At 43.7% G+C, this 67,075-nt stretch overlaps 10 protein-coding genes and 1 pseudogene across 12 annotated transcripts; all 11 read left to right on the top strand.

Moving 5' to 3' along the window:
• The first annotated feature begins 12,699 nt into the window (after positions 1-12,699).
• LOC117533610 (ribosyldihydronicotinamide dehydrogenase [quinone]-like) lies at positions 12,700-14,171 on the top strand. Its single transcript, XM_034197460.1, has 6 exons — positions 12,700-12,830; positions 12,960-13,127; positions 13,205-13,335; positions 13,413-13,526; positions 13,607-13,708; positions 13,816-14,171. Exons 1-6 carry the CDS (start codon positions 12,827-12,829, stop codon positions 14,113-14,115), a joined length of 819 nt encoding a protein of 272 aa, XP_034053351.1. The 5' UTR covers positions 12,700-12,826; the 3' UTR covers positions 14,116-14,171.
• Positions 14,172-17,697: 3,526 nt separating this feature from the next.
• LOC117533603 (NAD(P)H dehydrogenase [quinone] 1-like) lies at positions 17,698-20,279 on the top strand. Its single transcript, XM_034197451.1, has 6 exons — positions 17,698-17,817; positions 17,947-18,114; positions 18,192-18,322; positions 18,400-18,513; positions 19,714-19,815; positions 19,923-20,279. The coding sequence occupies exons 1-6, from the start codon at positions 17,814-17,816 to the stop codon at positions 20,220-20,222; spliced, it is 819 nt and encodes a 272-aa protein (XP_034053342.1). The 5' UTR covers positions 17,698-17,813; the 3' UTR covers positions 20,223-20,279.
• A 4,560-nt stretch (positions 20,280-24,839) lies between these two features.
• On the top strand, positions 24,840-26,264 carry LOC117533609 (ribosyldihydronicotinamide dehydrogenase [quinone]-like). Its single transcript, XM_034197459.1, has 6 exons — positions 24,840-24,926; positions 25,056-25,223; positions 25,301-25,431; positions 25,509-25,622; positions 25,703-25,804; positions 25,902-26,264. The coding sequence occupies exons 1-6, from the start codon at positions 24,923-24,925 to the stop codon at positions 26,199-26,201; spliced, it is 819 nt and encodes a 272-aa protein (XP_034053350.1). The 5' UTR covers positions 24,840-24,922; the 3' UTR covers positions 26,202-26,264.
• Positions 26,265-29,757: 3,493 nt separating this feature from the next.
• Positions 29,758-32,322, top strand: LOC117533612 (ribosyldihydronicotinamide dehydrogenase [quinone]-like). The gene is made up of 6 exons (XM_034197462.1): positions 29,758-29,867; positions 29,997-30,164; positions 30,242-30,372; positions 30,450-30,563; positions 31,760-31,861; positions 31,959-32,322. Exons 1-6 carry the CDS (start codon positions 29,864-29,866, stop codon positions 32,256-32,258), a joined length of 819 nt encoding a protein of 272 aa, XP_034053353.1. The 5' UTR covers positions 29,758-29,863; the 3' UTR covers positions 32,259-32,322.
• Positions 32,323-35,377: 3,055 nt separating this feature from the next.
• On the top strand, positions 35,378-36,892 carry LOC117533607 (NAD(P)H dehydrogenase [quinone] 1-like). 2 transcript variants are annotated; one of them, XM_034197458.1, is made up of 6 exons: positions 35,378-35,445; positions 35,575-35,742; positions 35,820-35,950; positions 36,029-36,142; positions 36,223-36,324; positions 36,422-36,892. In XM_034197458.1, the coding sequence occupies exons 1-6, from the start codon at positions 35,442-35,444 to the stop codon at positions 36,719-36,721; spliced, it is 819 nt and encodes a 272-aa protein (XP_034053349.1). In that variant the 5' UTR covers positions 35,378-35,441; the 3' UTR covers positions 36,722-36,892. The 2 variants fall into 2 exon arrangements, with proteins under 2 accessions (XP_034053349.1, XP_034053347.1); XM_034197456.1 differs by having other exon boundaries at positions 35,820-36,142.
• A 771-nt stretch (positions 36,893-37,663) lies between these two features.
• On the top strand, positions 37,664-39,134 carry LOC117533604 (NAD(P)H dehydrogenase [quinone] 1-like). The gene is made up of 6 exons (XM_034197452.1): positions 37,664-37,783; positions 37,913-38,080; positions 38,158-38,288; positions 38,368-38,481; positions 38,562-38,663; positions 38,772-39,134. The coding sequence occupies exons 1-6, from the start codon at positions 37,780-37,782 to the stop codon at positions 39,069-39,071; spliced, it is 819 nt and encodes a 272-aa protein (XP_034053343.1). The 5' UTR covers positions 37,664-37,779; the 3' UTR covers positions 39,072-39,134.
• A 2,421-nt stretch (positions 39,135-41,555) lies between these two features.
• LOC117533606 (ribosyldihydronicotinamide dehydrogenase [quinone]-like) lies at positions 41,556-44,085 on the top strand. The gene is made up of 6 exons (XM_034197455.1): positions 41,556-41,659; positions 41,755-41,922; positions 42,000-42,130; positions 42,208-42,321; positions 43,524-43,625; positions 43,723-44,085. The coding sequence occupies exons 1-6, from the start codon at positions 41,656-41,658 to the stop codon at positions 44,020-44,022; spliced, it is 819 nt and encodes a 272-aa protein (XP_034053346.1). The 5' UTR covers positions 41,556-41,655; the 3' UTR covers positions 44,023-44,085.
• Positions 44,086-46,206: 2,121 nt separating this feature from the next.
• On the top strand, positions 46,207-47,661 carry LOC117533602 (NAD(P)H dehydrogenase [quinone] 1-like). Its single transcript, XM_034197450.1, has 6 exons — positions 46,207-46,316; positions 46,446-46,613; positions 46,691-46,821; positions 46,899-47,012; positions 47,093-47,194; positions 47,299-47,661. Exons 1-6 carry the CDS (start codon positions 46,313-46,315, stop codon positions 47,596-47,598), a joined length of 819 nt encoding a protein of 272 aa, XP_034053341.1. The 5' UTR covers positions 46,207-46,312; the 3' UTR covers positions 47,599-47,661.
• Positions 47,662-53,330: 5,669 nt separating this feature from the next.
• LOC117533605 (ribosyldihydronicotinamide dehydrogenase [quinone]-like) lies at positions 53,331-55,895 on the top strand. 2 transcript variants are annotated; one of them, XM_034197454.1, is made up of 6 exons: positions 53,331-53,438; positions 53,568-53,735; positions 53,813-53,943; positions 54,022-54,135; positions 55,336-55,437; positions 55,545-55,895. In XM_034197454.1, exons 1-6 carry the CDS (start codon positions 53,435-53,437, stop codon positions 55,842-55,844), a joined length of 819 nt encoding a protein of 272 aa, XP_034053345.1. In that variant the 5' UTR covers positions 53,331-53,434; the 3' UTR covers positions 55,845-55,895. The 2 variants fall into 2 exon arrangements, with proteins under 2 accessions (XP_034053345.1, XP_034053344.1); XM_034197453.1 differs by having other exon boundaries at positions 53,813-54,135.
• Positions 55,896-56,807: 912 nt separating this feature from the next.
• LOC117533611 (ribosyldihydronicotinamide dehydrogenase [quinone]-like) lies at positions 56,808-59,471 on the top strand. Its single transcript, XM_034197461.1, has 6 exons — positions 56,808-56,917; positions 57,047-57,214; positions 57,292-57,422; positions 57,499-57,612; positions 58,798-58,899; positions 58,997-59,471. Exons 1-6 carry the CDS (start codon positions 56,914-56,916, stop codon positions 59,294-59,296), a joined length of 819 nt encoding a protein of 272 aa, XP_034053352.1. The 5' UTR covers positions 56,808-56,913; the 3' UTR covers positions 59,297-59,471.
• A 2,041-nt stretch (positions 59,472-61,512) lies between these two features.
• Positions 61,513-64,048, top strand: LOC117533608 (annotated as a pseudogene).
• Positions 64,049-67,075: the final 3,027 nt, after the last annotated feature.

Raw genomic sequence — 67,075 nt, 5'->3', positions numbered from 1 at the left:
ACTTTATTCACACGTGAATAAAAATGTCTTAAAGAATGAATTGTTAACATGATGAAAATATTGAAGAATATGGTTATACTCTGTCAGTGTGTTTTAGGATGATTATCATTTTACTTTAATAGTTTCCTCTTTACTGCTATTTTTAATTTACCAAATGATTAATAAATCTTTCTGTCTTTACGTATTTATGAAGTTAATTCAAGTTATTTAAATGTGCGTTTCGTGAATAAGTGTGTTTATGTGTAACTCACTCATTCCCGTTCTCCTTTTCTCCTCCCCTGGTTTTCTCAAGCCGTGACCCCGGCCTCCTCACTTCTAATCGACCATGCCAACTCCTCTGATTCTGTCTTCTCTTCAGTCCATCAGCTGTTGAATCCATCCACTGTAACTTTTGTAGGCAGCCATTGGCCCAGTCACATCTGCAGCCCCATCATGCCACTGTTGTTGCACTCCTCCTTTACAGTCTCTCTGCTGTTTTTATGGAGGGCGGATTCTGCTCTCATGTCTATTGTGCCAAATCTCGCAGCGCAGTTTGGAACTTCATGTCCTGTTTGAGGGACCGATGAGAGTATCTCTCTGTATGTCAGCATGCTGGTTTGGTTCTGGATGCCACAGGTGGAGATAGTTCTGGCTGCAGTCTTGATGTAGTCTTGTTGTTGTTGTTGGTTCAGCTCTGGTTCTCTGTCTGTACGATGGAGAAGGAGGAGTCTCCTGTTGGGTTAGGTCTCGTTGTCTGCTTGGAGGGTCGGGATCAAAGCCTTTCTAACTCAGAGGGGGAGTCCAGGTCCCGGTACACATTACCTATAAGAAGTCTAGTACACTGATGTTAAATAAATCTAACCCTTTCCACTCTGTCTCTTTCTAATCATACTATCTGTCTTAGTTGTTAAATGCCATCTAAACAACATAATTAATGTCTACTTATGATATTACAAAAACTCACTCCAAAAATTGTTTCATCCATTGTTACATATTTACCCAACACAACTCTGAAATACTTACATGTTTCCAGCATCACATATTCCACACACTATGAAAGAACATCTCCATATCTTCTCTCATTTTAAATCCCACTGTTACTTCGAACAATAGTAAACCTGCAGAGCACACCAATCGGATCACAGTAATGAAATTTGAATCAAGTGTAGGCCTATGTCTTCTTTCTGAACATTTATTTATATTGTCTACATTTGCAAACAGTTCGAGTGTAAAATGTGTTTTGCACAATGTATTTACACTCTACAGATTCTTGAGTTTACTCATCTCCTGGTGCTGTCGTTGTAAAAAATGTTCAATCCCTTATTGTTTTGTACCAGTTTACCAAACAATACCGGCCAGCAATGTAATGATTAAACTCTAAGCTCGCATAAGTTTCAAGGGTGTGATACCCCCCTTTCAGCCACTAGATGGCAGCAGCAGAAGTTTCAAGGGTGTGATACCCCCTTTCATCCACTAGATGGCAGCAGCAGAAGTTCCAAGGGTGTGATACCCCCTTTCAGCCACTAGATGGCAGCAGCAGAAGTTTCCAGACAAAGGGAAACGCTCTACCTTGGTTTAATATATAACAGACCTCTGGCTTTAAGCTTTTAGCATTGGTCTGTTATTTAAACCCCAGTTTTAAACGGCGACTCGATCTGATATATCGAGTTTTCAGGTTTTGCCGTGCAGGATTCAAACCTCGCATTCACACAAACTGCACCATTTCTACGCCACTCAGGAATAAACACCTGCAGATCCGCGCCAAACTGCTCTATTTCACGTCACGCAGGACTTCCGTCTACCTGTCGATCCACGTTTACGTTTTGTATATAACTTTCCTAACATAGTAAAATATGCATTGTATATTCCATTTAAACTATAAAAACACTGTGAAACGCCTACAGACAATCCTAAAGTTTTAGCGTATCCAATTACAGACAGGCGACTTTCATCGTCTGCTTACCTTATTTGCAAAGTTGCAGAGTCCTGCTGATTGTCTGAGATGTTTGAAAGCGTCTGAATTCTTCCTCCGCTTCGTTATCTCTAGACGTCGGGGTCACCATTTTGTTGGGGATTTAAAGGGATAACTGGTCCGCTTTTCAAATCTCCGCGCGTTCCTATGAAGCTGGTTATAATACAGGAAGGAATCCATATCTACAAAGTAACCGTTAACAATAATCTACTTTAATGGCAATATGACAATGCAATACAATCATTACAATACAACATGATATATTACAGTTATATTGCAATGCTTAAGGAGTAATGCCGGCTTACTCCTGCTCTAGTCCGCATACTACAGAGCTACTTTCACCCGAGGGCAGCATGTGAAGAAGAGGCCGAACGCCAGGGATCCTCCGGAGATATACCAGAGTAAGAAGGAGGGGTTTGGTGTTAGGTCAGCTGGTCATCTTTTCAGGTCATCTCATTGGGAGACGCAACGCTGGCCAGCAGGAAACCAAACAGGCTCACTTTACAACAAAAGGTCTCAAGGCCTGCATACCTACACCTCCCCCACAGAGCCATAAAACCCTGTTTACTCCAACCAGCCCAGAATGTTTATAGCCATTTGTAGTCCTTACATTTATGAAAGGATAAAACAGAGAAATCAATATAAAACACAAACACAGGTATTGTTTGAACAGTATTCACTTAACTGCTACTATTGATAAGCACCAGAGAAACCCAAGGGACCTCTCTTAACATCACAACCACTGTAGCTCGTTCTAAGTTGAATGCAAATCAGGACATGCTTTCACCTTCCCCCATCTTCCTTTGTCCTCAAAAACACATGTCAACAGGCCCCAAATGCAGCTCACAGTTTTACCCAAATTATTCCCATTTTGAGCTTATCCATAGTTTGCTAACATGAATAAATACAAATATAACTCTACAACACACACACACACACACACACACACACACACACACACACACACACACACACACACACACACACTGTTACGGCTGCTGCCTTCCGGGTCGTCTTTATTGTGGTAATCTGTGTGATATGTAAATGAGCAGTGCGATTGCCCTGACGTCATTGGCTGCCATCTCCTGGTCCGCCCCCGGAGGATTGTGATTGGAGCACGCCGGGCCCGACGCACTCCAATCGCAGCGCACAGCCGGCGCGCACCTGCTGGAGATGACTTCAAAGCCTGGGGACATTCATCACTCTGGAGGCTCTGTGATGTGGGACAGACGCCTCTCGCTACTTGCTCCTTAGAACTGTGGTTAAACCTGTGTGCCCATCTCCGTGTGATATTGTGTGCTAGTAGCGTCTAGAGTAGTGTAGTTAGTGTTTAGAGTAGTTTAGGATTTTGTGACTGTTGCCTTTAGTTTAGCTGTGTTTTTGTATAGATTATTTTTGTTAGTTGTACCCAGTGGCGGCGCTAGGGGGTGGCTACGTGGGCTCAAGCCCCGGATGTTTTCTGAAAAGCCCCGGATGTTTCACTTAAAAAAATTAAAACAAAATGTAATTACATTTTTTTTTTTAAAAACGTCTCGGGAGTAATGTGCAGTACCGGAGTCCACCAGAGAGGCAGCCACTGTGGGACATTAGCCTGCGTACTGCGTAGCCTGCCCTGAAGAAGAAGTGATCCTTCCTAGTGCCTGACGAGTTTTAAGCTAATAGCATATACAGTTATGGATATTAGAAAGTTATTGTCATCGAAGCAGCCGCCACAAGCTGCAGCAGCAGCAGCATTATCAGCAGCTGACAACAATGTCATCACCAGCAGTCAAGAAATGGATGATGTTTCAGGTTTGTGAATCTAATGGTGATATCTGCACTCTGGCTGACTGAGTAAGAAGTGAAAAAGAGTGATGTAACGTTAATGTTATAGCTAGTAAACATGGAGTAACCACACTAAGTATACCATTATATGTTAGTATGTATACAGAACATGACTAAAAATGATCCTAAGATGTAACGTTAACCCTTCATACCTCAGTCTACTTTTAAGACACTCAAATAACGTATTCCAATTTTTATTTTGTTTTCACGCGTGGAATTATACCGGCTCTCGTTTCAGTACACATAAAAACAGAACTGACAGGCAACCCTCTGAATCAGACTCCGATTGGCTGTGACTGCATCCACTCAGAGTGTCCGATTCAGAAACGTGACTCTTACGGCTCGTCCACACGGCGGCGTGCGTTGAAGCTTCCAACGCTTCTGCCCATTCACTTTGAATGGGGTGACGTCACTTTTAGCCGAACTGCATCGTGGGAAGCGACGTGGATCGTTGCTGGCGTGGCTCGCTGCAAAAGTTGAGCAATGCTCAACTTTTGACGCCTCGGCAGAAGCGTCAGCCAATCGAATCATATGCCAGTACAAGCTCTAGCCAATCAAACCGCTGCTTGTGTGTCAGGGGCGGGAGATTCATGTGATTGGTTGTTGGTCGAGTGTCAGACACGCCCGCCGGCAAGCGTCAACGCACGCCGCTGTGTGGATGTGCCGTTACACTCTTTACGTCACAAACAAAGATGGTGGATGAGAATATATCTATAGAACGATAAGCAATGCGCCAGAATCAAGGTGAGACTATCCGCATCCTTTAAAACTCTACGCACATTCGTTTCACCGAAATAAGTAAACGACTATTTGAGTGAGTGAAGGCATTAGTTTGCTTCATTAAAGGGTGTTAATGAGTGTTCTCCAGTGCCTTGTCCGCTTTAAGGTGTTATTAAGGTAGGGTTCATGTTGCTCCCAAAGTGCACCAGATTGATGCTTTCAACTTCAATATTTAAAAAAAAATCTTCCCGGGGGAGCATGCCCCCGGACCCCCCGAGAGGAGGCGCCGACCCCCCTAAAGGATGTTCGATCCACCCCCCACTTATAAAAAATAGCACTGTACCCCTGCACCCCCCAACCCAACGACTCCTGGGCTAAGCCCCGGATCTCCTACAATCCTAAATCCGCCTCTGGTTGTACCACTTTTAAAGTGAGGTTTTGTTTAGTTTCTTATTTAGTGTGATAGTGTTATTTCCTTGTATGTAAATAGACTCCTTTTGTTAGAGTCCTCCTTTTGTTTGGTTCCTGTGCTCTTTTGGGGGGTATACTACGAAGCAGGATTTTCGCTTAGCGGCTAAATTCAGGGAAAACTCCGGCTTTCCGGTCCTACGAAGCTGGTTCTCTTTTTAGCAGGCTAGATCTCCATGGTAACTTATGCTTAGCGGCTAACCTGGTCGGGACCAGGTTAGGTTGCAGGCTAAGAGCTCAACTCAGTGAAAGCACTGCCTGCTGACCAATCAGAGCTTAGTGGGCGGAGTTTAAAGCGATCAAGTCATATTACAGGAGAAAGGAAATACAGAAAAGCTGCCGTTGCAGGAAAGACGGCCGGCAAAAATCACCGACTGTGTGAACGTGAACATTAATAGAATATCACCTCCATCTTCAGAGCAATCTGACTATTATAACATTAGCGTTAAGAAAGCTGACTGAAATATCTGCCACAACATAAGTAACCGGATCAGAGTAACATTAAGTACAGTCCGCGGCATATCACTTCATAATGTATCATATATCTCCTTATCTCAGTCAGCTGAGCCGTATCTGGCCGTGCAACACTCACAGTGTCACAGACTGGATGCAGAAGTATTATTTTAAGCAACACATTAAGTTGACGAAACACTCGAGACAAATGTAATGAAAGTCAGATCGTGTTTTAGACGGGCAGTGATATCATAAACCTGTTAACGCATTCAAACACTTGTTCTGTTACCAGCTGTATTCACCTTGCAGGTGCAGCTATGTGGCTTTGATCCTGGATCAAGTGTTTGAGTCATGGATGTTTAAAGTTTAACTTCTTCATTTTTGACTAGTATTAAAGTTGACTTTTCATTCAGGAAGTATGACGCTGCGGTGTCAGTACGCTTCTCCATGTTTGTGATTGGTCGAATGCTCCAGATACCACCCCTTTCATGTGAACGCGCACCTAGCTAGATAGGACACGGCTGGCTTGAGCGATCCACTTGATAACCAGCGTCGTAGTACAGTTTAGCGAGAGCGCGTATGTTTTGGATTAGGCCAACCGGCTAACTCAAACATATCCAGGTTAGGTTGAACCAGCTTCGTAGTATAGGCCCCTGGTCTTTTTGTTGTTCCAGGCTGCATGCCTGCCATTTTGTTTACCTCTGCTATTTAAAATAAACCATTTATAATTATACCAATTCCAACTGGTGTGTGTTGCATGTCCTCATCCCTAGTGGGAACACACACACACACACACACACACACACACACACACACACACACACACACACACACACACACACACACACACACACACACACACACACACACACATATAAAAACAGCACATATGCTATTTAAGTCCAGTGGTTTAAATGAATTCAAATGCATTAACGTATCATGAGGTTAAAAAGCCACCATATGTACAATTAGAGAGTTTACTTCTCTAAATCATAGGAAGAGGGACGAGTGAAACATGCCTGCGTTGCCGCAGCATGAATAACATTAAATTAGATTTAGTTTACAGGGTAATACATATTTGCTTATGCCTGAGAGCATGTCACCTGGGGCCTGAATTCTGTGTGTTCCGTTACATAAACTGCAAGAAACTCTAAATGTGAGACTCCCCTTATTAACCTTCCTCACAATGTTAAAACAAAACCCCATGACTGGCCAGGCCTCAATAAGAAATATCAATTAGCTCACAAAGACCCTCATCACGCACAAACACACACACAATCACACACTCAGGTCTATAAAACACCCTGTTAGACCTCATCCCATCATATCTGAGGCCAGCTCATCACGGACCTCACGCTGTAAAACTTTAACACACCGTGGTGAGCGTGAACTCACTCCAGTGTCATCACACACGTCTGATAGGGTGGAGAGGGTTATTCCTCTCTGTTTCCTCTGCAGATGGAAGCTTTACAAGCCCAGGAGCCGTTACTGGCCTCCTGTCAGCGAGTTAAATCTATAACCAGCTGACAGCTGGGCAGATATTATACATATATAGAGGACTCTCCAGGAACAATGGCACGGAGAGAGGAACACTCGAGAACGAGGCTTTACAAGCTACTCAGCGCACAATGCTGATTATGATTATTATCGCTGGACTGCTGCTGTGCTGCACTGATAAATACCAGGTGTGTGTGTGTGTGTGTGTGTGTGTGTGTGTGTGTGTGTGTGTGAGTTTGGGAGTGTGTGTGTGTATTTCTGTGCAAGTGTGTGTGAGTTTCTGTGCAAGTGTGTATGTGTGTGTGAGTTTGAGAGTGTGTGTTTCTGTGCAAGTGTGTGTGAGTGTATGTGTGCGTGAGTTTCTGTGCAAGTGTGTGTGTGAGGTAGTTTGTGAGTGTGTGTGAGTGTGTGTTTTTGTGCAAGTGTGTGTGTGTGTGTGTGTGAGTGTATGTGTGAGTTTCTGTGCAAGTGTGTGTGTGAGGTAGTTGGTGTGTGTGTGTGAGTGTGTGTGTGTGTTTGTGTGCATGTGTTTGTGTGCAAGTGTGTGTGTGTGTGTTTGTGTTCAAGTGTGTGTGTGAGGTAGTTGGTGTGTGTGTGTGTGTGTTTGTGTTCAAGTGTGTGTGTGAGGTAGTTGGTGTGTGTGTGTTTGTGTTCAAGTGTGTGTGTGAGGTAGTTGGTGTGTGTGTGTGTGTGTGTGTGTGTGTGTGTGTGTGTGTGTGTGTGTGTTACTCTGCATATGCAGCCAGTTCTTCTGTTTGCTTGTAAAGAAAGTGACTGTAACAATAAGGGAACGAGCCAAATATCCGACAACCGGTTATGTTACAATAAATTACTTTTCATCTAACTGGTGTTTTTATGCAAAGCCACTGACAATAAAGTCAATCAACCATTAACACACAAACTCTATGCATATGTTTACTTAGGCGGGACTCCTTGGCGTCACTTTTTAATGCAATGAGAAACAAATACGCATCAAAATATGACATAAAATAACGTATAAAATCACTGTAAACACGGTTGGTTAAATTAGACAAGAGGTACTTTATTGACCCAAACTGGTACATTTCTGTTATTAGGGTTAGGGTTAGGGATTTAGGAATTCACACTAAACTATTGGTTGCATTAAGCCAACAAAACAACTCAGATGCTTTAGTAAAAGACGGTGATTTAGGTTCAAATCAGAACGTTTGTTACCTGTCGTAACTTGTATAACTCTTCAAAATAACGTTGATTTCAGGACAGCAGAAAGCCTTGATATCTTCCTTTTGCAGAGTGAAAACAAACAGGGTTTTACTGCACATTGTAGAGTACTTTTGACTTATTTGAGGCAGATGCAGAAGCACTTAAAATTGTTTGATGTATTGAAAGCTAATGTACTTCTTGCTTTTGTAGTTTGTGTCTTCATGGTTGAAGTCGCTTTCCAGCTAAATGGAGTCTAATGTACACGAACAATGATCTATCCGACACGAATATATACTTTACTGTCGGATAAAGTCTGACATTGTTTATGCATCAAAGCATCTCCATTTGCAGCATCAACAAGGACACATACTTAACACAAACTGTAAGGAAACAGACATTTAACATAATCACTGAAGAGGAACATGCTCAAGACCCTCGTACGTACATCTGACCTGGGATTAAACTCTGTTTGAATTGAGGATTGACGGGTGCATAGACGAGTGCTTCAGTCTAACTTTATTAAATATTGGGACCCTATATTTTGGTGATGTTCAGGATGTACTTTGGGTCAGAGATGATGTTTTTGGACAGCCTCAATTCGATGTTATGGTAGATTGATTCATAGAAAGGTTGAACAATAATCTTTGAGCATATTTTCAACAGGTGGAGCTTCTTGTTGAAAGTCCTAGGATCTATCTGCCAATCCCACTTGATTTGAGTGGACTCTTCACTCTTTTATCTACTGTTCATGTCATCTAGACTAGAGCCCTTTTTAAGGGTCTCATATTTTATTGGCTAGTTTTAGTTTAAGGGTAACTATTTTTAAGCATTTTGAATTTTTACTTTACATACAGTCAACATTTTGAGAATCCTGAAAAAGTCAGAAATCTGAGAGAAAAAAGTCAATTCTGAGAAAAAAGTTAAAATGCTGAAAATAAATTCTAAATTCCGAGAAAAATTTAAATTCTGAGAAACAAGTCAGAAATCTGATAAACTAGTCAAAATTCTGGGGAAAAAAAATCTAAATTCTGAGAAATGTCAGTTATGTATTTTATCGGCTAGTTTTAGTTCAAGGGTAACTATTTTTCAGCATTTTGACTTTTTGCTCAGTGTTTACTTTACATACAGTAACAATTCAGAGAATCCTGAAAAAGGTCAAAATTATGAGAAAAATGTAAATTTGGAGAAAAATGTCAATTCGGAGAAAATGTCAAAATGTTGAGAACAATTTCATTTCTGAGAAAATGTTATTTAATGGGAAGTTTTGAACTGAAGTTGTGAGAAAACCGTGTTTCATAGTGAGCATTGTGTTGCCAAGGCAACGGCATTTGAAGAAATCTTAAAACTGTCAAATATATGTCTTCACGGCTGGACTGTTAGCACACATGTGAAGTTTGAGCACTTTTTGACAATTTTCATAGGAGTTATAGCAATATCGTGTTTAACGGCGAGGGATACGTTGCCATAGCAACAGCTTTTGAGGAAAACTCACTAATGGCACATAGACATGTTGAGGGCTGGACCATTAACCAATATCTGAAGTCTGCTGCTCTGAGCATGTCAGTTGGAGTTATGACATCATCGTGTTCCATGACACAGGTCTTTATATTTGAGCTAACGACGTGTCCAGAGATCAAAGGTTTCCATGGTGACGAGGAGAGCATTTTTATTGTTCAGAATGAGAGATAAACCTCTTACATGTGAACGTTTTGTTGAAGAACCGTAACAGATATCGGTGAAATTTCAACGCATGAAGCATCTGAAGGAAATTGAGCATCTGAAGTGTACTTTTTGTGTACTTTCGAGTTAATAATCTGCCCTTTTTGGCAGATTAACTAAAGGTGTGCGGCTTGCTGCTGTGAGTAAAGATCAGTTTGAATTGGCTTTAATGGAGACATGTTAAAAGTTGTTGTCACTTCATGCCCTCAAGACGCATTTTGTTTAATTATTTTGCTTAATTATTTTTCATTTTTCAAGCTACGAGATGTTTTTCTACGTTTGTCATGGCAAATTATGTCTCAGGAGTGTAGGGCTTGGGAATTATGGCAGGTTAAAACAAATATATGAAGGTGAATTTCAAGCTGTCCTCCACTCTAGCTTTGAGATCACACACTCTAGCCTAATCTGTTAAGCCCCAAGCCTGTTTTTCAGGTTTCAGGCTCGAAAATGACATTCCCAGAACAAATGACCATATCTTCCCTTCTAAAAGGGTTAAATTAATAATCGTTTTTCTCAAAGTAATGATAAACCTGTGAGTTGGATGTAGAACAGTCAGAATCAATATATAGATGTTTTTTATTTTAAAGAAAATTCAGATTGAACATCGTAAAAAACTGTAAATGATAGTGTCCTCCAAAACATATGTTGTACTTATAGTGAAAACTAACCTTGGATGATGGGTTAGTAGACTAAAAGCTTTAGGAATCCAACAGATAATAAGTACCCTGTATCAAGATTGATGCAAAACAAGTGATATTTGACCTTTTTAGACAGATTTAGCTAAAAAACCCTCTTCTGGGGCCATTTGGGTGGATTTTCCATATCTCTGGCCCCCTTCTTCGAATGTGACATCTCTTCCTGACCGTTAGAGCCAATACAATCGAAGGGAAATCGTCCCATAGACTCTCATGTTAAAAAAAGCTGGCGTTTCTGCACATACAATCTTCTGCAGAGTTTAGGAATATCCCTGCTCTGATATCTGGAAACGGAAAAGCAGTTTTATTGCTTATGAATGATCAGAACATTTTCAAAGGGGACACAGACACATTGTATCAACCTATGGATTAACTACACCATCGTATTTATGCCATTGAAGACCAGTTTTGACCAGACAAAGACCAAGGTAAGCCATGTTAGCGTTTTTGGCTACCTAGCGCCACATGTTTTGATGTAGGTTTTTGTTATTTTCTCTGCATATTCTTTCTAATTCGTAATCTTTGAGTGTTGAGGTGGGTACCAATAGATTCTGTGTCTCCTTACGATCATAAACGATGTGTTTGATGTGCAGCTAGGATAAGTAATAAGGGTGCTAGGAGTGATTTTCGGTGCAGTAATAGGTTAGCATTTTTCGCTACGGGCTAATTCAGAGGGTCAGTGTTAGCATTTTTTAGTTTAAAAAAAATAAAAATGAAAAAGATCAGTTAAATTAGTTTTTTCCCGTTATATGGATATAAAACATTCATAGTTTATTAAATATGAAGGTTCCTTAGACGTTGTTTCCTGCAAATGACGCGATTTCGTGCAAATGACGCGATTTCGGCCCCGTAACCGGGTGCGTGGGGCTTACGAGCTGCTCAATACACACAAATGTTAAAATCTGAAGAAGGCCTCTTTACCGAGGTCTGAACAATGTTTAATATCTCTAAAAGTATGAATCTGATTTAAAAGTTGTGTTACACGAATAATATCAGAAAGATGTGTAACATTTTATAGTTGGAATGAGGTTTCTGAGTGAAAGTATGAAGGAGCAGTTAGCAGTTGAACTTGCATGAAGATTTGTCAAGTCTGTAGAGTTTCTCCATTGACTTCAATGTTAAAAATTATGAATTATGGGGTGTAATAAATAATATTATAAATAATGCAATAAATCAAGTAAAGCACTTGTACTTCTCAGCGATTGTATATTTAATTATACACTGTCGTTTGACTTATTCAACTTTAATGGCAATACACACAATATGTCGTTATGGCAACTGGTTGTATACAATTTTCAGCCAAGTTGACTATTCACTGAAGTTTCTCAAGTTTAATTCTGTGGTCAGGAGACTAAAGATCATTTGTGTGCAGATTGGTGGGACAGGCTTAAATATATACCATTAAAGTATCTAAGAAGTACACGATGATCATTCAAGATTCAAGGCTTTAGAGATTTACACACGGCATCTATTGCACGTCTGTCCGTCCTGGGAGAGGGATCCCTCCTCTGTTGCTCTCCCTGAGGTTTCTCCCATGTTCCCTTAAACTGTGGGTTTTCTCTGGAAGTGTTTCCTTGTACGATGTGAGGGTCTAAGGTCAGAGGGTCTAAGGACAGAGGGTCTAAGGACAGAGGGTCTAAGGACAGAGGGTCTAAGAGGGTGTCGTATTGTCATACTGATATTCTGTACAAACTGTGAAGTCCACTGAGACAAATGTAACATTTGTAATATTGGGCTATATAAATAAACATTGATTGATTGATTGATTCCACCCAACAACCAGATGAAAGCTGGAGTCTGAAGAATGACTGTTGTTGGTTTTTTATGATGATAAATAAAGGATGGTTAATATGTTCTGAATTTCTGTTGAATACTTGGAAACTGTGTTGTAGTTCAAATGGCTGGGGTTTGCATATACAATAATTAGAGCCAGTAAATCAAGTAAAGCATTTGTACTTCTCAGCATTTTACTTGTATTTACTGTCGTTTGACTCATTCAGCTTTAATGGCAATGCACACAATATGTCGTTATGGCAAACGGTTGTATAAAAGTTCCTCCCCATTTGAAATGCTGCCGAAATTCAGTGAATACATGTAGATTAGATACTAGATTGATGAGTCCTGGTAGTTGCCATCTGATTGGTCAGTGACCTTGATTGCTGATCGACAGCACCTGTGAGAAATGAGCCAGAAGGCAGTATGTTGAGTGGTGTGGAGTATAAAAGCAGCTTCTTCAGTTTGCTCTAGCATGAGCCACCCTTTCCTTCAACACACAGTCTAATTGTAAAATCCAGCATTTACAATTTCCAGCTTCAAAATGGGTATGTTTTTAACTTTGTGTTCTTGTATTTGCTGAGGGCTTGAGTGTATAGCTCATGTTCAGATTGAATCTAATACATGTGTTTCTGTTCTGATGTGTTCTCATTGGAATCATGTATTTCTTGTTTTAGCGTCAAAGAAAGTGTTGATTGTGTATGCACACCAGAGCTCTGGCTCCTTCAACTCTGCAGCCAAAGACGCTGCGGTGGAAGTTTTAACTGCTAAGGGCTGCACAGTAGAAGTATCTGACCTGTATGCCATGACGTTTAAGGCCACTGCTACAGCTGAGGACATCACTGGTAAATACCTCACTGAAAATAAATAGTTTAGCTTTCAAACTGGTCTTCAGACTCTCAAACATTTATTTTCCCTGCAGGAAAAGTTAAGAATGCAGATCACTTCTGTTACGGAGAGGAGACCAAACTGGCATGGGAGGCGGGAAAGCTTACTGCTGATATCACTGAAGAACAACGCAAACTCACTGAGGCCGACCTCGTCATTTTTCAGGTAGAGCCAGAATGAAAATGTGTTATTCTTTTAAGCCATGCCTCTGTTATGAACTAACCTTAAGCCCTACTTCTCAGTTCCCCATGTACTGGTTCACTGTTCCTGCCATCATGAAGGGCTGGATGGACCGGGTGCTCACACTGGGCTTTGCCTTCACCCACGAGAAGCGCTATAGCCAGGGAATCTTCAAGGTAACAAAGCAAATCAAGAGGTTTGCCTTATTGTGACGCTATCTCTCCCTACTTACAGTAGATCTTGTCTTTTTCCACAGGACAAGAAGGCCATGCTCTCCTTCACCACTGGGTCTCAGGAGTCCATGTTCAGTGCATATGGCATTAATGGAGACATGAATGTCACTCTTTGGCCACTGCAGGTATTTTATTTGGACGAATGATTATCATAAAGCTGTTCCAGAGGAAACTTATTTGTTGTCTGCATCATCACCCATTATTATTTTTGTTACCCTTCCTTTTCCTCCAGAATGGCATCCTGCACTACTGTGGCTTCCAGGTTCTGGCTCCTCAGATCTTCTGGGCCCCCTCTCACGTTCCCTCTGAGGCACGCGGTACAATGCTGGAGGGCTGGCGCACACGCATGCAAGGCCTCCTGGGAGAAAACCCACTTGCTTTCACTCCCTTGGACTGCTTTGATGGGGAGAAGGGGTACCAGCTGAAGCCTGAGGTCCATGAGCAACATGCCGCCAAGGAGTTTGGACTGACCGTAGGGATCCACCTGGGCAAGGCCCTGCCACCCAACAACCAGATGAAAGCTGGAGTCTGAAGAATGAATGACTGTTGTTGGTTTTTTATGATCATAAATAAAAGATGGTTAATATATTCTGAATTTCTGTTGAATACTTGGAAACTGTGTTGTAGTTCAAATGGCTGGGGTTTGCAGATACAATAATTAGAGCCAGTAAAGCATTTGTACTTCTCAGCATTTTACCTGAATTTATATAACACTGTTGTCTCATCAACATTGCGTGGAAGTCGGAAACAGTACCGAAGGAGTGGCAGACCGACGTGGTGGTTCCCCTTTTTAAAAAGGGGGATCAGAGGGTGTGTGCCAATTACAGAGGCATCACACTACTCAGCCTCCCCGGGAAAGTTTACTCTAAGGGCCCGTCTACACATCACTCCAGTTCTGAAGTCTTTACACTGGCTTCCTGTGTGTCAAAGAATAGATTTCAAAATACTGCTGCTGGTTTATAAAGCACTGAATGGTTTAGGCCCAAAATACATTTCTGACCTCCTGCTAAATTATGAACCATCCAGATCTCTCAGGTCTTCAGGGACTGGTCAGCTTTCTGTCCCCAGAGTCAGAACTAAACATGGAGAAGCAGCATTCAGTTATTATGCTCCAAATATCTGGAACAAACTCCCAGAAACCTGCAGGTCCGCTGCAACTCTGACTACTTTTAAATCCAGGCTGAAGACTTTTCTTTTTGTCGCTGCTTTTAATTGAACTATTCATATCTTAGACTAAACTGTAACTTTTATCCATGTACTTTTTCTTTTAATGTTTAATTGACAGCACTGTAACTTTTATCCATGTATTTTTTCTTTTAATGTTTATTTTATTAGCTTTTCTTTTTAATGACTGATTTTAAATGCCATTTTCTTAATCTCTTTCATTTTTTGTAAAGCACTTTGAATTGCCTTGTGTTGAAAAGTGCTATATAAATAAACTTGCCTTGCCTTGCCTTGCCTTGCCTTACACTACAGGCATCAACAAATCTTGAAGCTGGGCGTGTCTGAGGCTTGGCGATTTCTCGTGACCAACAACCAATCACATGAATCTCCCGCCCCCGACATACAAAGAATAGCAATGTTAAAACGAAGTAAACTGGATATAAAATCCCCAAACAGACGAAAACCTACCAGTTTCACCCACTGTCTCTGCCACCTCCCTCCATGCCTGGTTCCTCCACTGTCTCTGCCACCTCCCTCCATTTCTGCTTCCTCCGATTTGTATCCCGGTAAATAGTTCTGGTCGTAAAGAACCGGGTGATTTGCTACCGTAATTTCTCGTTTGGAATATGAGGAAATTAACTGCGGTCTGGCTCTCCCAGCTTGCACGCGGTTTGATTGGCTAGCGCTTGTACTGGCGGGATTTGCATAAACGGGATTTGATTGGCTGATGCCAGCATCGGGAGCATCAAAAGTTGAACATTGCTCAACTTTTGATGCTCACGATGCTTGCAAAGCCATGCTCCGCTCCCCATAATGCAGTTCGGCGAAGATTCAAAATCTTCTACGTCACCCCATTCAAATGAATGGGCGAAGTGTTGAAAGCATTTTTCGATGCCTGTAGTGTAGACGGGCCGTAAGGTACTCGAAAGGAGGGTCAGGCCGATTGTCGAACCTCAGATAGAGGAGGAACAATGCGGATTCCGTCCTGATCGAGGAACGACGGATCAGCTTTTTACTCTCGCAATAATTCTGGGGGGGCTTGGGAGTACGCTTATCCGGTCTACATTTGTTTTGTAGACTTGGAGAAGGCGTATGACCGAGTTCCCAGGGAGTTACTGTGGGAGGTGCTGCGGGAGTATGGGGTGAGGGGGTCTCTACTCAGGGCCATCCAATATCTGTACTCCCAAAGCGAGAGCTGTGTCCGGGTCCTCGGCAGTAAGTCGGACCCATTTCCGGTGAGGGTTGGCCTCCGCCAGGGCTGCGCTTTGTCACCAATCCTGTTTGTAATATACATGGATCGGATTTCGGGGAGGGGGTCTGCAGTTCGGTGGACTAAGGATTGCACCACTGCGTTTTGCAGATGATGTGGTTCTAATGGCTTCATCGGTCTGCGACCTTCAGCACTCACTGGATCGGTTCGCAACAGAGTGTGAAGCGGCTGGGATGAGGATCAGTACCTCCAAATCTGAGGCCATGGTTCTCAGCAGGAAACCGATGGACTGTCCACTCCAAGTAGGGAATGAGTCCTTACCCCAAGTGAAGGAGTTCAAGTATCTCGGGGTCTTGTTCTCGAGTGAGGGAACAATGGAGCGTGAGATGGGCCGGAGAATCTGAGCAGCGGGAGCGGTACTGCAGTCGCTTTACCGCACCGTTGTGACGAAAAGGGAGCTGAGCCAGAAGGCAAAGCTCTCTGTCTACCGGGCCATTTTCGTTCCTACCCTCACCTATGGTCATGAAGGATGGGTCATGACCGAAAGAACGAGATCGCGGATACAAGCGGCCGAGATGGGTTTTCTCCGCAGGGTGGCTGGTGTCTCCCTTAGGGATAAGGTGAGAAGTTTGGTCATCAGGGAGGGACTCGGAGTTGAGCCGCTCCTCCTTCACGTCGAAAGGAGCCAGTTCAGGTGGTTCGGGCACCTAGTTAGGATGCCACCTGGGCGCCTCCCTAGGGAGGTGTTCCAGGCACGTCCAGCTGAGAAGAGACCAAGGGGTAGACCTAGGACCAGGTGGAGGGATTATATCTCTTCGCTGGCCTGGGAGCACCTTGGGATCCCCCAGTCAGAGCTGGTTGATGTCGCCAGGGAAAAGAAAGTTTGGGGCTCTCTGCTGGAACTGCTACCTCCGAGACCGACCACGGATAAGCGGGAGGAGATGGATGTATGGATGTTGTTTGACTCATTCAGCTTTAATGGCAATGCACACAATGTTGCTATGGCAACCGGTTGTATACAATTTTGTTTAGGCTTACCAATGTTAAGTATTGTGACACGACGTCCATCAAACTCCTGTTGGGAAAGATTTCACTGATTGTTAAACTTAGAGCCAAGTTGACTATTCACTGAAGTTTCTCAAGTTAACTTCTGTGGTCAGGAGACTTGACACAAATAATCTGTAACCCTTCATTTCAAACACTTACATTCTGTCAACCCTGTCATTTTGATCTAATCTTTCCATCACCAAACTATTATGCTTTGATCTTAGGTGCTATAACTTTCAAAATAGGCATATTTGTAGAATGCCTTTTGTAGCTCTGCACATTGTCGTCCCAGCTCTAGAATAGTATCCTCGTTCTGATCCTTCAGATCTGCAGGGCCTCTGTGTTAAAAGATGCTTAAGAGACAGGAAAAACCTACGCTGTGTCTCTTTCTGGGTCGGCTAAAATGGGGATAAAGCAAACATTTAAAATGAATGACAAAATGTTTTTGCAAACTGTTCTATTGTAAGTGTATACCGTGTTAAAAACAGGTTAAATCTGCAGCTGGATAAACACATACACATACTTGGCTTGGCTTGTAGAAAAGTTCCTCCACATTTAAAATGCTGCCGAAATTCAGTGAATACATGTAGAGTAGATACTAGATTGATGAGTCCTGGTAGTTGCCATCTGATTGGTCAGTGACCTTGATTGCTGATTGACAGCACCTGTGAGAAATGAGCCAGAAGGCAGTATGTTGAGTGGTGTGGAGTATAAAAGCAGCTTCTTCAGTTTGCTCTAGCATGAGCCACCCTTTCCATCAACACACAGTCTAATTGTAAAATCCAGCATTTACAATTTCCTGCTTCAAAATGGGTTTGTTTTTAACTTTGTGTTCTTGTATTTGCTGAGGGCTTGAGTGTATAGCTCATGTTCAGATTGAATCTAATACATGTGTTTCTGTTCTGGTGTGTTCTCATTGGAATCATGTATTTCTTGTTTTAGTGTCAAAGAAAGTGTTGATTGTGTATGCACACCAGAGCTCTGGCTCCTTCAACTCTGCAGCCAAAGACGCTGCGGTGGAAGTTTTAACTGCTAAGGGCTGCGCAGTAGAAGTATCTGACCTGTATGCCATGACGTTTAAGGCCACTGCTACAGCTGAGGACATCACTGGTAAATACCTCACTGAAAATAAATAGTTTAGCTTTCAAATTGATCTTCAGATTCGCAAACATTTATTTTCCCTGCAGGAAAAGTTAAGAATGCAGATCACTTCTGTTACGGAGAGGAGACCAAACTGGCATGGGAGGCGGGAAAGCTTACTGCTGATATCTCTGAGGAACAACGCAAACTCACTGAGGCCGACCTCGTCATTTTTCAGGTAGAGCCAGAGTGAAAATATGTTATTCTTTTAAGCCATGCCTCTGTTATGAACTAACCTTAAGCCCTACTTCTCAGTTCCCCATGTACTGGTTCACTGTTCCTGCCATCATGAAGGGCTGGATGGACCGGGTGCTCACACTGGGCTTTGCCTTCACCCACGAGAAGCGCTACAGCCAGGGAATCTTCAAGGTAACAAAGCAAATCAAGAGGTTTGCCTTATTGTGGGGTACCTCAAGGCTCCATCTTGGGGCCTCTTCTCTTTAACGTCTACATGCTACCACTGGCTCAGATAATGAAGAACAACAAAATAAGTTATAGCTATGCGGATGACACACATTTACGTAACAATGTCACCAGGAGACTATGCTCCAATTCAAACACTGAGTAAGTGCATTGAACAAATCAATGACTGGATGTGTCAGAACTTTCTTCTTTTAAACAAAGATAAAACTGAGGTAACGGTTTTCGGAGCCAAGGCAGAACGTATAAAAGTTAGCGCTGAGCTTCAGTCTGCAATGTTCAAAACAACAGATAAAGCCAGAAATCTAGGTGTAGTCATGGACTCTGACCTGAGTTTCAACAGTCACATTAAAACAGTTCCTAAATCAGCCTAATATCACCTAAAGAATATATCTAGGATTAAAAGACTAATGTCACAGCAGGATTTGGAAAAACTTGTCCAAGCTTTTATCTTCAGTAGACTGGACTACTGCAATGGTGTCTTTACTGGTCTCACTAAAAAATCTATTGGAAAGCTGCAGCTGATTCAGAACGCCGCTGCTCGAGTCCTCACTAACACTAAGAAAGTGGATCACATCACTCCTGTTCTGAAGTCTTTACACTGGCTTCCTGTGTGTCAAAGAATAGATTTCTAAATACTGCTGCTGGTTTATAAAGCACTGAATGGTTTAGGCCCAAAATACATTTCTGACCTCCTGCTAAATGATGAACCATCCAGATCTCTCAGGTCTTCAGGGACTGGTCAGCTTTCTGTCCCCAGAGTCAGAACTAAACATGGAGAAGCAGCGTTCAGTTATTATGCTCCAAATATCTGGAACAAACTCCCAGAAACCTGCAGGTCCGCTGCAACTCTGACTACTTTCAAATCCAGGCTGAAGACATTTCTTTTTGTCGCTGCTTTTAATTGAACTATTCATATCTTAAACTGCACTGTAACTTTTATCCATGTATTTTTTTTTCTTTTAATGTTTATTTTATCAGCTTTTCTTTTTAATGACTGATTTTAATTGCCATTTTCTTAATGTCTTTCATTTTTTTAAAAGCACTTTTATTTGCCTTGTGTTGAAAGATGCTATATAAATAAACTTGCCTTGCCTTATTGTGACGCTATCTCTCCCTACTTACAGTATATCTTGTCTTTTTCCACAGGACAAGAAGGCCATGCTCTCCTTCACCACTGGGTCTCAGGAGTCCATGTTCAGTGCAAATGGCATTAATGGAGACATGAATGTCACTCTTTGGCCACTGCAGGTATTTTATTTGGACGAATGATTATCATAAAGCTGTTCCAGAGGAAACTTATTTGTTGTCTGCATCAACACCCATTATTATTTTTGTTACCCTTCCTTTTCCTCCAGAATGGCATCCTGCACTACTGTGGCTTCCAGGTTCTGGCTCCTCAGATCTTCTGGGCCCCCTCTCACGTTCCCTCTGAGGCACGCGGTACCATGCTGGAGGGCTGGCGCACGCGCATGCAAGGCCTCCTGGGAGAAAACCCACTTGCTTTCACTCCCTTGGACTGCTTTGATGGGGAGAAGGGTTACCAGCTGAAGCCTGAGGTCCATGAGAAACATGCCGCCAAGGAGTTTGGACTGACCGTAGGGATCCACCTGGGCAAGGCCCTGCCACCCAACAACCAGATGAAAGCTGGAGTCTGAAGAGTGAATGACTGTTGTTGGTTTTTTATGATGATAAATAAAATATGGTTAATATGTTCTGAATTTCTGTTGAATACTTGGAAACAGTGTTGTAGTTCAAATGGCTGGGGTTTGCATATACAATAATTAGAGCTAATAAATCAAGTAAAGTACTTCTCAGCTTTTTACTTGTATTTATATAACACTGTCGTTTGACCCATTCAGCTTAAATGGCAATGCACACAATATGTCGCTATGGCAACCGGTTGTATACAATTTTCTTTAGGCTTACCAATGTTAAGTATTGTGACGCAAAAAGTTTATTTATATAGCCCAATATCACAAATGTTACATTTGTCTCAGTGGACTTCACAGTTTGTACAGAATATCAGTATGACAATACGACACCCTCTGTCCTTAGACCCTCTGTCCTTAGACCCTCACATCGTACAAGGAAAAACTTCTGGAGAAAACCCACAGTTTAAGGGGGAACATGGGAGAAACCTCAGGGAGAGCAACCCTCTCCCAGGACGGACAGACATGCAATAGATGCCGTGTGTAAATCGAAGAGATAATACATTTTACAGCATATAGACCGAATGTTAGGAAATGCATGTGTCTGTAATAAGAAGATGAATCCACGAGGATATCCATCCAGGACCAATGATCCAGGACCACAGCCACGACTCGCGATCCAGGACTCAGTACCATAGCAACAGGATCATCCATGACTCCGGATGCCGGTGTATATAGACACCAAAAAGAAAGACATTTGGGGAAGCTGGGTTAATGGGAACATGAGTACACAGGTATAGACAGAGAGAAAGAAGAAGTAAGATGTCCCCTAACAAACTAAGCCTATATCAGCAAAACTAGGGGCTGAATCTAATCAGCCCTAACTATAAGCTTTATCAAAAAGGAAGGTCTTAAGCGCACTCTTAAAAACGGATAGGGTGTCTGCCGCCCGAACACAAACCTGAAGCTGATTCCACAAATGTGGAGCTTGATAAGAAAAGGCTCTGGCTCCCATTGTACTTTTAGAGACTCTAGGAACAACCAACAACCCTGCATTCTTGGAACGCAATGCCCTAGTAGGACAGCAGGGTATAATGAGTTCTTTAAGGTAAGATGGCGCCTGCCCATTAAGGGCTTTGTAGGCGAGAAGAAGAATTTTAAATTATATCCTGTGTTCTATAGGGAGCCAGTGTAAGGCAGCCAGAACAGGAGTAATGTGGTCCCTTTTCCTAACTCTGGTTAGTACACGAGCTGCAGCATTTTGAATCAGCTGAAGCGACTTGACTGACTTCTTGGTACACCCTGATAATAAAGAGTTACAATAATCCAGCCTTGAAGTAACAAATGCATGGACTAGTTTCTCTGCATCGTTTTGAGGCAAGATATGCCTGTTTTTTGCAATGTTACGTAGATGGAAGTAGGCGGTCCTTGAAATTGATTTTATGTGGGCGTTAAAGGATAAATCCTGATCAAATATAACACCAAGATTCCTTACAGTCTCACTGGAGGCCAAATTAATGCCATCCATAGTTAGTATATCTTTAGATCATTTGTTTCGTAGATTCTTCGGGCCGAGTACAATAACTTCAGTTTTGGTCGTGTTTAACATCAAAAAGTTTAAGGTCATCCACGTTTTTAAGTCCTTAAGGCAGTCTTGAATTTTATTTAGATGATTAATTTAATCAGACTTGATTGATAAATATAGTTGAGTATCATCCGCATAACAATGAAAATGTACAGAATGATTCCTTATAATATTGCCTAACGGAAGCATATATAATGTGAACAAAATAGGTCCGAGCACTGAGCCCTGTGGCACTCCAAGGCTAACTTTGGTTTGCGTGGAAGATTCATCGTTGACACGTACAAACTGAGAGCGTTCAGATAGATAGGACCTAAACCAGCCTAAAGCAGTTCCCTGTATCAAATCAAATCAAGTTTGATTTATATAGCACATTTATAAACGATCTTTGGTGGAGCCAAAGTGCTGTACATATAATAAAAATAGCCTACAGTAGAGACACTTTACAGCAAATACAACAACACAGATTGTTCAGAATATCAGTATGAGAAAAACGACACCCTCTATCCTTAGACCCTCTGTTCTTAGACCCTCTGTCCTCAGACCCTCTGACCTTAGACCCTCACATCGTACAAGGAAAAACTTCCAGAGAAAACCCACAGTTTAAAGGGAACATGGGAGAAACCTCAGGGAGAGCAACAGAGGAGGGATCCCTCTCCCAGGACGGACAGACGTGCAATAGATGCCGTGTGTAAATCGAAGAGATAATACATTTTACAGCATATAGACCGAATGTTAGGAAATGCATGTGTCTGTGATAATAAGATGAATCCACGAGGATGTCAGCTACAATCCTGTGGAAGCCATCAGGGAAGCAGCATGATGAGACCCAAGGCAGGACCGCAGAGACAGGTTCAGCCACGACCCGAAGTCCACGACTTAATCCAGAACTCAGGATAGAGGATCCAAGACACAGGACTACAGCAAGAGGATCAGCCTCGACTCCGGATCCCGGCGTAGATATAGATACAAAACAAGATCAAAGATTTGGCTGGGTTAATCGGAACAAGAGAATACACAGACACAGACAGAGAGGGGAAAGGTCATTGGATAAAAGTTATTCTTGATAACCCTCTAGAAAGATCTCATGAACTTCCCCACTCAATCTATCAAGACCCGAGCAGTTCTATTAGATATAGATAAGAAACAGAGAGAGGGAGCACAACAACCTATCTCTTCGTCAGATGCACTCCCCCGCTTATCTAAGCAACTCTATACCCCGTTACCCTCTACAAGGCCATAGACCAGCAGAGGGAACATGGGGGGGTGGGTAAGGGTTTTTAAGAATAAACCGCAAGGGTCTAAAGGGAAAAAAGATGAAATATAAGGTACTATATTTTAAGTATGCCAACTAAGTGCTCTAGTCTTTGCAATAGGATATCATGGTCGATAGTATCAAATGCAGCACTGAGATCGAGCAAGAAAAGAATAGAGACAAGTCCCTTGTCAGAGGCTATTAGAATGTCATTTGTGACTTTAACCAGAGCTGTCTCTGTGCTATGATGTGTTCTAAAGCCAGACTGAAAATCTTCAAATAAATCATTGTTTTTTAAGTAATCAGCTGTTTTGCGACCGCTTTCTCAAGAATCTTTGAGAGGAACGGAAGATTAGAAATAGGTCTACAGTTGGCTAAAACCTCTGGATCGAGGTTGTGCTTTTTAAGAAGCGGTTTTATCACTGCTACTTTGAATGATTGTGGAACATAGCCTGATAATAAAGACATATTCATAATATTTAATAAATAAGTGCTAATTAATGGAAAAACTTCCTTCAACAGCTTAGTTGGAATTGGGTCTAACATACACGTTGATGGTTTAGAAGAGAGAATCATTTAATTTAATTGTTCAAGGTTTATGGCTGAAAAGCATTCTAGTTTACTATCTAGTGTAATATTAGAACTTACGTTTCCGGGAGCTGTTGATAACACTATACTGGTCAAAGGCAAGAGGTCATTCATTTTGTTTCTAAGAGTAACAATTTTATCATTAAAAAAGCACATAAAGTCATTACTACTGAGTGCTATGGGAATAGAAGGCTCAATCGAGCTGTGGCTCTCTGTCAGCCTGGCTACAGTGCTGAAAAGAAATCTTGCATTATTCTTATTCTCATCTATTAATTAAGAGTAGTAGGCTGCTCTCGCTTTACGCAGTGCTTTCTTATATCATTGAGAGTAATATGCCAAATTAAACGAGATTCTTCAAGTTTAGTGGAACGCCATATCCTTTCAAGTTGTCTCGACTTTTGCTTTATTTTGCGGGTTTCGGCATTATGCCATGGAGCTAATCTATGTTGTTTTATTTTCTTCTTTTTCAAAGGAGCAACAGAGTCGCAACGTCCATCAAACTCCAGTTGGGAAAGATTTCACTGATTGCTAAACTTGGAGCCAAGTTGACTATTCACTGAAGTTTCTCAAGTTAACTTCTGTGGTCAGGAGACTTGACACAAATAATCTAACCCTTCATTTCAAACACTTAAATTCTGTTAACCCTGTCATTTTGATCTAATCCTCCCATCACCAAACTATTATGCTTTGATCTTAGGTGCTATAACTTTCAAAATATGCATATTTGTAGAATGCCTTTTATAGCTCTGCACATTGTCGTCCCAGCTCTAGAATAGTATCCTCGTTCTGATCCTTCAGATCTGCAGGGCCTCTGTATTACAAGATGCATAAGAGACACGAAAAACCTACGCTGTGTCTCTTTCTGGGTCGGCTAAAATGGGGATAAAGCAAACATTAAAATGAATGACACATTTTTTTTGCAACTGTTCTATTGTAAGTGTATACCGTGTTAAAAACAGGTTAAATCTGCAGCTGGATAAACACATACACATACTTGGCTTGTAGTGGTAGAAAAGTTCCTCCCCATTTAAAATGCTGCCGAAATTCAGTGAATACATGTAGAGTAGATACTAGATCGATGAGTCCTGGTAGTTGCCATCTGATTGGTCAGTGACCTTGATTGCTGATCGACAGCACCTGTGAGAAATGAGCCAGAAGGCAGTATGTTGAGTGGTGTGGAGTATAAAAGCAGCATCTTCAGTTTGCTCTAGCATGAGCCACCCTTTCCTTCAACACACAGTCTAATTGTAAAATCTAGCATTTACAATTTCCTGCTTCAAAATGGGTATGTTTTTAACTTTGTGTTCTTGTATTTGCTGAGGGCTTGAGTGTATAGCTCATGTTCAGATTGAATCTAATACATGTGTTTCTGTTCTGATGTGTTCTCATTGGAATCATGTATTTCTTGTTTTAGCGTCAAAGCAAGTGTTGATTGTGTATGCACACCAGAGCTCTGGCTCCTTCAACTCTGCAGCCAAAGACGCTGCGGTGGAAGTTTTAACTGCTAAGGGCTGCACAGTAGAAGTATCTGACCTGTATGCCATGACGTTTAAGGCCACTGCTACAGCTGAGGACATCACTGGTAAATACCTCACTGAAAATAAATAGTTTAGCTTTCAAATTGAACTTCAGACTCGCAAACATTTATTTTCCCTGCAGGAAAAGTTAAGAATGCAGATCACTTCTGTTACGGAGAGGAGACCAAACTGGCATGGGAGGCGGGAAAGCTTACTGCTGATATCTCTGAAGAACAACGCAAACTCACTGAGGCCGACCTCGTCATTTTTCAGGTAGAGCCAGAGTGAAAATGTGTTATTCTTTTAAGCCGTGCCTCTGTTATGAACTAACTTTAAGCCCTACTTCTCAGTTCCCCATGTACTGGTTCACTGTTCCTGCCATCATGAAGGGCTGGATGGACCGGGTGCTCACACTGGGCTTTGCCTTCACCCACGAGAAGCGCTACAGCCAGGGAATCTTCAAGGTAACAAAGCAAATCAAGAGGTTTGCCTTATTGTGACTCTATCTCTCCCTACTTACAGTAGCTCTTGTCTTTTTCCACAGGACAAGAAGGCCATGCTCTCCTTCACCACTGGGTCTCAGGAGTCCATGTTCAGTGCAAATGGCATTAATGGAGACATGAATGTCACTCTTTGGCCACTGCAGGTATTTTATTTGGATCAATGATTATCATAAAGCTGTTCCAGAGGAAACTTATTTATTGTCTGCATCATCACTAATTGTATCTCCCTGTTTCCTCCAGAATGGCATCCTGCACTACTGTGGCTTCCAGGTTCTGGCTCCTCAGATCTTCTGGGCCCCCTCTCACGTTCCCTCTGAGGCACGCGGTACCATGCTGGAGGTTTGGCGCACACGCATGCAAGGCCTTCTGGGAGAAAACCCACTTGCTTTCACTCCCTTGGACTGCTTTGATGGGGAGAAGGGGTACCAGCTGAAGCCTGAGGTCCATGAGCAACATGCTGCCAAGGAGTTTGGACTGACCGTAGGGATCCACCTGGGCAAGGCCCTGCCACCCAACAACCAGATGAAAGCTGGAGTCTGAAGAATGAATGACTGTTGTTGGTTTTTTATGATCATAAATAAAAGATGGTTAATATGTTCTGAATTTCTGTTGAATACTTGGAAACTGTGTTGTAGTTCAAATGGCTGGGGTTTGCAGATACAATAATTAGAGCCAGTAAAGCACTACTTGTACTTCTCAGCATTTTAACTGAATTTATATAACACTGTTGTCTCATCAACATTGCGTGGAAGTCGGAAACAGTACCGAAGGAGTGGCAGACCGACGTGGTGGTTCCCCTTTTTAAAAAGGGGGATCAGAGGGTGTGTGCCAATTACAGAGGCATCACACTACTCAGCCTCCCCGGGAAAGTTTACTCTAACGGCCCGTCTACACATCACTCCAGTTCTGAAGTCTTTACACTGGCTCCTGTGTGTCAAAGAATAGATTTCAAAATACTGCTGCTGGTTTATAAAGCACTGAATGGTTTAGGCCCAAAATACATTTCTGACCTCCTGCTAAATTATGAACCATCCAGATCTCTCAGGTTTTCAGGGACTGGTCAGCTTTCTGTCCCCAGAGTCAGAACTAAACATGGAGAAGCAGCGTTCACTTATTATGCTCCAAACATCTGGAACAAACTCCCAGAAACCTGCAGGTCCGCTGCAACTCTGACTACTTTTAAATCCAGGCTGAAGACTTTTCTTTTTGTCGCTGCTTTTAATTGAACTATTCATATCTTAGACTAAACTGTAACTTTTATCCATGTACTTTTTCTTTTAATGTTTAATTGACAGCACTGTAAGTTTTATCCATGTATTTTTTCTTTTAATGTTTATTTTATTAGCTTTTCTTTTTAATGACTGATTTTAAATGCCATTTTCTTAATCTCTTTCATTTTTTGTAAAGCACTTTGAATTGCCTTGTGTTGAAAAGTGCTATATAAATAAACTTGCCTTGCCTTGCCTTGCCTTGCCTTACACTACAGGCATCAACAAATCTTGAAGCTGGGCGTGTCTGAGGCTTGGCGATTTCTCGTGACCAACAACCAATCGCATGAATCTCCCGACCCCGACATACAAAGAATAGCAATGTTAAAACGAAGTAAACTGGATATAAAATCCCCAAACAGACGAAAACCTACCAGTTTCACCCACTGTCTCTGCCACCTCCCTCCATGCCTGCTTCCTCCGATTTGTATCCCGGTAATAGTTCTGGTCGTAAAGAACCGGGTGATTTGCTACCGTAATTTCTCGTTTGGAATATGAGGAAATGAACTGCGGTCTGGCTCTCCCAGCTTGCACGCGGTTTGATTGGCTAGCGCTTGTACTGGCGGGATTTGCATAAACGGGATTTGATTGGCTGATGCCAGCATCGGGAGCATCAAAAGTTGAACATTGCTCAACTTTTGATGCTCACGATGCTTGCAAAGCCATGCTCCGCTCCCCATAATGCAGTTCGGCGAAGATTCAAAATCTTCTACGTCACCCCATTCAAATGAATGGGCGAAGTGTTGAAAGCATTTTTCGATGCCTGTAGTGTAGACGGGCCGTAAGGTACTCGAAAGGAGGGTCAGGCCGATTGTCGAACCTCAGATAGAGGAGGAACAATGCGGATTCCGTCCTGATCGAGGAACGACGGATCAGCTTTTTACTCTCGCAAGAATTCTGGGTGGGGCTTGGGAGTACGCTTATCCGGTCTACATTTGTTTTGTAGACTTGGAGAAGGCGTATGACCGAGTTCCCAGGGAGTTACTGTGGGAGGTGCTGCGGGAGTATGGGGTGAGGGGGTCTCTACTCAGGGCCATCCAATCTCTGTACTCCCAAAGCGAGAGCTGTGTCCGGGTCCTCGGCAGTAAGTCGGACCCATTTCCGGTGAGGGTTGGCCTCCGCCAGGGCAGCGCTTTGTCACCAATCCTGTTTGTAATATACATGGATCGGATTTCGGGGAGGGGGTCTGCAGTTCGGTGGACTAAGGATTGCACCACTGCTTTTTGCAGATGATGTGGTTCTAATGGCTTCATCGGTCTGCGACCTTCAGCACTCACTGGATCGGTTCGCAACAGAGTGTGAAGCGGCTGGGATGAGGATCAGCACCTCCAAATCTGAGGCCAGGGTTCTCAGCAGAAAACCGATGGACTGTCCACTCCAAGTAGGGAATGAGTCCTTACCCCAAGTGAAGGAGTTCAAGTATCTCGGGGTCTTGTTCTCGAGTGAGGGAACAATGGAGCTTGAGATGGGCCGGAGAATCTGAGCAGCGGGAGCGGTACTGCAGTCACTTTACCGCACCGTTGTGACGAAAAGGGATGTGAGCCAGAAGGCAAAGCTCTCTGTCTACCGGGCCATTTTCGTTCCTACCCTCACCTAAGGTCATGAAGGATGGCTCATGACCGAAAGAACGAGATCGCGGATACAAGCGGCCGAGATGGGTTTTCTCCGCAGGGTGGCTGGTGTCTCCCTTAGGGATAAGGTGAGAAGTTCGGTCATCCGGGAGGGACTCGGAGTTGAGCCGCTCCTCCTTCACGTCGAAAGGAGCCAGTTCAGGTGGTTCGGGCACCTAGTTAGGATGCCACCTGGGCGCCTCCCTAGGAAGGTGTTCCAGGCACGTCCAGCTGAGAAGAGACCAAGGGGTAGACCTAGGACCAGGTGGAGGGATTATATCTCTTCGCTGGCCTGGGAGCACCTTGGGATCCCCCAGTCAGAGCTGGTTGATGTCGCCAGGGAAAAGAAAGTTTGGGGCTCTCTGCTGGAACTGCTACCTCCGAGACCGACCACGGATAAGCGGGAGGAGATGGATGTATGGATGTTGTCTGACTCATTCAGCTTTAATGGCAATGCACACAATGTTGCTATGGCAACCGGTTGTATACAATTTTGTTTAGGCTTACCAATGTTAAGTATTGTGACACGACGTCCATCAAACTCCTGTTGGGAAAGATTTCACTGATTGTTAAACTTAGAGCCAAGTTGACTATTCACTGAAGTTTCTCAAGTTAACTTCTGTGGTCAGGAGACTTGACACAAATAATCTGTAACCCTTCATTTCAAACACTTACATTCTGTCAACCCTGTCATTTTGATCTAATCTTTCCATCACCAAACTATTATGCTTTGATCTTAGGTGCTATAACTTTCAAAATAGGCATATTTGTAGAATGCCTTTTGTAGCTCTGCACATTGTCGTCCCAGCTCTAGAATAGTATCCTCGTTCTGATCCTTCAGATCTGCAGGGCCTCTGTATTAAAAGATGCTTAAGAGACACGAAAAACCTACGCTGTGTCTCTTTCTGGGTCGGCTAAAATGGGGATAAAGCAAACATTTAAAATGAATGACAAAATGTTTTTGCAACTGTTCTATTGTAAGTGTATACCGTGTTAAAAACAGGTTAAATCTGCAGCTGGATAAACACATACACATACTTGGCTTGGCTTGTAGAAAAGTTCCTCCACATTTAAAATGCTGCCGAAATTCAGTGAATACATGTAGAGTAGATACTAGATTGATGAGTCCTGGTAGTTGCCATCTGATTGGTCAGTGACCTTGATTGCTGATTGACAGCACCTGTGAGAAATGAGCCAGAAGGCAGTATGTTGAGTGGTGTGGAGTATAAAAGCAGCTTCTTCAGTTTGCTCTAGCATGAGCCACCCTTTCCTTCAACACACAGTCTAATTGTAAAATCCAGCATTTACAATTTCCTGCTTCAAAATGGGTTTGTTTTTAATTTTGTGTTCTTGTATTTGCTGAGGGCTTGAGTGTATAGCTCATGTTCAGATTGAATCTAATACATGTGTTTCTGTTCTGGTGTGTTCTCATTGGAATCATGTATTTCTTGTTTTAGTGTCAAAGAAAGTGTTGATTGTGTATGCACACCAGAGCTCTGGCTCCTTCAACTCTGCAGCCAAAGACGCTGCGGTGGAAGTTTTAACTGCTAAGGGCTGCGCAGTAGAAGTATCTGACCTGTATGCCATGACGTTTAAGGCCACTGCTACAGCTGAGGACATCACTGGTAAATACCTCACTGAAAATAAATAGTTTAGCTTTCAAATTGATCTTCAGATTCGCAAACATTTATTTTCCCTGCAGGAAAAGTTAAGAATGCAGATCACTTCTGTTACGGAGAGGAAACCAAACTGGCATGGGAGGCGGGAAAGCTTACTGCTGATATCTCTGAAGAACAACGCAAACTCACTGAGGCCGACCTCGTCATTTTTCAGGTAGAGCCAGAGTGAAAATGTGTTATTCTTTTAAGCCATGCCTCTGTTATGAACTAACCTTAAGCCCTACTTCTCAGTTCCCCATGTACTGGTTCACTGTTCCTGCCATCATGAAGGGCTGGATGGACCGGGTGCTCACACTGGGCTTTGCCTTCACCCACGAGAAGCGCTACAGCCAGGGAATCTTCAAGGTAACAAAGCAAATCAAGAGGTTTGCCTTATTGTGGGGTACCTCAAGGCTCCATCTTGGGGCCTCTTCTCTTTAACGTCTATATGCTACCACTGGCTCAGATAATGAAGAACAACAAAATAAGTTACCATAGCTATGCGGATGACACACATTTACGTAACAATGTCACCAGGAGACTATGCTCCAATTCAAACACTGAGTAAGTGCATTGAACAAATCAATGACTGGATGTGTCAGAACTTTCTCCATTTAAACAAAGATAAAACTGAGGTAATGGTTTTCGGAGCCAAGGCAGAACGTATAAAAGTTAGCGCTGAGCTTCAGTCTGCAATGTTCAAAACAACAGATAAAGCCAGAAATCTAGGTGTAGTCATGGACTCTGACCTGAGTTTCAACAGTCACATTAAAACAGTTCCTAAATCAGCCTACTATCACCTAAAGAATATATCTAGGATTAAAAGACTAATGTCACAGCAGGATTTGGAAAAACTTGTCCAAGCTTTTATCTTCAGTAGACTGGACTACTGTAATGGTGTCTTTACTGGTCTCACTAAAAAATCTATTGGAAAGCTGCAGCTGATTCAGAACGCCGCTGCTCGAGTCCTCACTAACACTAAGAAAGTGGATCACTCCTGTTCTGAAGTCTTTACACTGGCTTCCTGTGTGTCAAAGAATAGATTTCAAAAATACTGCTGCTGGTTTATAAAGCACTGAATGGTTTAGGCCCAAAATACATTTCTGACCTCCTGCTAAATGATGAACCATCCAGATCTCTCAGGTCTTCAGGGACTGGTCAGCTTTCTGTCCCCAGAGTCAGAACTAAACATGGAGAAGCAGCGTTCAGTTATTATGCTCCAAACATCTGGAACAAACTCCCAGAAACCTGCAGGTCCGCTGCAACTCTGACTACTTTTAAATCCAGGCTGAAGACTTTTCTTTTTGTCGCTGCTTTTAATTGAACTATTCATATCTTAAACTGCACTGTAACTTTTATCCATGTATTTTTTCTTTTAATGTTTATTTTATTAGCTTTTCTTTTTAATGACTGATTTTAAATGCCATTTTCTTAATGTCTTTCATTTTTTGTAAAGCACTTTGAATTGCCTTGTGTTGAAAGGTGCTATATAAATAAACTTGCCTTGCATTATTGTGACGCTATCTCTCCCTACTTACAGTAGATCTTGTCTTTTTCCACAGGACAAGAAGGCCATGCTCTCCTTCACCACTGGGTCTCAGGAGTCCATGTTCAGTGCAAATGGCATTAATGGAGACATGAATGTCACTCTTTGGCCACTGCAGGTATTTTATTTGGATCAATGATTATCATAAAGCTGTTCCAGAGGAAACTTATTTATTGTCTGCATCATCACTAATTGTATCTCCCTGTTTCCTCCAGAATGGCATCCTGCACTACTGTGGCTTCCAGGTTCTGGCTCCTCAGATCTTCTGGGCCCCCTCTCACGTTCCCTCTGAGGCACGCGGTATCATGCTGGAGGGCTGGCGCACACGCATGCAAGGCCTCCTGGGAGAAAACCCACTTGCTTTCACTCCCTTGGATTGCTTTGATGGGGAGAAGGGTTACCAGCTAAAGCCTGAGGTCCATGAGAAACATGCCGGCAAGGAGTTTGGACTGACCGTAGGGATCCACCTGGGCAAGGCCCTGCCACCCAACAACCAGATGAAAGCTGGAGTCTGAAGAATGAATGACTGTTGTTGGTTTTTTATGATAAATAAATAAAAGATGGTTAATATGTTCTGAATTTCTGTTGAATACTTGGAAACTGTGTTGTAGTTCAAATGGCTGGGGTTTGCAGATACAATAATTAGAGCCAGTAAAGCATTTGTACTTCTCAGCATTTTACTTGAATTTATATAACACTGTTGTCTCATCAACATTGCGTGGAAGTCGGAAACAGTACCGAAGGAGTGGCAGACCGGCGTGGTGGTTCCCCTTTTTAAAAAGGGGGATCAGAGGGTGTGTGCCAATTACAGAGGCATCACACTACTCAGCCTCCCCGGGAAAGTTTACTCTAACGGCCCGTCTACACTACAGGCATCAACAAATCTTGAAGCTGGGCATGTCTGAGGCTTGATGATTTCTCGCGACCAATCACATGAATCTCCCGCCCCCGACATACAAAGCAATAGCAATGTTAAAATGAAGTAAACTGGATATAAAATCCCCAAACAGGCGAAAACCCACCAGTTTCATCCACTGTCTCTGCCACCTCCCTCCATGCCTGCTTCCTCCGATTTGTATCACGGTAAATAGTTCTGGTCGTAAAGAACCGGGTGATTTGCTACCGTAATTTCTCGTTTGGAATATGAGGAAATGAACTGCGGTCTGGCTCTCCCAGCTTGCACGCGGTTTGATTGGTTAGCGCTTGTACTGGCGGGATTTGCATAAACGGGTTTTGATTGGCTGATGCCAGCTTCGGGAGCATCAAAAGTTGAACATTGCTCAACTTTTGATGCTCACGATGCTCACAAAGCCATACTCCGCTCCCCACAATGCAGTTCGGCGAAGATTCAAACTCTTCTACGTCATCCCACTCAAATGAATGGGCGAAGCGTTGAAAGCATTTTTCGATGCATGTAGTGTAGACGGGCCGTAAGGTACTCGAAAGGAGGGTCAGGCCGATTGTCGAACCTCAGATAGAGGAGGAACAATGCGGATTCCGTCCTGGTCGAGGAACGACGGATCAGCTTTTTACTCTCGCAAGGATCCTGGGGGGGCTTGGGAGTACGCTTATCCGGTCTACATTTGTTTTGTAGACTTGGAGAAGGCGTATGACCGAGTTACTGTGGGAGGTGCTGCGGGAGTATGGGGTGAGGGGGTCTCTACTCAGGGCCATCCAGTCTCTGGACTTCCAAAGCGAGAGCTGTGTCCGGGTCCTCGGCACTAAGTCGGACCCATTTCCGGTGAGGGTTGGCCTCCGCCAGGGCTGCGCTTTGTCACCAATCCTGTTTGTAATATACATGGATCGGATTTCGAGGCGTAGTCATGGGGGAGGGGGTCTGCAGTTCGGTGGACTAAGGATTGCACCACTGCTTTTTGCAGATGATGTGGTTCTAATGGCTTCATCGGTCTGCGACCTTCAGCACTCACTGGATCGGTTCGCAACAGAGTGTGAAGCGGCTGGGATGAGGATCAGCACCTCCAAATCTGAGGCCATGGTTCTCAGCAGGAAACCGATGGACTGTCCACTCCAAGTAGGGAATGAGTCCTTACCCCAAGTGAAGGAGTTCAAGTATCTCGGGGTCTTGTTCTCGAGTGAGGGAACAATGGAGCATGAGATGGAACGGAGAATCGCGGGAACGGTACTGCAGTCGCTTTACCGCACCGTTGTGACGAAAAGGGAGCTGAGCCAGAAGGCAAAGCTCTCTGTCTACCGGGCCATTTTCGTTCCTACCCTCACCTATGGTCATGAAGGATGGGTCATGACCGAAAGAACGAGATCGCTGATAAAAGCAGCCGAGATGGGTTTTCTCCGCAGGGTGGCTGGTGTCTCCCTTAAGGCCCTGTCACACTGTCCCGAAATTGACACCCGATGGACACACGATAAAGGAAATGTTCAAATTCGGCTGTGATCGTAGCAACATCGGGCCATTCGTGAGGGCATCTTAAGCCATCGAATGACCGCCGGTGGAGTTTCTCAGGCTCCGGCAGCAACTTCGTGAGCGGTAACTTCGTAAGGCATCGTGAGGGCATCTTGTCAAATCGTGTCATCTTCGTGTTATCATCGGTGCCATCGGGCATTCGCCCTCACTCTGATCGGGGCGAATGCCCGATGGCACCGATGATAACAAGATGCCCTCACGATGGCCTTACGAAGGGCACAATTGACACACGAATTCAACACGAAAATGAACCTTCTCAAGGTCCTTCGGCAATTTTTTGGCATGCCAAAGATTTTGCCACCGCTCACGAAGTTGCTGCCGGAGCCTGAGAAACTCCACCGGCGGTCATACGATGGCTTAAGATGCCCTCACGAATGGCCCGATGTTGCTACGATCACAGCCGAATTTGAACATTTCCTTTATCGTGTGTCCATCGGGTTTTTTATTGCATAACAAAATCATGTAAATATATTATGTAAATAACCCAATTTGTGTTCTGTGAAACTAAAAAGGATATAATATATTATTTTGAAGGACAGTTGACAGGAAGTTGTTGTTGTTATGGAAACAACATTACGGAGAAAACGTAATATTTTCTACATATATCGACGGATAAAGTAAAGAACAAAGTCTGAAGATATCAGTACAGTATCATAGTACTGTAACACAATTGATTTTGGTACTTTCATTGCAGTTGTATGTCTTAACTGTAATGTAAATGTTGCCTTCGTATGTGGTTTGGGGCCATCTTCGTGCGAAATTCACAATTCCATATTCGTGTGTCCATCGGGTGTCAATTTCGGGACAGTGTGACAGGGCCTTTAGGGATAAGGTGAGAAGTTTGGTCATCCGGGAGGGACTCGGAGTTGAGCCGCTCCTCCTGACAAAATGTTTTTGCAACTGTTTTATTGTAAGTGTATACCGTGTTAAAAACAGGTTAAATCTGCAGCTGGACAAACACATACACATACTTGGCTTGGAATGGTAAAAAAGTTCCTCCCCATTTAAAATGCTGCTGAAATTCAGTGAATACATGTAGAGTAGATACTAGATTGATGAGTCCTGGTAGTTGCCATCTGATCGGTCAGTGACCTTGATTGCTGATTGACAGCACCTGTGAGAAATGAGCCAGAAGGCAGTATGTTGAGTGGTGTGGAGTATAAAAGCAGCTTCTTCAGTTTGCTCTAGCATGATCCACCCTTTCCTTCAACACACAGTCTAATTGTAAAATCCAGCATTTACAATTTCCTGCTTCAAAATGGGTATGTTTTTAACTTTGTGTTCTTGTATTTACTGAGGCCTTGATTGTATAGCTCATGTTCAGATTGAATCTAATACATGTGTTTCTGTTCTGATGTGTTCTCATTGGAATCATGTATTTCTTGTTTTAGTGTCAAAGAAAGTGTTGATTGTGTATGCACACCAGAGCTCTGGCTCCTTCAACTCTGCAGCCAAAGACGCTGCGGTGGAAGTTTTAACTGCTAAGGGCTGCGCAGTAGAAGTATCTGACTTGTATGCCATGACGTTTAAGGCCACTGCTACAGCTGAGGACATCACTGGTAAATACCTCACTGAAAATAAATAGTTTAGCTTTCAAATTGAACTTCAGACTCTCAAACATTTATTTTCCCTGCAGGAAAAGTTAAGAATGCAGATCACTTCTGTTACGGAGAGGAGAGCAAACTGGCATGGGAGGCGGGAAAGCTTACTGTTGATATCACTGAAGAACAACGCAAACTCACTGAGGCCGACCTCGTCATTTTTCAGGTAGAGCCAGAATTGGTATGTTTCTGTTTTGTTAAGCCATGCCTCTGTTATGAACTAACCTTAAGAACTACTTCTCAGTTCCCCATGTACTGGTTCACTGTTCCTGCCATCATGAAGGGCTGGATGGACCGGGTGCTCACACTGGGCTTTGCCTTCACCCACGAGAAGCGCTACAGCCAGGGAATCTTCCAGGTAACAAAGCAAATCAAGAGGTTTGCCTTATTGTGACTCTAGCTCTCCCTACTTACAGTAGATCTTGTCTTTTTCCACAGGACAAGAAGGCCATGCTCTCCTTCACCACTGGGTCTCAGGAGTCCATGTTCAGTGCAAATGGCATTAATGGAGACATGAATGTCACTCTTTGGCCACTGCAGGTATTTTATTTGGATCAATGATTATCATAAAGCTGTTCCAGAGGAAACTTATTTATTGTCTGCATCATCACTAATTGTATCTCCCTGTTTCCTCCAGAATGGCATCCTGCACTACTGTGGCTTCCAGGTTCTGGCTCCTCAGATCTTCTGGGCCCCGTCTCACGTTCCCTCTGAGGCACGCGGTACCATGCTGGAGGGCTGGCGCACGCGCATGCAAGGCCTCCTGGGAGAAAACCCACTTGCTTTCACTCCCTTGGACTGCTTTGATGGGGAGAAGGGTTACCAACTGAAGCCTGAGGTCCATGAGAAACATGCCGCCAAGGAGTTTGGACTGACCGTAGGGATCCACCTGGGCAAGGCCCTGCCACCCAACAACCAGATGAAAGCTGGAGTCTGAAGAGGGAATGACTGTTGTTGGTTTTTTATGATGATAAATAGAAGATGGTTAATATGTTCTGAATTTCTGTTGAATACTTGGAAACTGTGTTGTAGTTCAAATGGCTGGGGTTTGCATATACAATAATTAGAGCCAATAAATCAAGTAAAGCACTTGTATTTATATAACAGTCATTTGACTCATTCAGCTTTAATGGCAATGCACACAATATGTCGTTATGGCAACCGGTTGTATACAATTTTCTTTAGGTTTACCAATGTTAAGTATTGCGACACGACGTCCATCAAACTCCTGTTGGGAAAGATTTCACTGATTGCTAAACTTGGAGCCAAGTTGACTATTCACTGAAGTTTCTCAAGTTAACTTCTGTGGTCAGGAGACTTGACACAAATAATCTGTAACACTTAAATTCTGTCAACCCTGTCATTTTGATCTAATCCTCCCATCACCAAACTATTATGATTTGATCTTAGGTGCCTATAACTTTCAAAATATGCATATTTGTAGAATGCCTTTTGTAGCTCTGCACATTGTCGTCCCAGCTCTAGAATAGTATCCTCGTTCTGATCCTTCAGATCTGCAGGGCCTCTGTATTAAAAGATGCATAAGAGACACGATAAACGTACGCTGTGTCTCTTTCTGGGTCGGCTAAAATGGGGATAAAGCAAACATTAAAATGAATGACAAAATGTTTTTGCAACTGTTTTATTGTAAGTGTATACCGTGTTAAAAACAGGTTAAATCTGCAGCTGGATAAACACATACACATGCTTGGCTTGGAATGGTAGAAAAGTTCCTCCCCATTTAAAATGCTGCCGAAATTCAGTGAATACATGTAGAGTAGATACTAGATCGATGAGTCCTAGTAGATGCCATCTGATTGGTCAGGGACCTTGATTGCTGATTGACAGCACCTGTGAGAAATGAGCCAGAAGGCAGTATGTTGAGTGGTGTGGAGTATAAAAGCAGCATCTTCAGTTTGCTCTAGCATGAGCCACCCTTTCCTTCAACACACAGTCTAATTGTAAAATCCAGCATTTACAATTTCCTGCTTCAAAATGGGTATGTTTTTAACTTTGTGTTCTTGTATTTGCTGAGGGCTTGAGTGTATAGCTCATGTTCAGATTGAATCTAATACATGTGTTTCTGTTCTGATGTGTTCTCATTAGAATCATGTATTTCTTGTTTTAGTGTCAAAGAAAGTGTTGATTGTGTATGCACACCAGAGCTCTGGCTCCTTCAACTCTGCAGCCAAAGACGCTGCGGTGGAAGTTTTAACTGCTAAGGGCTGCGCAGTAGAAGTATCTGACTTGTATGCCATGACGTTTAAGGCCACTGCTACAGCTGAGGACATCACTGGTAAATACCTCACTGAAAATAACTAGTTTAGCTTTCAAATTGAACTTCAGACTCGCAAACATTTATTTTCCCTGCAGGAAAAGTTAAGAATGCAGATCACTTCTGTTACGGAGAGGAGACCAAACTGGCATGGGAGGCGGGAAAGCTTACTGCTGATATCTCTGAAGAACAACGCAAACTCACTGAGGCAGACCTCGTCATTTTTCAGGTAGAGCCAGAATTGGTATGTTTCTGTTTTGTTAAGCCATGCCTCTTGTTATGAACTAACCTTAAGCCCTACTTCTCAGTTCCCCATGTACTGGTTCACTGTTCCTGCCATCATGAAGGGCTGGATGGACCGGGTGCTCACACTGGGCTTTGCCTTCACCCACGAGAAGCGCTACAGCCAGGGAATCTTCAAGGTAACAAAGCAAATCAAGAGGTTTGCCTTATTGTGACGCTATCTCTCCCTACTTACAGTAGATATTGTCTTTTTCCACAGGACAAGAAGGCCATGCTCTCCTTCACCACTGGGTCTCAGGAGTCCATGTTCAGTGCAAATGGCATCAATGGAGACATGAATGTCACTCTTTGGCCACTGCAGGTATTTTATTTGGGACGAATGATTATCATAAAGCTGTTCCAGAGGAAACTTATTTATTGTCTGCATCAACACCCATTATTACTTTTGTTACCCTTCCTTTTCCTCCAGAATGGCATCCTGCACTACTGTGGCTTCCAGGTTCTGGCTCCTCAGATCTTCTGGGCCCCGTCTCACGTTCCCTCTGAGGCACGCGGTACCATGCTGGAGGGCTGTCGCACGCGCATGCAAGGCCTCCTGGGAGAAAACCCACTTGCTTTCACTCCCTTGGACTGCTTTGATGGGGAGAAGGGTTACCAGCTGAAGCCTGAGGTCCATGAGAAACATGCCGCCAAGGAGTTTGGACTGACCGTGGGGATCCACCTGGGCAAGGCCCTGCCACCCAACAACCAGATGAAAGCTGGAGTCTGAAGAGTGAATGACTGTTGTTGGTTTTTTATGATGATAAATAAAAGATGGTTAATATGTTCTGAATATTTGGAAACTGTATTGTCATTAAAATGGCTGGGGTTTGCTTATACAATAATTAGAGCCAATAAATCAAGTAAAGCACTTGTATTTATATAACAGTCATTTGACTCATTCAGCTTTAATGGCAATGCACACAATATGTCGTTATGGCAACCGGTTGTATACAATTTTCTTTAGGCTTACCAATGTTAAGTATTGCGACACGACGTCCATCAAACTCCTGTTGGGAAAGATTTCACTGATTGCTAAACTTGGAGCCAAGTTCACTATTCACTGAAGTTTCTCAAGTTAACTTCTGTGGTCAGGAGACTTGACACAAATAATCTGTAACCCTATATTTAAAACACTTAAATTCTGTCAAACCTGTCATTTTGATCTAATCCTCCCATCACCAAACTATTATGCTTTGATCTTAGGTGCTATAACTTTCAAAATAGGCATATTTGTAGAATGCCTTTTGTAGCTCTGCACATTGTCGTCCCAGCTCTAGAATAGTATCCTATGAGCCACCTACTTCAGCCCCTCAGAACCCTCTCTCCTAATATCTCCCCTGAACACTGCACTGACTTTGTGCAATTTTTCAGCTCCAAAGTAAGCAACATCCACCTACAGCTGGCCTCATCAGGCGCCCCCTCAACGGACCCACTCTGAATGGCCACCACGGTCCAACCACCCACCAGCACCCTCTCCAACTTCACTCCAGCATCAGAAGCCACCATCTCCAAGCTCATCTGCAAAGCCAAATGCACCACCTGCCAGCTTGATCCCCTCCCCACTACCCTCATCAAAGCCTGTCTGCTGTCCATTTCCCCCATGATCACAAAAATAATTAACTCCTCCCTCATTTCTGGAACTGTACCCCCCACCCTCAAAATGGCTGCAATCACACCCACCCTCAAAAAACCCAATGCTGACCCAGCTGACCGTAACCACTACAGGCCCATCTCCAACCTTCCCTTCATTAAAAAAACCCTTGAAAGGGTGGTTGCCGCTCAACTCCAGTCCCACCTCGACTCAAACAACCTCATGAACCCTTCCAATCTGGTTTCCGCTCAATGCACAGTACCGAAACAGCTCTGGTTAAAATCACCAACGACCTCCTCCGTGCAGCTGACTCTGGACTGCTCACCATCCTCATCCTCCTCGACCTCGCCGCTGCCTTCGACACAATCTCCCACCCACTACTCCTGGAACGCTTGGCTGACATTGGGATCACTGGTGTTGCACTCTCCTGGTTCTCCTCCTACCTTACCAACAGACAACAGTTTGTCCAGCTGGGGAACCACAGGTCAGGGTGTTCTCCTGTTTCACTGGGTGTCCCCCAGGGGTCAGTATTGGGTCCACTCCTATTCATCATTTACCTCCTCCCACTAGGCACAATCCTCCGTCACCATGGCATCCACTTTCACTGCTATGCTGACGACACGCAAGTCTATATCTCAACCAAACCCAACACCGCCCTCCTGCCCACCTCCCTCACCACCTGCCTCCAGGATATCAGGAGCTGGATGAGCAGGAACTTCCTGAAGCTAAATGGTAGTAAAACTGAGGCCCTGCTCATCGGCTCAAAAAAACACCCTCTCAAAAATCCTAACCACCCCACCCCCAAGCATCATGATCGACGGCTTCCCTGTATCCTTCACCAGCCAAGTCAAAAGCCTTGGCGTCATCCTGGACAGCACCCTTTCGTTTGCACCCCACATAAAAAACATCACCCGGACTGCCTTCTTCCATATCCGCAACATTTCCAGACTCCGCCCATCCCTTTCACAATCCAGCACTGAAATCCTGGTTAATGCACCTGTTTAAACTGGCCTACAGATCCTCCTCTCACTCCGTCACTCCACACTCTTGTCTTGCCTGTTTGATGCTTTTATGCTGCTGTATTGCCTTGTCGGTTCGATTAAATTGTGTTCCGTTTTTGTTTTAGGTGTTTTAACTTTTAAATGCACTGTCAGGCGACCTTGGGTGTCCTGAAAGGCGCCTCGAAATAAAACGTATTATTATTATTATTATTATTATCCTCGTTCTGATCCTTCAGATCTGCAGGGCCTCTGTATTAAAAGATGCATAAGAGACACGAAAAACCTACGCTGTGTCTCTTTCTGGGTCGGCTAAAATGGGGATAAAGCAAACATTAAAATGAATGACAAAATGTTTTTGCAACTGTTTTATTGTAAGTGTATACCGTGTTAAAAACAGGTTAAATCTGCAGCTGGATAAACACATACACATACTTGGCTTGTAGTGGTAGAAAAGTTCCTCCCCATTTAAAATGCTGCCGAAATTCAGTGAATACATGTAGAGTAGATACTAGATCGATGAGTCCTGGTAGATGCCATCTGATTGGTCAGGGACCTTGATTGCTGATCGACAGCACCTGTGAGAAATGAGCCAGAAGGCAGTATGTTGAGTGGTGTGGAGTATAAAAGCAGCTTCTTCAGTTTGCTCTAGCATGAGCCACCCTTTCCTTCAACACACAGTCTAATTGTAAAATCCAGCATTTACAATTTCCAGCTTCAAAATGGGTATGTTTTTAACTTTGTGTTCTTGTATTTGCTGAGGCCTTGAGTGTATAGCTCATGTTCAGATTGAATCTAATACATGTGTTTCTGTTTTTTAGTGTCAAAGAAAGTGTTGATTGTGTATGCACACCAGAGCTCTGGCTCCTTCAACTCTGCAGCCAAAGACGTTGCGGTGGAAGTTTTAACTGCTAAAGGCTGCGCAGTAGAAGTATCTGACCTGTATGCCATGACGTTTAAGGCCACTGCTACAGCTGAGGACATCACTGGTAAATACCTCACTGAAAATAAATAGGTTAGCTTTCAAACTGGTCTTCAGACTCTCAAACATTTATTTTCCCTGCAGGAAAAGTTAAGAATGCAGATCACTTCTGTTACGGAGAGGAGACCAAACTGGCATGGGAGGCGGGAAAGCTTACTGCTGATATCACTGAAGAACAACGCAAACTCACTGAGGCCGACCTCGTCATTTTTCAGGTAGAGCCAGAATTGGTATGTTTCTGTTTTGTTAAGCCATGCCTCTGTTATGAACTAACCTTAGCCCTACTTCTCAGTTCCCCATGTACTGGTTCACTGTTCCTGCCATCATGAAGGGCTGGATGGACCGGGTGCTCACACTGGGCTTTGCCTTCACCCACGAGAAGCGCTACAGCCAGGGAATCTTCAAGGTAACAAAGCAAATCAAGAGGTTTGCCTTATTGTGGGGTTCCTCAAGGCTCCATCTTGGGGCCTCTTCTTTTTAACGTCTACATGCTACCACTGGCTCAGATAATGAAGAACAACAAAAGAAGTTACCATAGCTATGCAGATGACACACACATTTACGTAACAATTTCACCAGGAGACTATGCTCCAATTCAAACACTGAGTAAGTGCATTGAACAAATCAATGACTGGATGTGTCAGAACTTTCTCCAATTAAACAAAGATAAAACTCAGGTAATGGTTTTTGGAGCCAAGGCAGAACGTATAAAAGTTAGCGCTGAGCTTCAGTCTGCAATGTTCAAAACAACAGATAAAGCCAGAAATCTAGGTGTAGTCATGGACTCTGACCTGAGTTTCAACAGTCACATTAAAACTGTTACTAAATCAGCCTACTATCACCTAAAGAATATATCTAGGATTAAAAGACTAATGTCACAGCAGGATTTGGAAAAACTTGTCCAAGCTTTTATCTTCAGTAGACTGGACTACTGCAATGGTGTCTTCACAGGTCTCACTAAAAAATCTATTGGAAAGCTGCAGCTGATTCAGAACGCCGCTGCTCGAGTCCTCACTAACACTAAGAAAGTGGATCACATCACTCCTGTTCTGAAGTCTTTACACTGGCTTCCTGTGTGTCAAAGAATAGATTTCTAAATACTGCTGCTGGTTTATAAAGCACTGAATGGTTTAGGCCCAAAATACATTTCTGACCTCCTGCTAAATGATGAACCATCCATATCTCTCAGGTCTTCAGGCACTGGTCAGCTTTCTGTCCCCAGAGTCAGAACTAAACATGGAGAAGCAGCGTTCAGTTATTATGCTCCAAATATCTGGAACGAACTCCCAGAAACCTGCAGGTCCGCTGCAACTCTGACTACTTTTAAATCCAGGCTGAAGACTTTTCTTTTTGTCGCTGCTTTTAATTGAACTATTCATATCTTAGACTGCACTGTAACTTTTATCCATGTATTTTTTCTTTTAATGTTTATTTTATTAGCTTTTCTTTTTAATGACTGATTTTAAATGCCATTTTCTTAATGTCTTTCATTTTTTGTAAAGCACTTTGATTTGCCTTGTGTTGAAAGGTGCTATATAAATAAACTTGCCTTGCATTATTGTGACGCTATCTCTCCCTACTTACAATAGATCTTGTCTTTTTCCACAGGACAAGAAGGCCATGCTCTCCTTCACCACTGGGTCTCAGGAGTCCATGTTCAGTGCAAATGGCATTAATGGAGACATGAATGTCACTCTTTGGCCACTGCAGGTATTTTATTTGGATCAATGATTATCATAAAGCTGTTCCAGAGGAAACTTATTTATTGTCTGCATCATCACTAATTGTATCTCCCGGTTTCCTCCAGAATGGCATCCTGCACTACTGTGGCTTCCAGGTTCTGGCTCCGCAGATCTTCTGGGCCCCCTCTCACGTTCCCTCTGAGGCACGCGGTACCATGCTGGAGGGTTGGCGCACGCGCATGCAAGGCCTCCTGGGAGAAAACCCACTTGCTTTCACTCCCTTGGACTGCTTTGATGGGGAGAAGGGTTACCAGCTGAAGCCTGAGGTCCATGAGAAACATGCCGCCAAGGAGTTTGGACTGACCGTAGGGAACCACCTGGGCAAGGCCCTGCCACCCAACAACCAGATGAAAGCTGGAGTCTGAAGAGTGAATGACTGTTGTTGGTTTTTTATGATGATAAATAAAAGATGGTTAATATGTTCTGAATTTCTGTTGAATACTTGGAAACTGTATTGTAGTTCAAATGGCTGGGGTTTGCAGATACAATAATTAGAGCCAGTAAAGCACTACTTGTACTTCTCAGCATTTTACCTGAATTTATATAACACTGTTGTCTCATCAACATTGCGTGGAAGTCGGAAACAGTACCGAAGGAGTGGCAGACCGGCGTGGTGGTTCCCCTTTTTAAAAAGGGGGATCAGAGGGTGTGTGCCAATTACAGAGGCATCACACTACTCAGCCTCCCTGGGAAAGTTTACTCTAAGGGCCCGTCTACACTACAGGCATCAACAAATCTTGAAGCTGGGCGTGTCTGAGGCTTGGCGATTTCTCGTGACCAACAACCAATCGCATGAATCTCCCGACCCCGACATACAAAGAATAGCAATGTTAAAACGAAGTAAACTGGATATAAAATCCCCAAACAGACGAAAACCTACCAGTTTCCCCCACTGTCTCTGCCACCTCCCTCCATGCCTGGTTCCTCCGGTTTGTATCCCGGTAAATAGTTCTGGTCGTAAAGAACCGGGTGATTTGCTACTGCAATTTCTCGTTTGGAATATGAGGAAATGAACTGCGGTCTGGCTCTCCCAGCTTGCACGCGGTTTGATTGCCTAGCGCTTGTACTGGCGGGATTTGCATAAACGGGATTTGATTGGCTGATGCCAGCTTCGAAAGCATCGGGAGCATCACAAGTTGAACATTGCTCAACTTTTGATGCTCACGATGCTTGCGAAGCCATGCTCCGCTCCCCACAATGCAGTTCGGCGAAGATTCAAAATCTTCTACGTCACCCCATTCAAATGAATGGGCGAAGCGTTGAAAGCATTTTTCGATGCCTGTAGTGTAGACGGGCCGTAAGGTACTCGAAAGGAGGGTCAGGCCGATTGTCGAACCTCAGATTGAGGAGGAACAATGCGGATTCCGTCCTGGTCGAGGAACGACGGATCAGCTTTTTACTCTCGCAAGGATCCTGGAGGGGGCTTGGGAGTACGCTTATCCGGTCTACATGTGTTTTGTAGACTTGGAGAAGGCGTATGACCGAGTTCCCAGGGAGTTACTGTGGGAGGTGCTGCGGGAGTATGGGGTGAGGGGGTCTCTACTCAGGGCCATCCAGTCTCTGTACTTCCAAAGCGAGAGCTGTGTCCGGGTCCTCGGCAGTAAGTCGGACCCATTTCCGGTGAGGGTTGGCCTCCGCCAGGGCTGCGCTTTGTCACCAATCCTGTTTGTAATATACATGGATCGGATTTCGAGGCGTAGTCATGGGGGAGGGGGTCTGCAGTTCGGTGGACTAAGGATTGCACCACTGCTTTTTGCAGATGATGTGGTTCTAATGGCTTCATCGGTCTGCGACCTTCAGCACTCACTGGATCGGTTCGCAACAGAGTGTGAAGCGGCTGGGATGAGGATCAGCACCTCCAAATCTGAGGCCAGGGTTCTCAGCAGAAAACCGATGGACTGTCCACTCCAATTTGGGAATGAGTCCTTACCCCAAGTGAAGGAGTTCAAGTATCTTGGGGTCTTGTTCTCGAGTGAGGGAACAATGGAGCGTGAGATGGGCCGGAGAATCTGAGCAGCGGGAGCGGTACTGCAGTCGCTTTACCGCACCGTTGTGACGAAAAGAGAGCTGAGCCAGAAGGCAAAGCTCTCTGTCTACCGGGCCATTTTCGTTCCTACCCTCACCTATGGTCATGAAGGATGGGTCATGACCGAAAGAACGAGATCGCTGATACAAGCAGCTGAGATGGGTTTTCTCCGCAGGGTGGCTGGCGTCTCCCTTAGGGATAAGGTGAGAAGTTCGGTCATCCGGGAGGGACTCGGAGTTGAGCCGCTCCTCCTGACAAAATATTTTTGCAACTGTTCTATTGTAAGTGTATACCGTGTTAAAAACAGGTTAAATCTGCAGCTGGATAAACACATACACATACTTGGCTTGTAGTGGTAAAAAAGTTCCTCCCCATTTAAAATGCTGCCAAAATTCAGTGAATACATGTAGAGTAGATACTAGATCGTTGAGTCCTGGTAGTTGCCATCTGATTGGTCAGTGACCTTGATTGCTGATTGACAGCACCTGTGAGAAATGAGCCAGAAGGCAGTATGTTGAGTGGTGTGGAGTATAAAAGCAGCTTCTTCAGTTTGCTCTAGCATGAGCCACCCTTTCCTTCAACACACAGTCTAATTGTAAAATCCAGCATTTACAATTTCCTGCTTCAAAATGGGTATGTTTCTAACTTTGTGTTCTTGTATTTGCTGAGGGCTTGAGTGTATAGCTCATGTTCAGATTGAATCTAATACATGTGTTTCTGTTCTGATGTGTTCTCATTGGAATCATGTATTTCTTGTTTTAGCGTCAAAGAAAGTGTTGATTGTGTATGCACACCAGAGCTCTGGCTCCTTCAACTCTGCAGCCAAAGACGCTGCGGTGGAAGTTTTAACTGCTAAGGGCTGCGCAGTGGAAGTATCTGACCTGTATGCCATGACGTTTAAGGCCACTGCTACAGCTGAGGACATCACTGGTAAATACCTCACTGAAAATAAATAGTTTAGCTTTCAAACTGGTCTTCAGACTCGCAAACATTTATTTTCCCTGCAGGAAAAGTTAAGAATGCAGATCACTTCTGTTACGGAGAGGAGACCAAACTGGCATGGGAGGCGGGAAAGCTTACTGCTGATATCTCTGAAGAACAACGCAAACTCACTGAGGCCGACCTCGTCATTTTTCAGGTAGAGCCAGAATGAAAATGTGTTATTCTTTTAAGCCATGCCTCTGTTATGAACTAACCTTAAGCCCTACTTCTCAGTTCCCCATGTACTGGTTCACTGTTCCTGCCATCATGAAGGGCTGGATGGACCGGGTGCTCACACTGGGCTTTGCCTTCACCCACGAGAAGCGCTACAGCCAGGGAATCTTCAAGGTAACAAAGCAAATCAAGAGGTTTGCCTTATTGTGATGCTATCTCTCCCTACTTACAGTAGATCTTGTCTTTTTCCACAGGACAAGAAGGCCATGCTCTCCTTCACCACTGGGTCTCAGGAGTCCATGTTCAGTGCAAATGGCATTAATGGAGACATGAATGTCACTCTTTGGCCACTGCAGGTATTTTATTTGGACGAATGATTATCATAAAGCTGTTCCAGAGGAAACTTATTTATTGTCTGCATCAACACCCATTATTATTTTTTTCCTTCCTTTTCCTCCAGAATGGCATCCTGCACTACTGTGGCTTCCAGGTTCTGGCTCCTCAGATCTTCTGGGCCCCCTCTCACGTTCCCTCTGAGGCACGCGGTACCATGCTGGAGGGCTGGCGCACGCGCATGCAAGGCCTCCTGGGAGAAAACCCACTTGCTTTCACTCCCTTGGACTGCTTTGATGGGGAGAAGGGTTACCAGCTGAAGCCTGAGGTCCATGAGCAACATGCCGCCAAGGAGTTTGGACTGACCGTAGGGATCCACCTGGGCAAGGCCCTGCCACCCAACAACCAGATGAAAGCTGGAGTCTGAAGAGTGAATGACTGTTGTTGGTTTTTTATGATGATAAATAAAAGATGGTTAATATGTTCTGAATTTCTGTTGAATACTTGGAAACTGTGTTGTAGTTCAAATGGCTGGGGTTTGCATATACAATAATTAGAGCCAGTAAAGCACTACTTGTACTTCTCAGCATTTTACTTTAATTTATATAACACTGTTGTTTGACTCATTCAGCTTTAATGGCAATGCACACAATATGTCGTTATGGCAACCGGTTGTATACAATTTTCTTTAGGTTTACCAATGTTAAGTATTGCGACACGACGTCCATCAAACTCCTGTGGGAAAGATTTCACTGATTGCTAAACTTGGAGCCAAGTTGACTATTCACTGACGTTTCTCAAGTTAACTTCTGTGGTCAGGAGACTTGACATCATTTGTGTGCAGATTGGTGGGACAGGTTTGGCTTCAGCTGGAGCTGTCTGGGCTATGTAGGGGGAGATGTGGACAGACGTCTAACAACATTGGCCCTTTTTGTAATGTATCTCTTCGATTTACACACGGCATCTATTGCACGTCTGTCCGTCCTGGGAGAGGGATCCCTCCTCTGTTGCTCTCCCTGAGGTTTCTCCCATGTTCCTTTAAACTGTGGGTTTTCTCCAGAAGTTTTTCCTTGTACGATGTGAGGGTCTAAGGACAGAGGGTCTAAGGAAAGATGGTGTCGCATTGTCATTCTGATATTCTGTACAAACTGTGAAGTCCACTGAGACAAATGTAACATTTGTGATATTGGGCTATATCAGGGGCGGCTCGAGAGCCGCATGCGGCTCTTTGCCTAGTTTCATGCGGCTCTTCAGTTCATATTGAATTGTATATGTGTGAGCAGTGGCGGCTGGTGGAAAATATTTTTGGTGGGGCTTTTGATATAGTGAGTAAAACATTTTTTTTTGTGAGAAATGACCCCTTAAATTAGGACTTCTGGTGATGTAATGGCGCGTTTCCAGTGCAGCGCGGAGCTCGCTTTAATGCTGCGTTCAGACCGGATGCGATGCGAATATTCGCTTCGCTCTAAACGCTCCTATCGCATCGCTCTAGTCGCTCGTGTTTCACCGCGGCTGCCAGCTGTGTTTACTCGCATCATTCAAACAAGACGCGCTGGCTCTGGAGCTACAACCAGGGCCGCCTTAATGCACGGGCTGACCTGGGCTGAAGCCCAGGGGCCTACGGAGATCGGGGGCCTATCATGAGCCAATTTAAAAAAAAGAAGGAAAAAAAATTAAATATATATATTTTATTTCGGGTGTTTTTTTAAAATGTTTAAATAAACAAAGTCTTGGCTTTCAGAATATGAAACTTTTATTTCCAAAATCACACAATAAATACATTTTTGAAGCTTGTAAACGGAAGAAGACAGCTCCCCCTCCACTCTGCTGTTCCACAGCGCCGCTTTCCCTCCCTCCGCTGAAATTATTAATGTAAGGCGTATAGTGGCTTTCAGAATATTAAACTTGTTTCGGCAAATTCAGATGATAAATACAACTTTGAAGCTTGTAACGGCATAATTACAAGCGGAGAACAGAGTAACTTGAAACAGCCGGTGTTTCTCGTGAGTGTTTTCCCCGGGAAACAAACACAATACACACAAACGAAAAAATACACAAACACACATGTACACACACACACACACACACACACACACACACACACACACACACACACACACACACACACACACACACACACACACACACACACACACACACACACACACACACACACACACACACACACACACACACACACACACACACACACACACACACACACACACTCGTGAGCTTCCCCCAGACCAGTAATCCAAACGAAAATATCTTCCCTCCTACTATTTTGATAATTTGCTCCGCTAATCAATGAGATCTATGGATTCCAGAGATAACTCCGTAACAGTCAGTGGGCACCACTTAACAGCCAATCAGAATGAGAATATGTTTCACATGTGACGTATCAAATTGCGAGTGATTGAGTGACAGATGAAGGTTGTTTAGGAGAAAATGTCGGAGAAGAAAAAGTTTGAGAGTGGCGCTCGGAAAAGGAAAAGGAGTTTCGAGACAAGCAGCTATTACAAAACATGTCGAAGCCTACAGGTTATTTTAAACCTCTGGCCAGGATGAGGAGGAAGGACAGATTAGTTCTGTACCGAGCGGTAGCGGTGCCGGCCGCGGGGCCTCGGAGCCAAGTAGGCCGTCTGGTTCTGAGAGCGATGGAGTAGCGGGAGAGGAAAAACAGACAGGAGGGACATTATCTGTTGGAGGAGATGGAGAGGACGACGAGGACTTGCTACGTGGAGGCGAGCCAACGGCAACCGGACAAATACATGAGGGAGGCCCGATACGTCACTCATCTGGAGGAGAGGACCAGGCGCGCATAGAGCAGAGTGGAGAAGTGAGATCACAGAGCATGCCGAGGAAATGACTTTGATTTGTTGTTTAAATAGGGGGCCTACAAAAACGATCAGCCCCAGGGCCTGATGGCAGGTTAAGGCAGGTTAAGGCGGGCTTGGCTACAACTACAACAAAATGAACATATTTTACCGTGATTAAATTGTAATACAGGTTTCTAAATGATGCCGATGTAACAACATACTGATACCGGTTAGTAAAAACCATGAATTAATACTTTGACAAGTCTGCAGACAGACGGCAGGCGAAACACCTTTTAGAATGCTTGTTTTCTGAATGGAGCTTGGCTAAGCTAACGTTATATATGCTCCGACCGTCCACACTCACAACAATGGCCTATACAGACATAAATAAACCAGCGACTGTATTCTCCATGACACAGACAGTCTGTGGTTTGTACTTGTTTAACTTTTGTCTAGTTTCTGAACAGATCGTATCTGTCCCCGGCTGTTTGAAGAGCAAGCATGGGAAACAAAAGATAGCATTTAACTGTTTGCATCGTTTGCATCCAGCTAGCCTCGTTGATACGTTTTGTGTTTTTCACGAGCTTGCTGTGATATATACAAATCGGGTTGGTTCGGTCCAAGGTCTTTAAGTATCAATTTATCTCCCAAACTTCTCCTTTGGAAAGGATTGGAGAGTAGCTCTTGCACAGAATTGGGTGCGGACCGAGGTCTGGCGACTCCACCTGCACACCATTCTAAATACTGCGTCACCTTGGTCACTCACGAGTCTAAAAAACAACTCACGTCACTGTAAGCAACGTGAGCGCCCTCGTGACCAAAATATTTGACGGCGCTGATTGGCTGAAATTATGTTTCGGCGGCACAGTTTACTATTGAGACTTTTGCAACGTGCTGGTTGCTGCTCTTTGTCTCGGGGGCTCCGCCCGGTAATGATAAACTAATGCCACGGGCAAGGCCAGGCAGGAAACATGTGACTTATCAGTAACTTTAGACATCGTAACACCATTTTAAACGAGATTTTATTGTAGATTATACATTTTACTGATACCAATTGTATGATATTTACCTTGTTCATTAAAAATAAAAATATAAAATATATATATTTTAATTTTTTTAATTTTTTTTATATATATATATGTTTGTATTTAATTTTTTTTAAAAACAATTTTTTTGAATGTGGGAAGAGGTGGGGCGGTGCCCCTAGCGCCCCTATGGGCCGGCCGCCACTGTGTGTGTGAGTTTGGGGGAGAGACACTGACTCCGCACGGTGTACCGATACTTGAAAGGTACCGCGATACCCTGCCGTTAAAAACGTTACGATTCCTCCGTTTCATTAGTATCGGTACTTTAAGAATGACGGGGAAAAGTAATCCGGTGATAAAGCGCCGTTTTAATAAGAGCCGTGTGTGTTCAGCGCTCTGCTTCCACTCCCTGCACTGCAGCCGTGCCTGCAGTCCCGCCCCTCTCAAGCACGCTCAAGTGCCTCCCCTCTCTCGTGCACGCGGCCACGCGCTAGCTGTCAGAGCATGTGAGAAAACGAGAAGCATGGCTGCAAGTGGGAGTGCAACTGCCGCTGCGCCTCGGCTTGTTGACAAAAAAGACGCCAGAAGCGAAATTTGGAAGTATTTTAGTGATATCTCTGACAGTGAGGGCAAGCCTACGGACACCACGAGGCCTGTCTGTGAGACATGTATTAATTGTATTTAATACGAATTCTTGTCATTTATTTTATTTATTGTTCTCATTGTTTAAAAGTTTGTGTTATGGTTCTGGTGTGAAATAAAGCACAGTAATTACATTTAAGACTGTTTCCCTTTTTTTAAGAAAAGTATCGAAAAAGAATCGGAATCGCAATTCTTGACTTGGTATCGAAACCAAAATGTTGGTATCGTGACAACACTAGCTACTCCTGACAGTTAAACCTGATATTTAGTAGGTCTGTTGAGTATTGAATGCTGATAATTCTGACGTAATTTGGCCGGTCAAAGTTGTTTGGGCTCGGATAAAATCGCTCCGTTACTTTCGTCCCGTGTTACTTTCGTCCCGTGTTACTTTCGTCCCGTGTTACTTTCATCCCGTGTTACTTTCGTCCCGGCTCTCCCTACGTGTGTATGTGTGGTGTCAGGTGTCAGTATGAGAGGATGACAGGCGTCTAATTTTGATGTGGCCCAAGAGCCAATCACAATAATACCTGCGATGCAGTGAACCAATCACCTTTGAGGGGGGGAAAACCGTTGATTAAACACTATCCAGTGTTTCCCCTACCATTGTCTTGGAGGGGCGCTGCGCCCCGCCAACGGAGCCCCGCGCCCCCCCCTGGAATTCAAGGTGTTTAAAAAATATATATAATTTTTGTTTTTTAAATATATATATATATAGCACCAAATTGCAAATAATCTATAACTACTGTCACTTTTCACATTGAACATGTGCTCTTTTATTAAATAAACGAAACGCTTTCATTTTAAGTTGTGAGTTTAGTGTTTTTGACCCTAAGAAACACTGATGCATTAATCAATAACCATAATCCACAGCTCCTCTCTCTGCTCCAGAGGATTTAAAAAATATATATCCCAATGCCGCAAAAATGCATCAGTGACGTGGTTGAAATCTTGTGTCCAGAAAACAAAAAACTGAAACAAGCAGTATCAGTGACTGTGTGTTTGATGTGGCTCTTTGCAGTAACACAGAACAAATTTGGCTCTTAACCTCTGACTGGTTGGCCACCCCTGGGCTATATAAATAAACATTGATTGATTAACGAAATTGATCTGTAACCCCTTCATTTAAACACTTAGTCTGTCAACCCTGTGTGATTTTGATCTAATCCTCCCTTCACCAAAATACTTTAATGCTTTAATTTAAGTTGCCTATAACTTTCAAAATATGCATATTTGTAGAATGCCTTTTGTAGCTCTGCACATTGTCGTCCCAGCTCTAGAATAGTATCCTCGTTCTGATCCTTCAGATCTGCAGGGCCTCTGTATTAAAAGATGGAAAAACAGAGACATGGAAAAACCTACGCTGTGTCTCGGGTTGGCTAAACGGGGAAAAAGCAAACATGAATGATGCTTTTTTTGCAACTGTTCTAATGTAAGTGTGTCCTGTGTTAAAAACAGGTTATTTCTGCAGCTGGATAAACACATACACATACTTGGCTTGTAGTGGTAGAAAAGTTCCTCCACATTTAAAATGCTGCCGAAATTCAGTGAATACATGTAAAGTAGATACTAGATTGATGAGTCCTGGTAGCAGCCATCTGATTGGTCAGTGACCTTGATTGCTGATTGACAGCACCTGTGAGAAATGAGCCAGAAGGCAGTATGTTGAGTGGTGTGGAGTATAAAAGCAGCTTCTTCAGTTTGCTCTAGCATGAGCCACCCTTTCCTTCAACACACAGTCTAATTGTAAAATCCAGCATTTACAATTTCCTGCTTCAAAATGGGTATGTTTTTAACTTTGTGTTCTTGTATTTGCTGAGGGCTTGAGTGTATAGATCATGTTCACATTGAATCTAATACATGTGTTTCTGTTCTGATGTGTTCTCATTGGAATCATGTATTTCTTGTTTTAGTGTCAAAGAAAGTGTTGATTGTGTATGCACACCAGAGCTCTGGCTCCTTCAACTCTGCAGCCAAAGACGCTGCGGTGGAAGTTTTAACTGCTAAGGGCTGCGCAGTAGAAGTATCTGACCTGTATGCCATGACGTTTAAGGCCACTGCTACAGCTGAGGACATCACTGGTAAATACCTCACTGAAAATAAATAGTTTAGCTTTCAAACTGGTCTTCAGACTCGCAAACATTTATTTTCCCTGCAGGAAAAGTTAAGAATGCGGATCACTTCTGTTACGGAGAGGAGACCAAACTGGCATGGGAGGCGGGAAAGCTTACTGCTGATATCTCTGAAGAACAACGCAAACTCACTGAGGCCGACCTCGTCATTTTTCAGGTAGAGCCAGAATTGTTATGTTTCTGTTTTGTTAAGCCATGCCTCTGTTATGAACTAACCTTAAGCCCTACTTCTCAGTTCCCCATGTACTGGTTCACTGTTCCTGCCATCATGAAGGGCTGGATGGACCGGGTGCTCACACTGGGCTTTGCCTTCACCCACGAGAAGCGCTACAGCCAGGGAATCTTCAAGGTAACAAAGCAAATCAAGAGGTTTGCCTTATTGTGGGGTACCTCAAGGCTCCATCTTGGGGCCTCTTCTCTTTAACGTCTACATGCTACCACTGGCTCAGATAATGAAGAACAACAAAATAAGTTACCATAGCTATGCGGATGACACACATTTACGTAACAATTTCACCAGGAGACTATGCTCCAATTCAAACACTGAGTAAGTGCATTGAACAAATCAATGACTGGATGTGTCAGAATTTTCTCCAATTAAACAAAGATAAAACTGAGGTAATGGTTTTTGGAGCCAAGGCAGAACGTATAAAGGTTAGCGCTGAGCTTCAGTCTGCAATGTTCAAAACAACAGATAAAGCCACAAATCTAGGTGTAGTCATGGACTCTGACCTGAGTTTCAACAGTCACATTAAAACAGTTACTAAATCAGCCTACTATCACCTAAAGAATATATCTAGGATTAAAAGACTAATGTCACAGCAGGATTTGGAAAAACTTGTCCATGCTTTTATCTTCAGTAGACTCGACTACTGCAATGGTGTCTTCACAGGTCTCACTAAAAAATCTATTAGAAAGCTGCAGCTGATTCAGAACGCCGCTGCTCGAGTCCTCACTAACACTAAGAAAGTGGATCACATCACTCCTGTTCTGAAGTCTTTACACTGGCTTCCTGTGGGTCAAAGAATAGATTTCTAAATAATGCTGCTGGTTTATAAAGCACTGAATGGTTTAGGCCCAAAATACATTTCTGACCTCCTGCTAAATGATGAACCATCCAGATCTCTCAGGTCTTCAGGGACTGGTCAGCTTTCTGTCCCCAGAGTCAGAACTAAACATGGAGAAGCAGCGTTCAGTTATTATGCCCCAAATATCTGGAACAAACTCCCAGAAACCTGCAGGTGTGCTGCAACTCTGACTACTTTCAAATCCAGCAAGAAGACTTTTCTTTTTGTCGCTGCTTTTAATTGAACTATTCATATCTTAGACTGCACTGTAACTTTTATCCATGTACTTTTTCTTTTAATGTTTATTTTATTAGCTTTTCTTTTTAATGACTGATTTTAAATGCCATTTTCTTAATGTCTTTCATTTTTTGTAAAGCACTTTGAATTGCCTTGTGTTGAAAGATGCTATATAAATAAACTTGCCTTGCCTTATTGTGACGCTATCTCTCCCTACTTACAGTAGATCTTGTCTTTTTCCACAGGACAAGAAGGCCATGCTCTCCTTCACCACTGGGTCTCAGGAGTCCATGTTCAGTGCAAATGGCATCAATGGAGACATGAATGTCACTCTTTGGCCACTGCAGGTATTTTATTTGGACGAATGATTATCAAAATGCTGTTCCAGAGGAAACTTATTTATTGTCTGCATCAACACCCATTATTATTTTTGTTACCCTTCCTTTTCCTCCAGAATGGCATCCTGCACTACTGTGGCTTCCAGGTTCTGGCTCCTCAGATCTTCTGGGCCCCGTCTCACGTTTCCTCTGAGGCACGCGGTACCATGCTGGAGGGCTGGCGCACGCGCATGCAAGGCCTCCTGGGAGAAAACCCACTTGCTTTCACTCCCTTGGACTGCTTTGATGGGGAGAAGGGTTACCAGCTGAAGCCTGAGGTCCATGAGAAACATGCCGCCAAGGAGTTTGGACTGACCGTAGGGATCCACCTGGGCAAGGCCCTGCCACCCAACAACCAGATGAAAGCTGGAGTCTGAAGAGTGAATGACTGTTGTTGTTTTTTTTTATGATAAATAAAAGATGGTTAATATGTTCTGAATTTATGTTGAATACTTGGAAACTGTGTTGTAGTTCAAATGGCTGGGGTTTGCAGATACAATAATTGGAGCCAATAAATCAAGTAAAGCACTTATATTTATATAACAGTTATTTGACTCATTCAGCTTTAATGGCAATGCACACAATATGTCGTTATGGCAACCGGTTGTATACAATTTTCTTTAGGTTTACCAATGTTAAGTATTGCGACACGACGTCCATCAAACTCCTGTTGGGAAAGATTTCACTGATTGCTAAACTTGGAGCCAAGTTGACTATTCACTGAAGTTTCTCAAGTTAACTTCTGTGGTCAGGAGACTTGACAAAAATAATCTGTAACACTTCATTTCAAACACTTAAATTCTGTCAACCCTGTCATTTTGATCTAATCCTCCCATCACCAAACTATGATTTGATCTTAGGTGCCTATAACTTTCAAAATATGCATATTTGTAGAATGCCTTTTGTAGCTCTGCACATTGTCGTTCCAGCTCTAGAATAGTATCCTCGTTCTGATCCTTCAGATCTGCAGGGCCTCTGTATTAAAAGATGCTTAAGAGACACGAAAAACCTACGCTGTGTCTCTTTCTGGGTCGGCTAAAATGGGGATAAAGCAAACATTAAAATGAATGACAAAATGTTTTTGCAACTGTTTTATTGTAAGTGTATACTGTGTTAAAAACAGGTTAAATCTGCAGCTGGATTAAAAATGTACATTTACCTGGCTTTTAGTGGTAGAAAAGTTCCTCCCCATTTAAAATGCTGCCGAAATTCAGTGAATACATGTAGAGTAGATACTAGATTGTTGAGTCCTGGTAGATGCCATCTGATTGGTCAGTGACCTTGATTGCTGATCGACAGCACCTGTGAGAAATGAGCCAGAAGGCAGTATGTTGAGTGGTGTGGAGTATAAAAGCAGCTTCTTCAGTTTGCTCTAGCATGAGCCACCCTTTCCTTCAACACACAGTCTAATTGTAAAATCCAGCATTTACAATTTCCTGCTTCAAAATGGGTTTGTTTTTAACTTTGTGTTCTTGTATTTGCTGAGGCCTTGAGTGTATAGCTCATGTTCAGATTGAATCTAATACATGTGTTTCTGTTCTGATGTGTTCTCATTGGAATCATGTATTTCTTGTTTTAGTGTCAAAGAAAGTGTTGATTGTGTATGCACACCAGAGCTCTGGCTCCTTCAACTCTGCAGCCAAAGACGCTGCGGTGGAAGTTTTAACTGCTAAGGGCTGCGCAGTAGAAGTATCTGACCTGTATGCCATGACGTTTAAGGCCACTGCTACAGCTGAGGACATCACTGGTAAATACCTCACTGAAAATAAATAGTTTAGCTTTCAAATTGATCTTCCGATTCGCAAACATTTATTTTCCCTGCAGGAAAAGTTAAGAATGCAGATCACTTCTGTTACGGAGAGGAGACCAAACTGGCATGGGAGGCGGGAAAGCTTACTGCTGATATCTCTGAAGAACAACGCAAACTCACTGAGGCCGACCTCGTCATTTTTCAGGTAGAGCCAGAGTGAAAATGTGTTATTCTTTTAAGCCATGCCTCTGTTATGAACTAACCTTAGCCCTACTTCTCAGTTCCCCATGTACTGGTTCACTGTTCCTGCCATCATGAAGGGCTGGATGGACCGGGTGCTCACACTGGGCTTTGCCTTCACCCACGAGAAGCGCTACAGCCAGGGAATCTTCAAGGTAACAAAGCAAATCAAGAGGTTTGCCTTATTGTGGGGTACCTCAAGGCTCCATCTTGGGGCCTCTTCTCTTTAACGTCTACATGCTACCACTGGCTCAGATAATGAAGAACAACAAAATAAGTTACCATAGCTATGCGGATGACACACATGTACGTAACAATGTCACCAGGAGACTATGCTCCAATTCAAACACTGAGTAAGTGCATTGAACAAATCAATGACTGGATGTGTCAGAACTTTCTCCAATTAAACAAAGATAAAACTCAGGTAATGGTTTTTGGAGCCAAGTCAGAACGTATAAAAGTTAGCGCTGAGCTTCAGTCTGCAATGTTCAAAACAACAGAGCCAGAACTCTAGGTGTAGTCATGGACTCTGACATGAGTTTCAACAGTCACATTAAAACAGTTCCTAAATCAGCCTACTATCACCTAAAGAACATATCTAGGATTAAAAGACTAATGTCACAGCAGGATTTGGAAAAACTTGTCCATGCTTTTATCTTCAGTAGACTGGACTACTGCAATGGTGTCTTCACAGGTCTCACTAAAAAATCTATTAGAAAGCTGCAGCTGATTCAGAACGCCGCTGCTCGAGTCCTCACTAACACTAAGAAAGTGGATCACATCACTCCTGTTCTGAAGTCTTTACACTGGCTTCCTGTGTGTCAAAGAATAGATTTCAAAATACTACTGCTGGTTTATAAAGCACTGAATGGTTTAGGGCCAAAATACATTTCTGACCTCCTGCTAAATGATGAACCATCCATATCTCTCAGGTCTTCAGGCACTGGTCAGCTTTCTGTCCCCAGAGTCAGAACTAAACATGGAGAAGCAGCGTTCAGTTATTATGCTCCAAATATCTGGAACGAACTCCCAGAAACCTGCAGGTCCGCTGCAACTCTGACTACTTTTAAATCCAGGCTGAAGACTTTTCTTTTTGTTGCTGCTTTTAATTGAACTATTCATATCTTAAACTGCACTGTAACTTTTATCCATGTATTTTTTCTTTTAATGTTTATTTTATTAGCTTTTCTTTTTAATGACTGATTTTAAATGCCATTTTCTTAATGTCTTTCATTTTTTGTAAAGCACTTTGAATTGCCTTGTGTTGAAAGATGCTATATAAATAAACTTGCCTTGCATTATTTCTCCCTACTTACAGTAGATCTTGTCTTTTTCCACAGGACAAGAAGGCCATGCTCTCCTTCACCACTGGGTCTCAGGAGTCCATGTTCAGTGCAAATGGCATTAATGGAGACATGAATGTCACTCTTTGGCCACTGCAGGTATTTTATTTGGATCAATGATTATCATAAAGCTGTTCCAGAGGAAACTTATTTATTGTCTGCATCATCACTAATTGTATCTCCCGGTTTCCTCCAGAATGGCATCCTGCACTACTGTGGCTTCCAGGTTCTGGCTCCTCAGATCTTCTGGGCCCCGTCTCACATTTCCTCTGAGGCACGCGGTACCATGCTGGAGGGTTGGCGCACGCGCATGCAAGGCCTCCTGGGAGAAAACCCACTTGCTTTCACTCCCTTGGACTGCTTTGATGGGGAGAAGGGTTACCAGCTGAAGCCTGAGGTCCATGAGAAACATGCCGCCAAGGAGTTTGGACTGACCGTAGGGAACCACCTGGGCAAGGCCCTGCCACCCAACAACCAGATGAAAGCTGGAGTCTGAAGAGTGAATGACTGTTGTTGGTTTTTTATGATAAATAAATAAAAGATGGTTAATATGTTCTGAATTTCTGTTGAATACTTGGAAACTGTGTTGTAGTTCAAATGGCTGGGGTTTGCAGATACAATAATTAGAGCCAGTAAAGCACTACTTGTACTTCTCAGCATTTTACCTGAATTTATATAACACTGTTGTCTCATCAACATTGCGTGGAAGTCGGAAACAGTACCGAAGGAGTGGCAGACCGGGGTGGTGGTTCCCCTTTTTAAAAAAGGGGATCAGAGGGTGTGTGCCAATTACAGAGGCATCACACTACTCAGCCTCCCCGGGAAAGTTTACTCTAACGGCCCGTCTACACTACAGGCATCAACAAATCTTGAAGCTGGGCGTGTCCGAGGCTTGGCGATTTCTCGTGACCAACAACCAATCGCATGAATCTCCCGACCCCGACATACAAAGAATAGCAATGTTAAAACGAAGTAAACTGGATATAAAATCCCCAAACAGACGAAAACCTACCAGTTTCCCCCACTGTCTCTGCCACCTCCCTCCATGCCTGGTTCCTCCGGTTTGTATCCCGGTAAATAGTTCTGGTCGTAAAGAACCGGGTGATTGCTACCGCAATTTCTCGTTTGGAATATGAGGAAATGAACTGCGGTCTGGCTCTCCCAGCTTGCACGCGGTTTGATTGGCTAGCGCTTGTACTGGCGGGATTTACATAAACGGGATTTGATTGGCTGATGCCAGCTTCGAAAGCATCGGGAGCATCAAAAGTTGAACATTGCTCAACTTTTGATGCTCACGATGCTTGCGAAGCCATGCTCCGCTCCCCACAATGCAGTTCGGCGAAGATTCAAAATCTTCTACGTCACCCCATTCAAATGAATGGGCGAAGCGTTGAAAGCATTTTTCGATGCCTGTAGTGTAGACGGGCCGTAAGGTACTCGAAAGGAGGGTCAGGCCGATTGTCGAAACTCAGATTGAGGAGGAACAATGCGGATTCCGTCCTGGTCGTGGAACGACGGATCAGCTTTTTACTCTCGCAAGGATCCTGGAGGGGGCTTGGGAGTACGCTTATCCGGTCTACATGTGTTTTGTAGACTTGGAGAAGGCGTATGACCGAGTTCCCAGGGAGTTACTGTGGGAGGTGCTGCGGGAGTATGGGGTGAGGGGGTCTCTACTCAGGGCCATCCAGTCTCTGTACTTCCAAAGCGAGAGCTGTGTCCGGGTCCTCGGCAGTAAGTCGGACCCATTTCCGGTGAGGGTTGGCCTCCGCCAGGGCTGCGCTTTGTCACCAATCCTGTTTGTAATATACATGGGTCGGATTTCGAGGCGTAGTCATGGGGGAGGGGGTCTGCAGTTCGGTGGACTAAGGATTGCACCACTGCTTTTTGCAGATGATGTGGTTCTAATGGCTTCATCGGTCTGCGACCTTCAGCACTCACTGGATCGGTTCGCAACAGAGTGTGAAGCGGCTGGGATGAGGATCAGCACCTCCAAATCTGAGGCCAGGGTTCTCAGCAGAAAACCGATGGACTGTCCACTCCAATTTGAGAATGAGTCCTTACCCCAAGTGAAGGAGTTCAAGTATCTTGGGGTCTTGTTCTCGAGTGAGGGAACAATGGAGCGTGAGATGGGCCGGAGAATCTGAGCAGCGGGAGCGGTACTGCAGTCGCTTTACCGCACCGTTGTGACGAAAAGAGAGCTGAGCCAGAAGGCAAAGCTCTCTGTCTACCGGGCCATTTTCGTTCCTACCCTCACCTATGGTCATGAAGGATGGGTCATGACCGAAAGAACGAGATCGCTGATACAAGCAGCTGAGATGGGTTTTCTCCGCAGGGTGGCTGGTGTCTCCCTTAGGGATAAGGTGAGAAGTTTGGTCATCCGGGAGGGACTCGGAGTTGAGCCGCTCCTCCTGACAAAATATTTTTGCAACTGTTCTATTGTAAGTGTATACCGTGTTAAAAACAGGTTAAATCTGCAGCTGGATAAACACATACACATACTTGGCTTGTAGTGGTAAAAAAGTTCCTCCCCATTTAAAATGCTGCCGAAATTCAGTGAATACATGTAGAGTAGATACTAGATCGATGAGTCCTGGTAGTTGCCATCTGATTGGTCAGTGACCTTGATTGCTGATTGACAGCACCTGTGAGAAATGAGCCAGAAGGCAGTATGTTGAGTGGTGTGGAGTATAAAAGCAGCTTCTTCAGTTTGTTCTAGCATGAGCCACCCTTTCCTTCAACACACAGTCTAATTGTAAAATCCAGCATTTACAATTTCCTGCTTCAAAATGGGTATGTTTTTAACTTTGTGTTCTTGTATTTGCTGAGGCCTTGAGTGTATAGCTCATGTTCAGATTGAATCTAATACATGTGTTTCTGTTCTGATGTGTTCTCATTGGAATCATGTATTTCTTGTTTTAGCGTCAAAGAAAGTGTTGATTGTGTATGCACACCAGAGCTCTGGCTCCTTCAACTCTGCAGCCAAAGACGCTGCGGTGGAAGTTTTAACTGCTAAGGGCTGCGCAGTGGAAGTATCTGACCTGTATGCCATGACGTTTAAGGCCACTGCTACAGCTGAGGACATCACTGGTAAATACCTCACTGAAAATAAATAGTTTAGCTTTCAAACTGGTCTTCAGATTCGCAAACATTTATTTTCCCTGCAGGAAAAGTTAAGAATGCAGATCACTTCTGTTACTGAGAGGAGACCCAACTGGCATGGGAGGCGGGAAAGCTTACTGCTGATATCTCTGAAGAACAACGCAAACTCACTGAGGCCGACCTCGTCATTTTTCAGGTAGAGCCAGAATAAAAATGTGTTATTCTTTTAAGCCATGCCTCTGTTATGAACTAACCTTAAGCCCTACTTCTCAGTTCCCCATGTACTGGTTCACTGTTCCTGCCATCATGAAGGGCTGGATGGACCGGGTGCTCACACTGGGCTTTGCCTTCACCCACGAGAAGCGCTACAGCCAGGGAATCTTCAAGGTAACAAAGCAAATCAAGAGGTTTGCCTTATTGTGGGGTACCTCAAGGCTCCATCTTGGGGCCTCTTCTTTTTAACGTCTACATGCTACCACTGGCTCAGATAATGAAAAACAACAAAATAAGTTACCATAGCTATGCGGATGACACACATGTACGTAACAATGTCACCAGGAGACTATGCTCCAATTCAAACACTGAGTAAGTGCATTGAACAAATCAATGACTGGATGTGTCAGAACTTTCTCCAATTAAACAAAGATAAAACTCAGGTAATGGTTTTTGGAGCCAAGTCAGAACGTATAAAAGTTAGCGCTGAGCTTCAGTCTGCAATGTTCAAAACAACAGATAGCGCCAGAACTCTAGGTGTAGTCATGGACTCTGACCTGAGTTTCAACAGTCACATTAAAACAGTTCCTAAATCAGCCTACTATCACCTAAAGAACATATCTAGGATTAAAAGACTAATGTCACAGCAGGATTTGGAAAAACTTGTCCATGCTTTTATCTTCAGTAGACTGGACTACTGCAATGGTGTCTTCACAGGTCTCACTAAAAAATCTATTAGAAAGCTGCAGCTGATTCAGAACGCCGCTGCTCGAGTCCTCACTAACACTAAGAAAGTGGATCACATCACTCCTGTTCTGAAGTCTTTACACTGGCTTCCTGTGTGTCAAAGAATAGATTTCAAAATACTACTGCTGGTTTATAAAGCACTGAATGGTTTAGGGCCAAAATACATTTCTGACCTCCTGCTAAATGATGAACCATCCATATCTCTCAGGTCTTCAGGCACTGGTCAGCTTTCTGTCCCCAGAGTCAGAACTAAACATGGAGAAGCAGCGTTCAGTTATTATGCTCCAAATATCTGGAACAAACTCCCAGAAACCTGCAGGTCCGCTGCAACTCTGACTACTTTCAAATCCAGGCTGAAGACTTTTCTTTTTGTTGCTGCTTTTAATTGAACTATTCATATCTTAAACTGCACTGTAACTTTTATCCATGTATTTTTTCTTTTAATGTTTATTTTATTAGCTTTTCTTTTTAATGACTGATTTTAAATGCCATTTTCTTAATGTCTTTCATTTTTTGTAAAGCACTTTGAATTGCCTTGTGTTGAAAGATGCTATATAAATAAACTTGCCTTGCATTATTGTGACTCTATCTCTCCCTACTTACAGTGGATCTTGTCTTTTTCCACAGGACAAGAAGGCCATGCTCTCCTTCACCACTGGGTCTCAGGAGTCCATGTTCAGTGCAAATGGCATTAATGGAGACATGAATGTCACTCTTTGGCCACTGCAGGTATTTTATTTGGATCAATGATTATCAAAAAGCTGTTCCAGAGGAAACTTATTTATTGTCTGCATCATCACTAATTATATCTCCCTGTTTCCTCCAGAATGGCATCCTGCACTACTGTGGCTTCCAGGTTCTGGCTCCGCAGATCTTCTGGGCCCCCTCTCACGTTCCCTCTGAGGCACGCGGTACCATGCTGGAGGGCTGGCGCACGCGCATGCAAGGCCTCCTGGGAGAAAACCCACTTGCTTTCACTCCCTTGGACTGCTTTGATGGGGAGAAGGGTTACCAGCTGAAGCCTGAGGTCCATGAGAAACATGCCGCCAAGGAGTTTGGACTGACCGTAGGGATCCACCTGGGCAAGGCCCTGCCACCCAACAACCAGATGAAAGCTGGAGTCTGAAGAATGAATGACTGTTGTTGGTTTTTTATGATGATAAATAAAAGATGGTTAATATGTTCTGAATTTCTGTTGAATACTTGGAAACTGTGTTGTAGTTCAAATGGCTGGGGTTTGCAGATACAATAATTAGAGCCAGTAAAGCATTTGTACTTCTCAGCATTTTACCTGAATTTATATAACACTGTTGTCTCATCAACATTGCGTGGAAGTCGGAAACAGTACCAAAGGAGTGGCAGACCGGCGTGGTGGTTCCCCTTTTTAAAAAGGGGGATCAGAGGGTGTGTGCCAATTACAGAGGCATCACACTACTCAGCCTCCCCGGGAAAGTTTACTCTAACGGCCCGTCTACACTACAGGCATCAACAAATCTTGAAGCTGGGCGTGTCTGAGGCTTGGCGATTTCTCGTGACCAACAACCAATCACATGAATCTCCCGCCCCCGACATACAAAGCAATAGCAATGTTAAAACGAAGTAAACTGGAGATAAAATCCCCAAACAGACAGAAACCTACCAGTTTCACCCACTGTCTCTGCCACCTCCCTCCATGCCTGCTTCCTCCGGTTTGTATCACGGTAAATAGTTCTGGTCGTAAAGAACCGGGTGATTTGCTACCGTAATTTCTCGTTTGGAATATGAGGAAATGAACTGCGGTCTGGCTCTCCCAGCTTGCACGCGGTTTGATTGGCTAGCGCTTGTACTGGCGGGATTTGCATAAACGGGTTTTGATTGGCTGATGCCAGCTTCGGGAGCATCAAAAGTTGAACATTGCTCAACTTTTGATGCTCACGATGCTTGCAAAGCCATACTCCGCTCCCCACAATGCAGTTCGGCGAAGATTCAAACTCTTCTACGTCACCCCATTCAAATGAATGGGCGACGCGTTTGAAAGCATTTTTCGATGCCTGTAGTGTAGACGGGCCGTAAGGTACTCGAAAGGAGGGTCAGGCCGATTGTCGAACCTCAGATAGAGGAGGATCAATGCGGATTCCGTCCTGGTCGAGGAACGACGGATCAGCTTTTTACTCTCGCAAGGATCCTGGGGGGGCTTGGGAGTACGCTTATCCGGTCTACATTTGTTTTGTAGACTTGGAGAAGGCGTATGACCGAGTTACTGTGGGAGGTGCTGCGGGGGTGAGGGGGTCTCTACTCAGGGCCATCCAGTCTCTGTACTTCCAAAGCGAGAGCTGTGTCCGGGTCCTCGGCAGTAAGTCGGACCCATTTCCGGTGAAGGTTGGCCTCCGCCAGGGCTGCGCTTTGTCACCAATCCTGTTTGTAATATACATGGATCGGATTTCGAGTCGTGGGGGAGGGGGTCTGCAGTTCGGTGGACTAAGGATTGCACCACTGCTTTTTGCAGATGATGTGGTTCTAATGGCTTCATCGGTCTGCGACCTTCAGCACTCACTAGATCGGTTCGCAACCGAGTGTGAAGCGGCTGGGATGAGGATCAGCACCTCCAAATCTGAGACCATGGTTCTCAGCAGGAAACCGATGGACTGTCCACTCCAAGTAGGGAATGAGTCCTAACCCCAAGTGAAGGAGTTCAAGTATCTCGGGGTCTTGTTCTCGAGTGAGGGAACAATGGAGTGTGAGATGGAACGGAGAATCGCGGGAACGGTACTGCAGTCGCTTTACCGCACCGTTGTGACGAAAAGGGAGCTGAGCCAGAAGGCAAAGCTCTCTGTCTACCGGGCCTTTTTCGTTCCTACCCTCACCTATGGTCATGAAGGATGGGTCATGACCGAAAGAACGAGATCGCGGATACAAGCGGCCGAGATGGGTTTTCTCCGCAGGGTGGCTGGTGTCTCCCTTAAGGCCCTGTCACACTGTCCCGAAATTGACACCCGATGGACACACGATAAAGGAAATGTTCAAATTCGGCTGTGATCGTAGCAACATCGGGCCATTCGTGAGGGCATCTTAAGCCATCGAATGACCGCCGGTGGAGTTTCTCAGGCTCCGGCAGCAACTTCGTGAGCGGCAACTTCGTAAGGCATCGTGAGGGCATCTTGTCAAATCGTCTCATCTTCGTGTTATCATCGGTGCCATCGGGCATTCGCCCTCACTCTGATCGGGGCGAATGCCCGATGGCACCGATGATAACAAGATGCCCTCACGATGGCCTTACGAAGGGCACAAGTGACACACGAATTCAACACGAAAATGAACCTTCGCAAGGTCCTTCGGCAATTTTATGGCATGCCAAAGATTTTACCACCGCTCACGAAGTTGCTGCCGGAGCCTGAGAAACTCCACCGGCGGTCATACGATGGCTTAAGATGCCCTCACGAATGGCCCGATGTTGCTACGATCACAGCCGAATTTGAACATTTCCTTTATCGTGTGTCCATCGGGTTGTTTTATTGCACAACAAAATCATGTAAATATATTATGTAAATAACCCAATTTGTGTTCTGTGAAACTAAAAAGGATATAATATATTATTTTGAAGGACAGTTGACAGGAAGTTGTTGTTGTTATGGAAACAACATTACGGAGAAAACGTAATATTTTCTACATATAACGACGGATAAAGTAAAGAACAAAGTCTGAAGATATCAGTACAGTATCATAGTACTGTAACATAATTGATTTTGGTACTTTCATTGCAGTTGTATGTCTTAAATGTAATGTAAATGTTGCCTTTGTGTGTGGTTCGGGGCCATCTTCGTGCGAAATTCACAATTCCATATTCGTGTGTCCATCGGGTGTCAATTTCGGAACAGTGTGACAGGGCCTTTAGGGATAAGGTGAGAAGTTCGGTCATCCGGGAGGGACTCGGAGTTGAGCCGCTCCTCCTGACAAAATGTTTTTGCAACTGTTCTATTGTAAGTGTATACCGTGTTAAAAACAGGTTAAATCTGCAGCTGGATAAACACATACACATACTTGGCTTGTAGTGGTAGAAAAGTTTCTCCACATTTAAAATGCTGCCGAAATTCAGTGAATACATGTAGAGTAGATACTAGATTGATGAGTCCTGGTAGTTGCCATCTGATTGGTCAGTGACCTTGATTGCTGATCGACAGCACCTGTGAGAAATGAGCCAGAAGGCAGTATGTTGAGTTGTGTGGAGTATAAAAGCAGC

Source organism: Gymnodraco acuticeps, unplaced genomic scaffold (assembly GCF_902827175.1).
Source record: "Gymnodraco acuticeps unplaced genomic scaffold, fGymAcu1.1, whole genome shotgun sequence".
NCBI lineage: Eukaryota > Metazoa > Chordata > Actinopteri > Perciformes > Bathydraconidae > Gymnodraco > Gymnodraco acuticeps.
This window is presented reverse-complemented; position numbering and strand designations above follow the sequence as displayed.

What these genes read in the sequence shown, in the direction of transcription:
- LOC117533610 (XM_034197460.1), top strand. An exon ending in CCGACCTCGTCATTTTTCAG is followed by an intron (nt 13,336 to 13,412) that starts GTAGAGCCAGAA and finishes CCTACTTCTCAG; the next exon opens with TTCCCCATGTACTGGTTCAC. An exon ending in TCACTCTTTGGCCACTGCAG is followed by an intron (nt 13,709 to 13,815) that starts GTATTTTATTTG and finishes CTTTTCCTCCAG; the next exon opens with AATGGCATCCTGCACTACTG.
- LOC117533603 (XM_034197451.1), top strand. An exon ending in TACAGCTGAGGACATCACTG is followed by an intron (nt 18,115 to 18,191) that starts GTAAATACCTCA and finishes TTTTCCCTGCAG; the next exon opens with GAAAAGTTAAGAATGCAGAT. An exon ending in TCACTCTTTGGCCACTGCAG is followed by an intron (nt 19,816 to 19,922) that starts GTATTTTATTTG and finishes CTTTTCCTCCAG; the next exon opens with AATGGCATCCTGCACTACTG.
- LOC117533609 (XM_034197459.1), top strand. An exon ending in TACAGCTGAGGACATCACTG is followed by an intron (nt 25,224 to 25,300) that starts GTAAATACCTCA and finishes TTTTCCCTGCAG; the next exon opens with GAAAAGTTAAGAATGCAGAT. An exon ending in TCACTCTTTGGCCACTGCAG is followed by an intron (nt 25,805 to 25,901) that starts GTATTTTATTTG and finishes TGTTTCCTCCAG; the next exon opens with AATGGCATCCTGCACTACTG.
- LOC117533612 (XM_034197462.1), top strand. An exon ending in ACAGCCAGGGAATCTTCAAG is followed by an intron (nt 30,564 to 31,759) that starts GTAACAAAGCAA and finishes CTTTTTCCACAG; the next exon opens with GACAAGAAGGCCATGCTCTC. An exon ending in TCACTCTTTGGCCACTGCAG is followed by an intron (nt 31,862 to 31,958) that starts GTATTTTATTTG and finishes TGTTTCCTCCAG; the next exon opens with AATGGCATCCTGCACTACTG.
- LOC117533607 (XM_034197456.1), top strand. An exon ending in TACAGCTGAGGACATCACTG is followed by an intron (nt 35,743 to 35,819) that starts GTAAATACCTCA and finishes TTTTCCCTGCAG; the next exon opens with GAAAAGTTAAGAATGCAGAT. An exon ending in ACAGCCAGGGAATCTTCCAG is followed by an intron (nt 36,143 to 36,222) that starts GTAACAAAGCAA and finishes CTTTTTCCACAG; the next exon opens with GACAAGAAGGCCATGCTCTC.
- LOC117533604 (XM_034197452.1), top strand. An exon ending in ACAGCCAGGGAATCTTCAAG is followed by an intron (nt 38,482 to 38,561) that starts GTAACAAAGCAA and finishes CTTTTTCCACAG; the next exon opens with GACAAGAAGGCCATGCTCTC. An exon ending in TCACTCTTTGGCCACTGCAG is followed by an intron (nt 38,664 to 38,771) that starts GTATTTTATTTG and finishes CTTTTCCTCCAG; the next exon opens with AATGGCATCCTGCACTACTG.
- LOC117533606 (XM_034197455.1), top strand. An exon ending in TACAGCTGAGGACATCACTG is followed by an intron (nt 41,923 to 41,999) that starts GTAAATACCTCA and finishes TTTTCCCTGCAG; the next exon opens with GAAAAGTTAAGAATGCAGAT. An exon ending in ACAGCCAGGGAATCTTCAAG is followed by an intron (nt 42,322 to 43,523) that starts GTAACAAAGCAA and finishes CTTTTTCCACAG; the next exon opens with GACAAGAAGGCCATGCTCTC.
- LOC117533602 (XM_034197450.1), top strand. An exon ending in TACAGCTGAGGACATCACTG is followed by an intron (nt 46,614 to 46,690) that starts GTAAATACCTCA and finishes TTTTCCCTGCAG; the next exon opens with GAAAAGTTAAGAATGCAGAT. An exon ending in CCGACCTCGTCATTTTTCAG is followed by an intron (nt 46,822 to 46,898) that starts GTAGAGCCAGAA and finishes CCTACTTCTCAG; the next exon opens with TTCCCCATGTACTGGTTCAC.
- LOC117533605 (XM_034197453.1), top strand. An exon ending in TACAGCTGAGGACATCACTG is followed by an intron (nt 53,736 to 53,812) that starts GTAAATACCTCA and finishes TTTTCCCTGCAG; the next exon opens with GAAAAGTTAAGAATGCGGAT. An exon ending in ACAGCCAGGGAATCTTCAAG is followed by an intron (nt 54,136 to 55,335) that starts GTAACAAAGCAA and finishes CTTTTTCCACAG; the next exon opens with GACAAGAAGGCCATGCTCTC.
- LOC117533611 (XM_034197461.1), top strand. An exon ending in ACAGCCAGGGAATCTTCAAG is followed by an intron (nt 57,613 to 58,797) that starts GTAACAAAGCAA and finishes CTTTTTCCACAG; the next exon opens with GACAAGAAGGCCATGCTCTC. An exon ending in TCACTCTTTGGCCACTGCAG is followed by an intron (nt 58,900 to 58,996) that starts GTATTTTATTTG and finishes GGTTTCCTCCAG; the next exon opens with AATGGCATCCTGCACTACTG.